The sequence below is a fragment of the Alternaria novae-zelandiae genome (assembly GCF_023758075.1).
Source record: "Alternaria novae-zelandiae strain BMP 2774 chromosome Unknown scaffold_39, whole genome shotgun sequence".
Taxonomy (NCBI): domain Eukaryota; kingdom Fungi; phylum Ascomycota; class Dothideomycetes; order Pleosporales; family Pleosporaceae; genus Alternaria; species Alternaria novae-zelandiae.
In genome coordinates, this window is record NW_026056999.1 from 20,146 (window position 1) to 81,093 (window position 60,948).

At 44.4% G+C, this 60,948-nt stretch overlaps 14 protein-coding genes across 14 annotated transcripts in view; 9 read left to right on the forward strand and 5 right to left on the reverse strand.

The window, feature by feature from the left end:
• The window catches only part of J4E88_010749 (uncharacterized protein), a gene marked incomplete at both ends in the record, with an annotated part of 849 nt that extends 205 nt beyond the window's left edge, over nt 1–644 (forward strand). The window contains one exon of the mRNA XM_049404339.1: nt 1–644. This exon is cut by the window's left edge and continues 205 nt beyond it. Within this exon, the coding sequence (XP_049249872.1) occupies nt 1–644 (644 nt within the window).
• A 12,594-nt stretch (nt 645–13,238) lies between these two features.
• J4E88_010750 (uncharacterized protein) lies at nt 13,239–14,265 on the forward strand (the record flags this gene model as incomplete). Its single annotated transcript, XM_049404340.1, has 3 exons — nt 13,239–13,382; nt 13,473–13,838; nt 14,260–14,265. The coding sequence occupies 3 exons, from the start codon at nt 13,239–13,241 to the stop codon at nt 14,263–14,265; spliced, it is 516 nt and encodes a 171-aa protein (XP_049249873.1).
• Nucleotides 14,266–14,302: 37 nt separating this feature from the next.
• J4E88_010751 (uncharacterized protein) lies at nt 14,303–15,339 on the reverse strand (the record flags this gene model as incomplete). The annotated part of the gene is made up of 2 exons (XM_049404341.1): nt 14,303–15,269; nt 15,320–15,339. The coding sequence occupies 2 exons, from the start codon at nt 15,337–15,339 to the stop codon at nt 14,303–14,305; spliced, it is 987 nt and encodes a 328-aa protein (XP_049249874.1).
• Nucleotides 15,340–16,943: 1,604 nt separating this feature from the next.
• Nucleotides 16,944–18,278, forward strand: J4E88_010752 (uncharacterized protein; the record flags this gene model as incomplete). The annotated part of the gene is made up of 1 exon (XM_049404342.1): nt 16,944–18,278. One exon carries the CDS (start codon nt 16,944–16,946, stop codon nt 18,276–18,278), a length of 1,335 nt encoding a protein of 444 aa, XP_049249875.1.
• A 727-nt stretch (nt 18,279–19,005) lies between these two features.
• J4E88_010753 (uncharacterized protein) lies at nt 19,006–21,664 on the forward strand (the record flags this gene model as incomplete). Its single annotated transcript, XM_049404343.1, has 4 exons — nt 19,006–19,636; nt 19,692–20,166; nt 20,369–20,994; nt 21,051–21,664. The coding sequence occupies 4 exons, from the start codon at nt 19,006–19,008 to the stop codon at nt 21,662–21,664; spliced, it is 2,346 nt and encodes a 781-aa protein (XP_049249876.1).
• A 486-nt stretch (nt 21,665–22,150) lies between these two features.
• On the forward strand, nt 22,151–22,866 carry J4E88_010754 (uncharacterized protein; the record flags this gene model as incomplete). Its single annotated transcript, XM_049404344.1, has 3 exons — nt 22,151–22,154; nt 22,243–22,776; nt 22,829–22,866. 3 exons carry the CDS (start codon nt 22,151–22,153, stop codon nt 22,864–22,866), a joined length of 576 nt encoding a protein of 191 aa, XP_049249877.1.
• A 264-nt stretch (nt 22,867–23,130) lies between these two features.
• Nucleotides 23,131–24,464, forward strand: J4E88_010755 (uncharacterized protein; the record flags this gene model as incomplete). Its single annotated transcript, XM_049404345.1, has 4 exons — nt 23,131–23,137; nt 23,311–23,859; nt 23,908–24,105; nt 24,157–24,464. The coding sequence occupies 4 exons, from the start codon at nt 23,131–23,133 to the stop codon at nt 24,462–24,464; spliced, it is 1,062 nt and encodes a 353-aa protein (XP_049249878.1).
• Nucleotides 24,465–28,575: 4,111 nt separating this feature from the next.
• Nucleotides 28,576–31,330, forward strand: J4E88_010756 (uncharacterized protein; the record flags this gene model as incomplete). The annotated part of the gene is made up of 5 exons (XM_049404346.1): nt 28,576–29,568; nt 29,625–29,908; nt 30,221–30,291; nt 30,340–30,816; nt 30,864–31,330. The coding sequence occupies 5 exons, from the start codon at nt 28,576–28,578 to the stop codon at nt 31,328–31,330; spliced, it is 2,292 nt and encodes a 763-aa protein (XP_049249879.1).
• Nucleotides 31,331–41,713: 10,383 nt separating this feature from the next.
• Nucleotides 41,714–43,117, reverse strand: J4E88_010757 (uncharacterized protein; the record flags this gene model as incomplete). The annotated part of the gene is made up of 1 exon (XM_049404347.1): nt 41,714–43,117. The coding sequence occupies one exon, from the start codon at nt 43,115–43,117 to the stop codon at nt 41,714–41,716; it is 1,404 nt and encodes a 467-aa protein (XP_049249880.1).
• A 1,045-nt stretch (nt 43,118–44,162) lies between these two features.
• Nucleotides 44,163–45,677, forward strand: J4E88_010758 (uncharacterized protein; the record flags this gene model as incomplete). The annotated part of the gene is made up of 3 exons (XM_049404348.1): nt 44,163–44,722; nt 44,774–45,539; nt 45,600–45,677. 3 exons carry the CDS (start codon nt 44,163–44,165, stop codon nt 45,675–45,677), a joined length of 1,404 nt encoding a protein of 467 aa, XP_049249881.1.
• Nucleotides 45,678–46,106: 429 nt separating this feature from the next.
• Nucleotides 46,107–48,009, reverse strand: J4E88_010759 (uncharacterized protein; the record flags this gene model as incomplete). Its single annotated transcript, XM_049404349.1, has 2 exons — nt 46,107–47,737; nt 47,793–48,009. The coding sequence occupies 2 exons, from the start codon at nt 48,007–48,009 to the stop codon at nt 46,107–46,109; spliced, it is 1,848 nt and encodes a 615-aa protein (XP_049249882.1).
• A 5,847-nt stretch (nt 48,010–53,856) lies between these two features.
• YPT5 (GTPase Ypt5) lies at nt 53,857–54,715 on the reverse strand (the record flags this gene model as incomplete). The annotated part of the gene is made up of 5 exons (XM_049404350.1): nt 53,857–54,207; nt 54,258–54,449; nt 54,499–54,525; nt 54,574–54,593; nt 54,643–54,715. 5 exons carry the CDS (start codon nt 54,713–54,715, stop codon nt 53,857–53,859), a joined length of 663 nt encoding a protein of 220 aa, XP_049249883.1.
• A 354-nt stretch (nt 54,716–55,069) lies between these two features.
• Nucleotides 55,070–57,343, forward strand: J4E88_010761 (uncharacterized protein; the record flags this gene model as incomplete). The annotated part of the gene is made up of 3 exons (XM_049404351.1): nt 55,070–55,274; nt 55,298–57,057; nt 57,164–57,343. 3 exons carry the CDS (start codon nt 55,070–55,072, stop codon nt 57,341–57,343), a joined length of 2,145 nt encoding a protein of 714 aa, XP_049249884.1.
• A 985-nt stretch (nt 57,344–58,328) lies between these two features.
• Nucleotides 58,329–59,027, reverse strand: J4E88_010762 (uncharacterized protein; the record flags this gene model as incomplete). The annotated part of the gene is made up of 1 exon (XM_049404352.1): nt 58,329–59,027. The coding sequence occupies one exon, from the start codon at nt 59,025–59,027 to the stop codon at nt 58,329–58,331; it is 699 nt and encodes a 232-aa protein (XP_049249885.1).
• Between the last annotated feature and the right edge of the window lie 1,921 nt (nt 59,028–60,948).

Below are 60,948 nucleotides of genomic sequence, written 5' to 3' on the forward strand. Positions count from 1 at the left end.
ATCCGAGCGATGTCTCCGAGATGATGGAGGATCCGACCCATAGGAGCTGGCAGGAACAAAGAAAGGAGATCGAACAGCGGCTGCGAGATTTGATGCAGCACGATTACGAGCTATGCGAGAGCATCGCGACGCGACAACGCGATATCCTCCGTGAGACACGGAACAGCCTGTCCAAGCTCGAGAATAGCCTGGGTAACGCAAAACAGTCCCAACACGAGTTCGCACGGAAGCTTTGGAACGCGTTCAATACAGCTCGCAAGGAGAACGAGTACCTCCGACAGCTCGATGCGTTGGACAGATGGAACAAGTCGCTGGGCAAGTTGTGTAAGCAGAGGCGCAAAATGCAGAAGCGTCGCAATCTTTCTTCGGCTTGCATCATCCGCAAAGCCGTGCCAAGGAGCTACCAGCAGATCCGCGTCGCCTCACAACAGTTAGGAGAGTCTATTCACGACTCGTGGTCTTGCACAAACACCTCTCACAGTGGACACCAGGCGAAGTTATCGCTCGACGCCAAAAGCGAGTACGATAACGTGCAACTCGACGTTGTCATCGCTTGCCAGCCAAAGCCGAATACGGCATTCCAAAAGTATGTCAGAGCGGATATTCTTCGCGGCCCGAAAGGAAGTAGAAGCGCTGTTGACTAACGACGATGTGTAGTCCATCTAGCAACGTCCCAATATGGCTGCAAATTCGGTCCATTACATCCCTCGCGATGTGTACGGCTCCAACATTACCTCCACCCGCATTAGCGAACGCGTTTTGTTATGGGATCAACGACGCGTCGGAAGTTACGACCCCAACGCCGCCCATCAAAGCCAAGTCGAAGAAAAGAGTCCGAATCAATGATCCCAAAGACGACATTAAATGTGTTCGAACACCACCAACAAGCCGCACGTTAGCAACGCAAGCACAATCTTTTGTCATGCTAGATCTAAAGACAACAAAAAGCGTATGCTGTCATGTAACGAGAGTGCGGTCATCTACATCGGCATGTCAAGATAGCTGCGTTGGGTTTCTTGAAGTCGCGAAGAGTCAGCCAACAACCCGCTTCATGTTCTACGATGCCAGCAAGCTCGCGACCAACGATGTGCCTTCTTGCAGCCGGCGACAAGGAGCGCTACCGATCAAGAACCTCGTTCAACGCTTTCAGATCCTGCAAAAGATCACACTCGCGCAAAAGTTGGCTGAGGCTGTTCTCCAATATCATTCCACTTCTTGGTTACCGCAAGCATGGACTCTTCAAGATGTAGCATACTTCACGGATCAATCTCAAGCCGACGCGAACAATGTATCCCATGCACTGGACAGCTTGCATCTGAGCAACCGCTTCCCAGATCCGACCTCGCCGGACAGTGTATCACAGCAGTCCTCTCTTGATCTGAAGCATAATTTCGGCATCCGCAACTTGACATTAGCTAAACTCGGCGTCGCGCTACTAGAGATATGTGCTCAGACGGATAGCACGACGCCGCAGCTGGAGGGGTCGCCTCAAATTCGTGAGATCATCGCCGCGAGAAAGCTGCTTGATGAACAACATCGTTCGATCATGACGCTAGGGCCTCGCTTCCTGGAGGTTGTGCGCAAATGTCTGTATTGCGACTTCTCGTGTAACGATGACCTCCATGGCGAAGCACTCCAGAGTGCATTATACACCGAGGTTGTGTGTACTCTACAGGACATGAAAACCCAGTGGAAGAAGGTATTCGTTTTATGACGGGTTGCGATAGATCCAGTGCGTAACCCTTTGAGTTGATGGAAGGGTCCCACCCCAGCAAGGCTGGCGACGCTGGCTACGATACATTACGTAGACAATGACACTCTTTCCATTGTCGCACTTGACTTGTATGGTTTGGAAGCGAGCAATTCCTGTACATCGTATGCGTCAGTCGATGTCGCGATACCGTAAGATGAATGTTCGAAGATGAAGCCTCCCGAGGTCGGGCAACTTGACAGATAGGCGTCTCCGCACAGCATACGTCGCGTCGCGTCGCTGGGTACAATATCGCGATCCGTCGGTGATGAGTTGGGGGATATCGAAATAATATTCTATAGCATTATAGCTGCTGGAGTAAGTATCTTAATACTAGCGAGACGGAAGTTGTGATGTGTCCACGGGCGCAACCTCGAGGTGCAGCGTCCCATTCCGTTTCCGATCGGAACAATGACGTCCGCATCTAGCCCACTTCGGGTAACGCGTGACACCGCCTTCGCGGTCTTCTCAAGTGCTCTTAGTCGGTGTCTACTCCGGCGCGCATAAGCAAGAATAAGTTAACTAATTGCGAACATTTAAGCTTAGAGATAAAGAGTAAAGTTTTACTACGCGCAGCAAAATTCTTGTATTTACTAATTATTGCTTATTAGCTTAATTTACGCACTAGTAGAGCTTAGACTACCTACTTAGAAGAAGTAGTCTTTTAAACAATTATAACTATTGTAATAACTACTACCTATAACTATAGCTCTAGCTAAATTAATTAAATTTACGCGTAATAAGACTCTCTACTATTTATTCTATTTTTTTTACGTCTACTACTCTACTTCTATAGCTTAAAACTAGTTCTATATTAACTACGCTAGCCTTATAAGTTATAAGATTTTGTCTAAATAAGCTATATCTATGCTAACTTTCTACTCTAAAGCCTACTCTCTAATTCTCTACCTCTCTACCTATACTACTATAATTTAGTAGTTAATAGGCTAGCAATAATTTATAAGTTCTCTCTTATCTTTTCTCTAGTCTTTTATTTTAAAGCTTATTAATTCTAATTATATTTTTATTCTCTACCTTAGAGTTTAGTATAATATCTCTACTTTTAGCTACAACCTCTAAATTTATAAGCTTTCTCTCTTACCTTCTTAGTAGCTGCCTTAAGTAGCGCAGAGTTAGCTTCTAATTTTTAGTTTATATACTATGTTCTACTACCTATCTATCTACTTTTTACTTTAAATCTTATACTTTATAAGCTTTACTCTCTTTTCTCTAGCCTCTTTCTTACTTTATACTAACTACTTTACCTTCTAAACTTAGCTTTACTTTTAGTAGAACTTCTACTAGAATCTATAGCTATATTATAAACTACCTTACTATCTAACTAGCTACTACTCTAGCTATTAAGATTTTAAGCGCGTCTAGCTTAAGTAGTAATAGTACTAATACTACTATAGATAACTTTAGTAAAAATAATAATACTACACTTAAAACTAGTAAGAGTATTCTAGATACTATTAAGACTAGTAATATTAAGATTACGTAAGAAGATAAAGAGACACTTAAGCGTATTAATAGTAATAATAAAGATAACTACTCTATTTCTAAAGGCCTTATTAATCTAATAGATAACTATAGTAACAAGAGTAATACCTTATCTCTATTCTCTATCTCTTCTAAGATTATCTTGCAAACTTCTTATAAGAGAGTAAAGAAGCGTAATAAGCTATATTAGCGTAAGAAAGAGTAGCACAAAATAAAAAGCTATACTAGAGTTAGACCTCTCTACACTCTATTTAAGAATTAATAGACTAAGCTATAACCTAAAAAAAAAAGTAAAAACGTATATTTCTAGACCTCTAATTTAAAATCTTGTTCTTTTCTAGCAACTACTAATATCTACTAGATAAAATATAGTGTAGAGAATAAGGTTATATAAGTAGAGCTCTATTCTTCTATTCTCTTTCTTCTACTATTACTTCTCTTCTATTCTATTCTTCTAGCACGCTTAGCTCTACTTCTTCTTCTTTCTAATATCTCTCTAGCTCTCTATTCTAAGATCTTAGTCTTTCTAGTATCTACGTCTAGACTTTACTAACTACACTACTACGTAGAATTATGTTTTATAACTATAATAGAAAGACTCTATAATGCCTATTTTATAAGAAAATAGGTAGTGTATGTATAGCTTATTTCTTCTAAAGATCTTAGAAATTCTACTACTTCTACTAACAATGTTAGTCTATACTCTCTAAGAAGAATATCTCTAATAGTACTAAGCTATATATAGTCTACTCTTATAGCTATTCTTTTACTACTATCTTTCTTAAAGCTATCTATATAAAGTAAGAGCTCTACGCAGTATACTACCTTAAATACTAGTTATTCTCTAGCTTTGCTAATAGAATATCTAGAAGATAGCTAAACTCTACTACTATAATAATAAGCTAATTAAGCTAACCTAGTTCTTTAGTAAGCATGCGCTTATAATTCTTACTATGTTTAAAATACACTTTAGCGAATTTATAGTTAAGAAGATATATTAGACCTTCTAGCAGCGAAACCTTAGAATGTATAAGAAATATAGCTAATAAATTCTATTCTACAGGCGCTAAATATTAGTAATGTCTAGGTAAAGGCGCTATAGAGCTAGATTAATGCGCGCAATACTTTAGAAAGTTATCTTAGTATATACTCTTATCTTTTCTAATCTTTAGATAGAACTTCTACTAATTATTTCTAGCTTCTACTATTAATATTAACAACTACCTAATACTACAAGTAAATAGAAAGGCGGTAAAAGCGTTAAGAGTAAAGTTAGCTTAGGCCTCTAAGAAGCGCTCTGCAGAGCTAGATAGCAATAACACTAATATAGAGAAGATACTAGTAAAGAAGAAAAGTTATTCTGTAAAGACCTGCAAGACCTAGAAGTTAATAGAGGTTTAGACTAGTATATATATTATGCTCGCGCGCTATTATACACTTTCTAGAAGGTCTAGTTACTATTATATATACAACACTATAGCAGAAGGTTAGGTAATAAGGTATATATATTTAAGGTTAGAATACTAAGTTATATAAAATAGTTAATAGATTACTCTTCTATAACGTAATATACCTTAATTTCTATTAATTATAATCTTTCTTATATAATATTGCAAAATTTCTGCTCTTATATAGCTAACTTTATCTCTAGTCTTTTAATATAGGCTAGTTTTACATTGCTACTAAAGGCTCTATACTACCTATACGTAATTTAGCTATTTTACACTTAGTAATTTTAATAGTATTAATTAGTTAGGTTAAAACTTTACCTCTTAAAAGCTCTTAATTTCTTAGTATATATAGAAAGTATAGAATAATTAGTATAATTACTAACTTTAAAAAAGAGTAAAGTTTCTTATAGAAAGAAACGCGCGTTTTGTAGAAAGAGCGTAAGTAACTAAAGTCTTATACTAAAAAGCTTAGAAATACCTACACTAAAGGCGCAAAAATTTTTTAGTAACTACGTGCAAATATAAAATAACTATATTAGTAGTATTATAGCTGTTACTACTCTAAAAGTTTAATTATTAGTTTTACTGCTCTTTTAACTATATATTTTATAAATTATAGAGGTTTTCTAGTAATTATAGTAACGCTGCAATTTATTAAAGTAACTTTATATTATAAGTTAATTGCGAAAAACTATACGCCTGCTTATAATAATAGAAAGAGAATATAATAGCTAGTTATACTGCGTATTCTATAGTATAAGCTTATATTTAATAAGTATTTTATCTATAACTTATATTATTATTCTTGCGCAAAGCACTAGCTGTCTATATATCTTATTTTCTTATACTACTTTAATACTTTAAAGCATAAAAATAATAGTGCACGTAATTAATAGAGTTATTTCTCTAGATACTTATTATCTCTATTACTATTGCTAAAGTCTAGCTAGTTATAGATACTGCGCTATTTTGTAGCAATGTCTACGTCTCTAGTTATTAGTACTCTCTTGTTTCTGTTCTCTCTATATAAGAATATATCTATAAACCTATCTTCTAGTAAAGCGTATACTTCTACTACTACTAATTTATTAATCTATTATTATTCTTTACAAGCTTTCTCTATAATCTTCTTCTAAAGTAACTACTTCTAGGTCTCTACCTTTTTACTACGCTTAACTATTCTATAGTATTCTAGCTAGAAGCTATTAGAAGAATAATACATCTTCTATATAATAACTACAGTCTTTTTGTATATTAGCGTAATTATATTAGTTTCTCTAGAAGTTATATATGTTTTGCTTGCTCTAGTGCTTTAAGTATATTACCTAGAAGTTAGAATCTTCTTTAGTAGAGCTCTTGTAAATCTAAGGCTAATAGCTAATTAGAATATTTATTCTATTAATCTATAGTAGTAAAGCTAAGCTAAAGTTCTAGTTATATACAAGAGTTTTAATGTTATTACTATAAATCTTCTATTCTCTTAGATATAGTACTGTACTAGGCACTACTATAATACGCTAACTACTTACTATAATAGCGTAGCGCTTAGAGCTATTACAGAAGCGCCTTAAAGGTATTTAGAGTTCTAGCATTACGCTCTAAGCACCTATAGTAATACACTTAGTGTTACTAATATATTACTAGTTATTTAGCGCAAGACCTATTAGTAGTAGGTCTACTCTAGCTCTTTAGTGTAACTAGTAGCAGAGAGCTGCAAAGAGCGTAATATACTAGTGTAGTTCTATATAGAAAGTAAGTAGCTGCTAAGATAGGTCTACTCTTTATAGTAGTAGTATTAACTTTCTATTATTATTAAGTTTAGGCATAATACTCTTGTAAATACTAGAATATTTATCTATTAACTTCTTACTACTAGCTTACTAAAATTATCTTAATAAATTTACATAATATAAATGTATATAGAGAGAATTAGTAGTTATAAGCTCTTCTAGTATATAGTAGTGTATATTCTATCTAGCTAGGCGCCTTGCGTAAATATTAGTATTATAATATAATTCTAGCGTTTTTACAGAGAGCTTCTATACATAAACGCGTAGATTATAAGATTTTACTTTATAAGGTAGCTATAGGCTATAAATTCTACTACAGCTCTATATATCTCTCTTATATTAGCACTAATATTAGTATTTTCTATATTTTAGACTATATCTATTAGCAGCGCTACTACTATATAAGGTAGTAGTTACTATTTTCTATAGGCTTATTATCTACTAGCTATAGTTGTAAGCGTAAGTAAATGTATAGTTAAAATAGAGAGAATATCTTGTTTTGTATAAGAATTCTAAACGCGATATCTATTAATAGCACTAGAGTAGCTAAGACTAGCTAAAATCTAGCCTATAGCTAATAGTCTATAGCTACATTTTATATTAGAACGTTAGTGCAGACTCTAAGAGCTACTAAGAGCTTAGCCTAGCTAGGTATACCTAGTGCTTAATGTTAATTAGCTAGTAATAACAAGAATTGCTAAATAAAAGACTAGAAATAGTAGTACTATAATAAGAAGGTTAGAGTCTAGAGTTAATAGAAAGCGGGCTCTTAGGTCTACAGCTTCTACCTACGCTACTCTACTAACACTTATAATATATTACACTAGCATCGCTTTCTAAAAGCTTTAAGATACTAAGAATTATAACTATAGCCTAATACTTTTACAATCTTATTTAAACTATTACCTGCAGCGTTAGCGCTAATAGAGGTAATGTTTTAGACAGCACTAACCTTAAGATTACTAAGAAGATAGCTAAATAAGATTAGGTTATTAAGAATATTAGAGCTAAACCTAGTAAAAACTTAGAAATAATAAGCAATTAATAGGCTGCGCTCTTTGCTAGCGTCTAGAAGAACGCAAAAGAAGCCTATACGCTACGCACCTATAAGAGCTATACCTTATATATAATACTCTTCTTACCTAGACTCTTTAGTTTTAATAAGTTTATAGTTAAATTATAAAACTAAAGGCTTTTATAAAGTAGTATTACCCGCCTAAGTATTAAGATATTAGTAGGCTCTATAAGTACACCTTGTAGGTTCTATGTCTTTAGATCTACTTTAGCTATAGAAAGAAACTCTATAGTCTCTTAGTAAATATAGAGGTTTTAGCGTATAATAGTAGTATTAACAAAGCAGATAATATACTCTATAAGAAGAGCTAACCTTTTAGGTAGTCTACTACCTCTACTATACAAGCTACTGCTATATACTACTACGTTTATAAGCTTAGCTAGTCTAATACTATATATACTTAAAATATTAATAGCTCTTAGTTAGAAAATCTATATAACTTAAACTCTATCTAGCTATATATACAGTCTCTTAAACGCTAAAAGGTACGTTAAAGCTCTATAATACTAAGGTAGCAATATTCTATATACTAACTACTCTAGGCGCGCAAGAGTATACTATTATCTAGTTAGAAGGCTATTACTAAGAAGGCGCTTAAGTAGTTATACTAACACAACGCAGGCGTAGAGTATAAAGCTAAGATTAACTAAGGTTCTTTTAATAAATCTAGAGAAAGACTTTAGAGTAGATACTACTAGTAACTTATAATAACGCTTGCGTATATAGTTACGTTTTATTATCTATTACGCCTAGATAAAGTGCTGTACATTTAAGTATAATATATCTACTAGTAGAATTACAAATTAGGTTAGGTTAAACTTACGCTAAGCTTCTGCAAAACTATATAAGCTAGAGATAAGTTTCTATAAATACTAAGGTTTCTATATAATACTTATAGAGGTGTATAAGTGTTAAGCTCTTTATTTTATATTTTAACTAGAAGAGGCTGTAGATTAATATGCCTACCTTATTAGCAGAGTAGCTTACTACCTCTAGAATTAAGAGAGAATACCTATTTATACTGTTTACTATATCTAACTAACTAAAGCTTATAGATAGATAATAGAAGAAGCTAGTACTATTTACTAGAAATACTAAGCTTTTATACGCTAATACTTTATAGAGCTATATAACCTTTCTCTAAAACTTCTACTATAACCTGCACAACATTAGTAAAGAGGTTTAGCTATATAGTAGCTACTTCTTTTAATAAGAGGCTGCATAGTAGTATATAATAAATAAGATATAGAATATTATTACGCTTATTTAATAGAAAGGTTAGAGCAAGAAATTTAATATAGAAATAATTATTTAGTATATAATTAGCGTTTTTAATAAGCAGGCGTATAGCTAGGTAGACTACCTCTATCTATTCTCTAATAAGAATAGCTTGTGTTACGTATATAGAAGAAGCTATAGGTATAAGCTCTAGCGTAGTTATTAGATTATAGGTTCTATAATAAAATTCTTATAAATACTAATAAATTTCTCTTTAGGTCTAGTAACATTACGTTATACACAAATTAGCGCTCTCTAGGCCTATTACTATAAACTATATAGTTCTACTACGTCTTTCTATCTTATAACTCTAAAATTCTCTACGCGCTCTATATTATAACTAACGCGTTGTAAACACAGATATAATACTCTATATCTATTATAATCTCTACTCTTCTTTACACAGCCTTTTACTTTTCTTTTTAACGTGTTTTGTTACTAGCAATAGCTCTCTAATTAAAGAAGAATAGAAAGCTGCCTAAACTGCGCGCGCGAGAAGTTAGTAGAAAGTTCTAGAAGTAATAGAATAAGCCTACTATTTCTAAGGTTACTACTAACAGAACCTAGAATATCTATAATATTCTAGATAATAAGCTAGCTTCTATAAACTCTAAGCTACTATATAAGGTTTTTATTAATTCTGCACTATATAGGCTACGTAGAAATAATAGAGTCTAGTAGTAACAATCTTAAAGCCTCTATTACTCTTTATTACGCTTGCTCTTACTACCTACACTTAATAAGGCTATTAATAGAGATAGAGGCAATAGTGCTACACTAGATAAAGACTAGGTAGCACTAATTAGTATATAACAGGCTTCTACCTTATTAACCTAGTAAACTTACGTAACTATAGTAAAAGCCCTAGAAATTAAAAAGTATAAAAAGTAGAATAGTTAGCTACCTAAAAGTAGCTTTACTAGCTCTAGAGGCTGCTATAAAACGTGCCTACTAGTAATTATATTAGAGAAAAAGACCTAAGAACTCTAAGATAATAGAAGAAAAGCTTTAGTAATTCTAAGAACCTGTAGCTTCTGCAACGCCTACTTATATTAACTAAGTCTTACTTTTAGAGTAATAGTAATACCTACTCTTACTATTATAGCTGTAAGATGTTATAGTCTATAAGCTATATCTTATTATCTCTAATATTCTAGCTGCTAACTCTTAGTACTATAGCGCCTTGCTATAGGTAATAATAGCTCTAATAGTACTAAAGATAGAGAGCTTCTTCTATATAGCTGCCTCTATAAGGTATCTATATTAGAGATATAGTATATAAAGAAGAGGTTTTTTACAGTATACACTAACTAACACTTATTTTTTCTAGTCTTTCTAATGTTAATTCTTATAGAACGTAGAGAATAAACAGGTAGAGCTTAAAAAGGTAAGTAGCTAGGTAGAGTATATTAGTTCTAAAACCTTTAGAAAACACAAACTACTACTTCTTTAATTCTAGAAGATAATGTTTAGGCGCTTTAATTTTAATATAGTAGATTATATTATATAGTATTTCTAGAGTACCTTCTTATTATTAATAGGTATAGCTATTTAATTACTATAGATAATAAGAAATAAGACTTATTACTTTTAACAATAAAGAAGAGCGCACTACTACCTATCTTTATAAGTCTATATTATTATAATAACACGTCTATAGCTAATATACAATACTAAAACTAAATTCTAGTTATATATAGTAAGTATAAAAGAAGTGTAAGTAAACGCAAAAGTAGTTACGTAGTATATAAATATAGTCTATACTAGATGTTTAAAGTTTATTTAATCTACTGCTTTAACTACTCTTATAATATCTAGATTCTACTATTATAGCCTTGTTTATTACAAGATTCTATTCTATAGTACTATATACTAACTAGTTATCTACTCCTCTACTTACTATAGAAATTCTACCTAGTTCTAAAGCACCGCTGCTTTATAGCAACTAGCAGGCTAGCTAAAATCTATAAGTTCTCTCTAGCCTTTTCTCTAGTCTTTTATTTTAAAGCTTATTAATTCTAATTATATTCTTCTTCTCTACGTTAGAGTCTATTATAATATCTCTACTCTTAGCTATAACCTCTAAATCTATAAGCTTTCTCTCTTACCTTCTTAGTAGCTGCCTTAGACAGCGTAGAGTTAGCTTCTAATTTTTAGTTTACATACTATATTCTACTACCTACTTACTATCTTTTGTTTTAAAACCTTGTACTTTATAAGCTTTACTATCTCTTCTCTAGCCTCTTTCTTACTCTATACTAACTACTTTACCTTCTAGACTTAGCTTTATATCTAGTAAAAGGCTCTACGCCTACAAGTATAATAATTATAATACTTCTTACTCTACTACTATTTTACGTATCTCTTAAGTTGTAGAAAGAAAAAGTCTATATAAAAAATAGCTGTTTAGAGCAAATACCTTATTAAGACTAAAGATATTATTACAAATAGCTATTAGAACGCGCTTAATATCTCTTAGATAATCTTAGTCTTATACTAGTAACTTTAGAAAGAAGAATAATAGTTAAGATATATATATAGAGAATAAGTTTTATTCTATATTCTATATAGCAAATATTAATTAGACTACAAACGTAGTAATAAGAATATTAAGCTCTAAACTCTTATCTCTACTAAGATCGCGCCTCTAAAGAGCTAAAAGAAGCGTAATAAGCTATAGTAGTAGAGGCGTACACTAGAAGAGTCTAAGAGCTATATTTAGGTAGCTACTCTACGCACTAAGTATAACGCTAGATAGACTAAGCTAAACTCTAGAAGCAAGAGCAAGAACGTATATTTCTAGACCTTTTAATTAAAATCTTATTTCTTCTAAGCAACTCTTTATATCTACTAAGCTAAATATAATATAAAGAACAAGGTTATATAAGTAAAGCTCTATTCTCTTATTCTCTTTCTTCTACTACTACTTCTCTTCTATTTTATCTCTCTAGCACGCTTAGCTCTTCTTTTTCTTCTTTCTAATATCTATCTAGCTCTCTATTCTAAGCTCTTAGTTCTTCTAGTATCTACGCTTAGACATCTATAACTTTATCTATACAAAATCTAATATTCTCTAACTAAATATATAAAGATTTAAAGTGCTACTATAGCTAATCTATAGTAGCCTTATATACAGCCTATTTCTTCTTAAGATCTAGTTTCTTCTAATTATTCTAGATAGAATATATAGAAATATATAGCCTTTATAACCTCCTTATTTTCTACTCTATTACTATAATATCTTAGTAGATTTTGCACTATAGTCGCTATCTAGTATATATACTCTTCTTAGCCTACGCTAAATAGCTATTGTAATTTTAGACACTCTACACCTATTCTTTAGTAGTTCTAATCTCTACTACTCTAAATATTAGTAGTATTACGCTTTAACACCTTAAAAGCTTTATAGTAGAGTTTACTCTCTTCTATATATATAAGGTTCTCTACACCTTCTTATAGTAGCTCTTAGAAATACTAAGAGAATAGTATTAATATCTATAGTCTATACTACGCTAGATAAAAGTATACGCGTAGTAACTATACTATAAAGACTAAAGTAGTTATATACCTAGTATAGCGTAAGCCTATAAACCTTTTCTTATATCTTCTAAAGTTATAATAGCCTTTTAACGTTTACTTTTAAGGCGTTGTTTTTATAGTTAAGTTAAAACTATAGCTATTAGTATACTTAAAGAGTATAATAGCTATAGTATAATAGAAGTTATATAGTTAACGTATAAAGAGAATAAAAACTAATATATTAAGTATTATTTAAGGCTTAATACTTAGTATTCCTAAGGTCTATAGTGTAATTCCTAGTAGGTCTACTAACTTTTATTTTATTTACAGCTCTAAGAAATTCTATATATAATAATACACGTTGCGCAGATATCTACACTTAATAAAAAGAAGCTAAAGAGCGCCTGCTCTTTCTAAACGTATAAAAAGAAAAGCCTATTAATACTTACTCTTCTCTACGTACTATTACTATAACTCTACTTTTATATATAGTACTTTTAAACTTACCTTAGTACTATACATTATAAAAAAAAGTATGCGTTTATAAACTCTATTTTTAATAAGCTTTTTAACTCTAGTACTTATATAGAGACACTAACCTAAGGTTAAGTTAGCTTCTAGATTTTAGCCGCGCAGGTTTATATTTGCAACTTTACCTCTTAGCGCCTAATTCTGTATTCTATTAGATATTTTCGCGCAAGTAAGCGCTAGGAAAGGGCGTAATGCTACTACTATCACGTAGGTCTACTGTTCTAGTGTCTACATAAGTGTGTTGAAGGGCGCCTGCCTAGGTAGCTCAATAACACTGTTGTTACACCCCTCATCTTGCGCATGCCTCGACGTTAGGAACTTCGACATCAACACTCACAAGCATGGCATCACAAAAAGCAGAGTTCATTAAAGTGCCGACCGATAACTCAGATGGCTTCCAGACAATGCCCACAGAGCCCTCAAGACGGCTGTCGGAGTCGGAGTTGCGGATCGAGAAATGCACGCCTGATGATGCTGTGAAGATCGTGAGTTCATCCATCAACCTTCACCTAAGCTTCCGAACGTACCCAATCTTTTCTACCCATAAAACCCATCATACTAACAACCCCACCCAGGCCGAAGGCCTCTACCTCTGCTTCCCAGAAGACTGGTGGGCAAAGAAAGAACCGCCCGAGCTACGCCCCAAAGGCGACGACAGTCTCAAAATCCGGACTCAGCGCATGGCCCAACGACTAACCCCCGCCATCACTGATCCCCATCATTGCTTCATGAAAGCCGTCTATACCCCCACCGGCGAAACCGTAGGAATAGCAGGCTGGACCCTTCCCTCCAACCCCTCCGTACACAACCTCTTCCGACGCAGCGCCGCGACGCATTACTCCTGGGCAGAACAGCAATCCTGGACCGACGCCGATCTCGATCTCATGTGGTCGCACGTCTCCTCCGAGAACTGGAGCGAGCGCTTCGCCAAAGACGATGAGGTAAGGCGGGAGGCGACGGGCGGGGAGCGGCATTGGTATCTTGCGCCGCTACTTACGTGGCCGGAGTGGCAGGGAAGGGGTGTGGGGAAGAGGTTGATGGAGTGGGCGTTGGGGCAGGCGGATGAGAGGGGGGGGGTTGTGTATTTGGAGAGTAGGCCGAGTGCGAGGGCGGTGTATTTGCATTTGGGGTTTGTGGGGTGTGGGGAGTGGAATATGATTAGGTGGCCGAAGGGGAAAGGGGAGGTAAAGGGGGAGGGGGAGGAGAAGGGGGACGTGGAGGTTGCGACGAAGGGAGCGGATGCTGATGGAGCGATGTGAGCCGACCTCCGCGTGATGGGACGACAGACGAAGCCGCAGGAAGGATGCCGTATGACTAACATAAGTCACTGTGCAAACCTTGGAGATAGCTAAGCAGCTACAGGACTAATGAAGAAGAAATGGTCATTTGATCTACTCCCATAACCTTACTGTCTACCGAACTTCGCTTGTAGGGCGTAGTAGCCTCCTCGTCCAAGACGTATTTCCTCCATCCTATCTCGATATGCAATAGCAGCCTTAATCCTCTCCGCCCCTTCGCTCAACCCCTTCCTCACAGAAGAAATCACATCAATCGCCAGTTGGCCCTCGCCACCTAGCGCCTTCTGGAACGCAGGTTGCAGCTCCAGGTGTTGGATCTGAGCCATGATGTAACCCAATATCTCCTCTCGTAGGGCATCACGCTGCGAAGGGGTATCGTGGTCTTGAGTGTTGTCGCTGTTGTAGACAAAGGAAGCCAGTGCGACGATATCTTCGACCCGCTCGGGGGTTGTTACGAACTTTTCTTCCATGCATAGTCGTAGTGCGACGTGGAGTTTGGATATGGCGAGTTCCTTCAGTGCGGGGATGAAGTAGTAGTCAGCGAGGCAGTACATCTTGGCGTGGAAGAGGAAGACGTCTTTGTGCTTATAGTTTATACCGCCCACATGTTGCTCTTTCATGTGCGAGGCGACTTCGTCCCAATCTTCTCCATAATAGCATGGACATTGCTCCTTGGCGACAAAGCGCTCGTAGGGCGTTGGGTAAAAATGTGGCATATGCCACATCTTTTCAGGGGTGGTTGCTTTGGCATAGTCTTCTTCGCTTATTGTAGGAACCCAACTCTCGCACGATCTAGCCTCCATGTCGACTTCGATATTTGAGTCGACTTCGACATGGGGGTCAATTTCGCAGGGAAGGACGTTGTAGTCACTGCGGTATGCATATTCGACGAGACCCAGGAAGATCTCGCGATCGACATGGGGCAGTGCGGCGCACTTCTCCTGCGCTTCCTTCATGGATCCGTTGATAAGGCGGTCTAGGGGCTCAGATACCTTTGACATGATGCCGGCATGGACGGTGACGGGCTCGCGGGTGTCTCCTAGTAGGAACGTGAACTGCGCGGAAGATAACATCCTGGAATGTGTTAGCAAGATGTCAAGAAAGTTGCAATGTGATATACTTACTCTGTGAATGAGGGTGCCATTGTGTTCAAGGCTTTCGGTAAGTCTAGCGGTTGTACGTGACCAGTTGAGAAGTTGTATGTGTAGGTAAAAGTAGAATCAGCGCCGCAATTTGTAGGCAGCGTGGCGATTCGCAGAGGACTGCGCCCCCTGCCAACTTTGGAGTGACGAGGTAGACACAAACTCGCCGTACCCGCCGACAATTAGGCCTGTAATGCCATTGGATCAGTGAAAGTAAAAGAGGGTCGCAAGTACACAGACTTTCGAAGAAGTTCTTGTACAGTGTAATCCAGGCTGTGAAGCGGTACTGGAAGTGTGAAGTCGACACTTCCCATTCACTCGACACTCCATTGACGAAAGGCCGGGTGAAAGGCGTTGTTGAAAGCTGTACGTTGTGCACATGGCAGATATAATGACATCCTCCGAGGGCGACAGCCTGGAAACGTGCTTCCGTACCTGCAACCGCATATCTGTTAACTCTTCATTCCAAATCTACCACGCACGCTTGCAAATTCTTGAATAACACTAGCATCGTACCTGACGGCATGGAGATGTCGGGCAACAGGCCTTCGAGCACCGCTCTTGGATCAATGAACGCGAACTCCTCACACACGAAGACCTCAAGCATCTCGAAACCCAAAGGCTTCCTAGATCTTCCCGGTGGTAGGTTATGACGCTGAGCTTGCCAGCACTTTGCTAATCCTTGTTCCAGAACTACGTAACCGGATATATGGTTACTGCCTCTCAGGCGTCGGATTGTCGACAGCGGTCGGTTTGGGCAATGCATGCCGAACCACTCGGTCGGAGTACATGCCTTTGTACTTTGGCTTGGTCAGGACTCGTATCCACTTTGTGCTAGTAGAACGCTTCCTCCGGACATTCTATAGTGATGCGTCGGCATTTGCTCCACTTCCCGCCTGTAAGCTACTCGTCGGACTCAGTCGCGATCACGGCTGGGGACCAAATACCGGTATCGACCTCAAATGGCTAGGCGAGTACCTGCGTGGTCACCCCGAGGCCGAGGTCTTTTTTGAGAACAGGCCGATCAGTCTTTTTGAGGCGATTGATTATGTTCCGTCACTCTTGGGATTCGGCTTGTGGCTTAAAGATATGGATGCTCTTACCCTACGCGCACAGCCAGTGTCGTGTCATGCTCCGTCTGGTGTGCGTAGGCACGCGCTGGATTGGGTGTTGACATTGGTCATGAAGCCAAAGGCTGCGCGCTACATATCGTCCTGCAATCGGAACCGGGTGGACTACTTTGGAGGGATCTTGACGCGTCTGCGTCTCCGGGGTGGAATTGATGGAGAGAAGATTAGCTCGCTTGAGTTCCGGGTGTCTGGCGGGGGTGAAGATTGGCAGGTCAGGATGGCTATTTAGAAGGCGTGGTGAATGATGGCTATGATAGAAGATTTGTTTATGGGCTGAAATCAGAGTTGGTGTTACCATGATACTTCCAAGGTTGTCAGTGTGATGTGGTGATGTCGGAAAGAGACGTTCGAGGCCGCCCGCGGAGGCGCGCATAGAACGGCCGGCTAGCCGGATTGGAGCTGGGACTAGCGCCAATTTGCGCGCGCCAGGCCCGCTCATGCAAACATGACGGACTCAGTCTCGCACCACCACCACCATGAGGGTGCGATTGACGCCGTTGCGCCTCTTGTGCGTCGCCATAACCCTCGTGACCTTCCTCTTCACGTCGCTCGTCTTCCGGCTATGGCGGGGCGAGCGCGGCTACGACATACTGCAGGAGCGGCCCCCTCCCGCTGGGCCCGCGCCCGTCGCTCCGGTGCACTTTGGTGAGGAGTGCTCGCCCTTCACCGCCGGCGTCATGGAGCGCGTCACCATTGTGCTGAAGATTGGCGCCGGGGAAGTTGCGACCCAGCTGCCGCTGTATCTCAACCGATTGGGAAGGTGCAAGCAGGACCTGCTCATCTTCTCGGACCGCAAGGACTCGCTCAACGGCTTCGAGATTGCCGACGCCCTCGCCCACCTGCGCCCGGAGTACAAGTTCAACAACCCCGACTTTGACGTATACGACCGCATCCAGGCGACGAACAGCACCCAGGACAAGACGGAGGAGGGGTGGCGGCTGGACAAGTACAAGTTCCTGCCCATGATGGAGTGGACGTCATACATGCGGCCCGAGTCGGAGTGGTATGTCTTCCTGGAACTCGACACCTATGTCAACTACGACAACCTCTACCGCTTCCTCTCCAACTTCAACCCCAAGACGGCCCACTATTTCGGATCCCCCGTTTGGCCCAAGAAGAAGACCACCTTCGCACATGGTGGGACTGGCTTCGTGCTATCGCGCGCGGCGCTGGACAAGATCATGGCGCTGGGCAGGATGTTTGGCGAGAACAAGCACTTCCCCGGGACACACTTCTTCGGCGTCGACGTCAAGAAGCAATGCTGCGGAGACGAGATGCTAGCGCAGGTGCTGAAGAAGAGCGGAGTCTCCCTCCGCGGATACTGGCCCATGTTCAACGGCGAGAAGCCCTTCAGCATGCGCTTCGACAACGAGCAGTGGTGCGAAGCCATCATGACGATGCACCACCTCGGCGAAGACGACTTCACACGACTCTCCCAATGGGAGCAAGCGCGATCGCATCCCGAACGACCGCTCATGTTCGAAGAGCTCTTCACAATGATCGAGCCACACTTGCAGGAGAGAGCCGAAGACTGGTCCAACATGTCCGAAGACGTCACATACCGAAAAGGCAAGACAGCCTCCAAGTCCTTCGACAAATGCCAACGGGCCTGCGCGAAAGACGGCCGCTGTCTCCAGTTCGAACACGACGGCATCGAATGCCGGCTCGGATACTCCATCCGATTAGGCCACCACCAGAGCCGCGAAGGCGAGCGCTCATGGGTGTCTGGGTGGATGCTAGGCCGGATAAAAGCTTTCAAGCAGGCTCGCTCGCCTTGTCAGGGCGCACGCTTCGTTCATTCGAATCCTTGAGCGGGTTTATCGCGACGTAATGGACGACGATATGAACATCTTTCCTGCACGATTTTACGGCATTGTACGGCGTTTGATACCCCAAAGGCGTTTTTGAGATGGCACGCTATTGTATATATTGTGCAGGTTGTCGGCATATACGCCATGGGTTGGAGGGGTCATGGATGTGTTGGCAGAGACATGCCGCAATGCGACGCAGAGTAATGGAAGACATTTTGCGCAGAGACCCTGCGGCGCCACGATCGAGCCGGCGTATGAGGATTTCGAAGGTCGATCTTTGGACGGAACGCCAGCCGCGTCTTGCGATGACTGGCGCATGACGCGCGAACCCGTCGTACCTTGAACGAGAGGGTTGGGCCATTTCCACACATCTTCGACCTCAGTCCACACTTCCAGTGCTTTCGAGGCCCAACGCTGTTCGCGAAATGCCAGGACAGATATGATGGCTACAAGCTACTGAAATGAAGGGATGGAACAGTATGTAACTACTCAACGACCGTACTTAATACGACAATAATCGACATTTGCAGCGAGAAGAATATTTCCGCGTTCCATTAAAGATTCGTCAATTGCTACTGACGATCTAGGATCATGAGGTGTGATCATGCTCAAACGTCACGAGGGATTCGAGCAAGCTTCTCACTGTGCTCACAATATATAGAGACCTTCTCCGCGCAGCCTTTTTGACGTTCACGATACGACTACTTCCCATTTCCTTCATCTGAACATGGAGAAGACTAATAAAACAAGCAACCAACGCAAAGAAGTCAACTTCGAGAACTACTTTGTACAAAAGGTTCCAGGACTGTACATCGCCCTTGATTCCAGTAACGACAGTGGTCAAACTTCCGTAGTCAGGCATGACAAGAATGACAACAACATGTACCCGGTATGGGACTCTACATGGAAACGGGCGCCAGAAACTCTTCCCATGCTGGAAGACCAGGCCGTTTTCACCACCGGCGGTCCCCACCATATCTTTGCTGTACCTACAAAGCTGGAGGAGACGGTTACCGTGCATTATAGCCCACTCGAGGGCCAGCAGACTACTATTTACATACACCCCTCAAACAGTGTCGAGCAACGCATCCCGCGATATATGAGGACGCTCGATGCGGCGGACGTCTCGCCGGAGGATCTTGCGAAGCCGATTCCGCCATATGACCCTAAATCAGGCGGAGGGGCGGACGTACGCCAGAAGAAGCTCGGTGTAACGGTGCAGTCTGCTTCAGAGTACGAGGGAGGTGACGGTGAGGATGAAGCACACCCAGTTGACGAAGGAAGTGGAGAGGAAGACGATGGCAACGCAGCGATCGCTTCCGTGCCCGCTATGGCTGCGTCTGTAGGTACAAACAACTGTGAGTATACCGAGATACATGCATGGCCTCACGCCCAGGTACTAACCATCCCCAGCGCTCTACCTCCACGCTCACGAGCACCGTACGAGCTACGCAACCCTCACCCTCAACGAACAGACCAGGACGCTAGTCATCAACCCGATAAAAGCCAGAACAAACCTTAAAGTCATCAATCTCAGAGGCGTGGGCGGCCAAACACCCATCACCATCCAATGCTACCCCTTCCAAGAAGGTCGCACTCTCCGCTTTGTCGACTGTGGCTGGGACACCATGATCGAGAGAAAGTTTGTCGGATACAAGGAGTGCCATGTTCATCTTCCGCCGGATAAGTGGCATGCGGGTTTCCAGCATGGGGTTTTGGGCGGTAGGGACAGGACGGCGTATGGCCCGCATGATGCACGGCATGCGGAACATAATGCTGGTGATTTTGCACGGTTTATGGATGCGTTGGAGAGGATTGTGGGAGTAGGGAATGTGGAGAGGTGTAGGAAGTTGGAAAATGGTGAGGTTGTGGATGAAGATGCGGAAGAGTAAGACAGTTATGGAGACGTCGAATAGGCTGGACAAGGGGGAGTATGCTTGAACATGCGGCCTTTGTAGTTGTTTGCGCAGGTAAGATTATTGCAATCATGTCCAAGCTGAGAAGCAGGTTTGAGCAAGCTGTGCGCCTACTTACGACATAAGAGGCTCGCCTTGTCGCCTAGTTCATGCTGGTCAGTTCGCCTCAACCAGGATTTACCCTATCAGTATGGAGAACCCTGAACAAAACACTATGGAGCACGAGAACGCCGAGCATCGGACCGCCGAGCATATTACCGCCGAACGTCAGACCACCGAATCGGATACCACTCAAGATGCCAAAACAAAGGGCCCAGAAGAAGGCGCCAAAGATGAGTACTGGCTACATGACAACATCGCCGGGCTCTACATCACGATGAACCCTGCAAACGTCCACGGCCGCACCACAGTGATCAGACATGCCGGTACCGAGGACTTCTTAGTGTGGGACTCTTCATGGGACCACACCCAGCCATTCGCCGAAATGACAGTGGAGGTAGCCCGCAACGCGGCTCATTCTGCCCTGGGCGTTGTAACCGATTACGAGAAGCTGAGTCAACCGATTACAGTCTATCATGCCCCGGTCAAGGGTATACCTAGCATCATGCGATCCGAGCCTAAAAGCGCGCGTCTTGGGTTTGTTCAGGAGTACGCGAAGGCACACGATCCAGCGCGGGTGACTGAAGAGGACTTCAAGAGGCCTATTCCGGCAGCCAGAATGGGCGACAACGTTAAGCCGATAGTCACTGGCGACTCAGTGTCCGGCAGCATCGGTGTTGCAGCTTCAGGTTTGGATGACTGTAAGTACTCTATACCGCATCAGCAAGCTGGCAAGACAAAGCTAACAACATACCAGCGTTATTCCTTTATGTTCACGAGCACCATGCAAGCTGGGTCACTCTGATCCTCGACTTACAAGACCCGAGCGCACCTAAGATGCAGCTAGGCAAGAACAGATCCGTCGATCTTCGGCAGCAAGACGATACCGATGAGCCCTTTCATATCGAATACTACGCCTTCAAACACGGATATACCCTGCGTCTCAACAACTGCGGCCATACTACACAGATCAGAGGCGGCCCCATAGAAGGGAAAATATTCAAAGGTAAGAGCACGAAGAGCAGCAGAACAACAATCAAGTGGAAGGAGTTTCACCTGCATCTACCCTTTGATCGTTGGCATGCTCCGTGCAAGCACGACACGTGGAAAGGAAAGTACAATGGTAGGGCGCAGGGTATGCACAACGAGGACTATGCGAAACACAATGTCGTCATGTTTCCGAGGTTTATGGATAAGCTGGAGGAGATTATCGGGGAAGGACGTATATGGATGAGCACGCAGAGTGACGGAGAGTTTGATGACATAGACGCAGAAGACAGGGAGGAAATTGACGAGGAAGGTGAGGGGAGCGGTGAGGAGGATGATGGTGGGGAAGCTGCTTTGGAAGGTGGCGATGGAGGTAGTGAGTAGAGTACAGTAGACAACGAGAACACTTGCGATGCTACATGGAGGAAGGATGCGCGTTGATGGCGACATTGGCATCTGACAAGATTCGCGTAATATTGCAGTAGGCCCTTGGGGCATAAACTGGTTACGGCCAGGTCTTCATCATCCAAGACGGCGCGAACGATGTCAGGCTAGGCCTTGATATTTGCGCGTGCGATTCCCGAAAACAAAACTGCACTGTAGTCACGACAGATTGATGTTTTGTAAAACCAATTACGGTAGTGGAGTATAGTGATTGAATGCAGACCCGTGATAAGATTGAAAGGGTTGGCGAGCAGTCCAGGAAGGAAATTACCATGCTAGCTCACGCCTCGAGGACGGTATTGGCACAGCTTCGTCCCCGCCACTCGTGACCCCAAATCTCAAATGACAGTAGTTGGCATCTGTGACATGCAGCGAACGCTTGCTGCGAGGTCAAGCGCGACAGGCGCAAAGGTCATTCTGGACGATATGAGTGTGCTATGCGCAAACTTGCCGCGTTAGCCAAGTTATAACACTGCAAGACGTCCAGCTACGACGGTCGCTCCATATTCATATCGTAGCCGCCATGGACTACAGCTTCGAAAAGGACCCAAGCGTTCAAGTCACCTTCCAGAAACTCAAATCCGCATTCAAAGACTTCGAAAACCTCTTCTCCGGCCACGGCAAAGAGTACTTCGCCATCAAACGCAGGAAGGGATTCTACATACAAGCAGACGAAGGACGTTACCCACACCATTTCACAATCTTGCGTGAGTTCAGTGAACCGCCAAAAATCCAAGTTCTCTGGGACTCTGCATGGGAAGAAGAGAAGGTAGACCTCCACAGGATAGGACTTCAACCATGGCAGCTTGCGATCAAAGTCCACGGCCTTTTGATCTTCGGAAACGAGCTCAAAGAGGAACTGACGATCTTGATCCGATCGGGCAATGGTGGTGAAGGCACACGACTACGCGTCGCGCCTATGGAGGAGGGAGACAAGTATTGTAGGATTATGGACTATGTGAGAGACTCTAACAAGAAGCCCAACGACTTGCGGAAGAATAAGAGGGTTCTACCAAGGAGATTTCTTGGATTGGAGGATGAGGACGATGCAGGTAAGTCGATTCTCATTGGTCATCATCGTGTATTGAGACTCACCATTATTAGCAGGCGAAACGGAGTCAAAGAAGGAGGAGGACACATAATGGCAGGGCAATTGTGACATCGTTTGAGACTCGACATCTGATTTGCAGGGGTGACGATGGCCAGTAGATCATGGTTTAGTTGGTATCGGGGGAGCTGTTACTAGCTCCCTTGTCTTCCATCGCATTTTCGCCATAGCTGCTGTGTCAGAGCGAATGTGAGTAGTTCATTGTATGCATCGAATGAAAAATGCCAAGTTTGCGCAAAACCGAGGACGGAATTTGCGCTATGATGTGTTGTACATGCCTGATGAAGCTTGAGACGGGATGACGGGTGACAAAAACGTATGGAGCGCATCGTGTGCTGATGTCGCGATGTTTGAGACCGCTTGCTATGATCCAAGTGATCAATCACTGCGGTCAGTCTGACCTGACGCATGTGTGCTATCATCAAACTCACCACAAGGCCAACCATATAGAACGACACCTCAACTCAGGCTGTCACAGTTCTTCAACAGCTCAGTCACCTTAGACAATACGAAAGCAAGATGGCAGAAATGTACTATGCGCTTGATATTCCAGGAGTGTACCTCAGGACCGATTTCGCACAGAGCCAGGTACGCATAGCAGTTTTGCAAGAGGACTCTGCAGACACCGGAGGAGCCCCCTTGTACGTGGTCTGGGACTCTCTATGGGAGTTCCCTGGTAAAGTTGATCATGAGGCAGTGGACTTGTCGGGCACAGATGGCCTACGCGTACACAACCTCCTGGTCATCGAAGAGGAACTCTATGTGGGCGTAACGATCTTGAGTCAGCCACCGGGAAAAGAGGAACGCCGTTTGCATGTCTACCCGATGGGCGACTTTTACGGGAGGGTTCTCAACTATACCAAGGACAACGATGCCTTCCACAATCCCAAGCTTCGATACAGGATGATACCTTGGCAGCTTTTTACGCCCATGGTAGAGGCTCCAGAGGAGGACGAGGAGGAGGACGAGGAGGATGAGGAGGAGGCTGAAGAGGCTGAAGAGGCTGAAGAGGCTGAGGAGGCTGAAGGTAAGACAGCGCGAGTGCCTCATTCTTCCATCGCTAACGAAGACGTAGCAGAGTCCAGTGAAGAGGAAGACGACGAGATCGAGACCACAAAGGTATGCGTCCGTCGGCACGGCACAAAATCATACTACCTCATCATCAAAGAGGGCAAGCTCTTCCCCGTCCGCTTCAACCACGCACCAGACTGGAATCGCATGCTGGAAAAGAAGCCCAAAGTCTCCGGTAAGCCGTTCAGGTTCAGCAACCAATGTAAGTCGTACCAGATCCCGTGTCTTCAAACGTCGCTAAAAGTTTCCAAAGCCAGCGTTGAGGTCTCCCAGTTTCCCAAGGGCTACGCCATCCACATGGTCAACTGTGGTCTCAAATCCAAGAAGAAGAAGGCGAATACTGCAGTCGGAGACCCAAAACGAGAGGCGGTGGATGACAATACTTTCTACCTCCTGCACCCAGCGACGAACACTCTTACCCACCGCGATTACAGAATGTTCACGAACAGGCAGGGTAACACGGTCGTAGAGGGGAAGAACTACCCACAGTGGCACGCCGGCATTGCGCAGCACAATGCGAATGTGTTGGAGAAGTTCCTCGATGAGTTGAAGGCCTGGTGACGAACGCTGCCGGCTCATGGACCGACCCCAGGCATTGGTCGCGACATCGTAGGCATTGATCGCGACATCGTGGTGGTGCGGAGATCCTAAGGGGCCGGCGAGGTGGACATGAAAAGAGTATCGTGGGTGTTTTGGCATGTATCCAGTCATCCACTCTTGTCGAAAAATGCGCAGCCAAAACCACAATAAAGGTGTAAACGTGAATCGCGTCGCAAAGTCCACAAGACAGGCAGCAGCAGGTCCAGGTCTTGTGCTCGAGCTCCCCCTGACGAGCCCGCCCCACCGCCAAGCCCTATCCCCACAAAATACCCGTCCTGTACCTCGGTGAAATTCCCCGAACACCAACATGTCACTTACCCCATTACCACTTCGCCCCGTCATTCCCTCACTCAAATCGCATGTTTGATAAACCGGGTTGCGCATTTGTCGATCGAGCCCATGGAACTTCACGCCGAAGTTGCCTAGAAGCGTAGGTATTGGGAGAACCGGGGGGCTAGGGTGTGAGTTACTGAGGAAGATGCTCCGTGGCCAATGAGCGGGGGGTATGGTGTATGGAGGGTGCTGGAATGGGGTTAGTGTCGTAGAAGGTAAGATGTGACCGGTGGGAGGTGCGAGTGCGTGATGCGGCGACGGTTGGCTATGTTGCGATGGTAGGCGATGAGCTCATGTATAGATGTGTCTACATGTAGACGTACTTTTGCGAAAGTATGAAGTATACAATGTGCGCATGGCCGTGGCCACAGACATATTGAGCGTAGAGACGTCACGTGGTGAGATTCTGCCCAGGTGCACGGTATCACGAGGGCGCCTCGATTACTTCACCGATGAAAGGTATGCGCGATGCAAGACAAAGATGATTCTCAGATGCGAAGATATGTATTCTACTATTACAACGATGGGAACTACATGCGATGCGGGAATATGTGATGCAGGGGTATTGTGTTGCCAAAAAACGCCAAATGGACTGTGCTGGGCCGGGGCCGAATGATGTGATGCGAACGCCCAAACTACCGATGATATGCCGGGGGGTATCTTACTACAAGACAATCGAGAACATGCGGAGAGAAAAAGGAAATAGTCGCTACACAATGTGCGATAATGCGATAATGCGCCACCTCTTGGTCTGCTTTAGGCTCTGCCGGTTCGCTATGACCAGGTGCAGCAGCCACGCGTGGCTTGAACGAGATGCGAGATGCAATGCTCATGAACGAACACATCAACGACGCGACCGTCTCCGACCACTCGACTCGCCACTCCGATTGCTTGGTCTAGCTGAAGCCTGCGAACTGCTTACGCAATCCCAATTGAAAGGTATCTGCGATGTCGGGATAGTAACACCTTCATACCGTCGCAGCCTCTCTCGTCTCGGAGGTGGGGAGGGTTGCGCGAATGCTTCCTGTCGAACTTCCTCAAGCGCCTGATTGGTGGCAGCGAGTACAGCAAATCGTCTGTCAGGTACGCGACGAGCAGTTGTGTTTGGTGTACGAGAGCGCGCTTGGCGCGGAGAAGAAGCTGAAAGCTCGTGCTGACGAGAACGGTGGTGGCGGTTTTGAGATCGTGATGACTCTGGACTTGTCTGAGATGCAGTCGAGAAGCGATGCTGGCGGGACGAGCGGTTGCTACGGGGCGAAGAATCCAAGGTCTGGTAACTGCGGTGTTCGCGCTTTGGTGTCTTTGGCGGGGACGGCGCAAAGAGTGACCACCCGCGAGAAGGTTCTGGTCGGACGTTTTTCTTCGATTTTGAATGTCTTACAGGGTCGCGCTTTGCTCCGCGCCCGCGCAGAGTGCTTTGCGACGTCTGCTTTGGGTGCTGCCGCCGACGGTGTTGACTTCGGTGGGGACGTGGGTTCAGCAGAGCCTCTTGTGATGAGTTGACGCTACTTGGCTCAGCTGCACGGCGATAGACTTGCGGTACTTCGACGTCCAGTGTGGAGCGGCGTCTCTCGCGAGTTCGGTATGCATCTTCGTATTGGTGTTGCGATCGCGGTCGGTGCTCCTCCCTCTCTCTCTCGTGGCGCGGTGACCGCGGAGATCGCGGGGTAGAGTCACCAGATCTTCTTCTTCTGCTCGAATCCTTTGAACTGCGCTTCTCGGAATATTCTGCAGCGACTGGCCTTCCCTCTCCATGAAGCGCGTTATCCGCCGGTCGGTCCCGCCTCTTCTTCTCGTCCGACGACGACGAGTCCTTACGCTTTTTGTTGCCTGGAAAGCCAAAGTTAAAGGACCAACACATGGCGATCAAGATGCAAGTCTCGGATCGCTATGCGCCTAAGGTTCAAGTCCAGTATCCAGGTTCTGAAGAGGTGATGACTGCATGCATGCAGATGCCGAAGTTCGGAAAGCTAAATTCGACGATGGGGGACGCGGGTGATACTTAAGACGCGCGACACAAGCCAATAGACAGGAACAATATAGCGTTTCAAGGGAAGGAGACTTGAGAGAAGCGGATTGAGAATTATGATATCATGTGAAGACAAAGAGTGTTCCGGCCGGGCAAGGGAGCAAGTGCACCGCAGTCGCGGCGTGGAGGCCAAATTCCAATAGACGCATGGCCATAAGCTAAATCAAGAAAGGATTCAGTCAAAGTACCTTGTATCGAGGGTTTGCGCTCCAATCAGGGCACAGCCCACTTGATGGTGTGCGAGAAAGTGACTGATTCGTAAGTTTGCACACAGTGGCTTACTGGGCCACATGACACCTCGGGCTCCAGCTGATCGCCTCATTGTCTGGCGCACTGCAGATGTCGGTCTGCAGTGAAATGGAGTGTAGAACACTGGAACACCAGCGCAGGGCCGGCTGTCAGTCTTATAAGCTGCAGCGATCTGCCCGCGACGTTTATGCTTCTTTGTGTGCGGCTTCTGTGCGTACCTGCGTCGCTGCTACGTGGCACCTGTGCTGTACAGAAGAGCGGCGGGACGGTTGCGGGACGATCCTGGGTGCAGAGTTCGGCCATGCTGCGAGGGTGATGGGCATTGCTAGCTGCAGCATGGTGCATGATGGTGCAGGTTAGCTGCATGATGATGACCGCCTGACCAGCCGAGCGCTGCAACATGTTGGGTTCCTTATCCTTATCGGCCCATCAGCGACGTCATTGGTGCGAGAGCGCCCCACCGCCCCAAGCGAGCTGTGAATGCTGGCTGCGATGCTTCGCAAGGTTTCAGCCATTCCTCATCATCGCCTTCAAGGGTTGCACGGCCGCGGGAGTGTGCTGTTCCTGCTTTTGCACGTCCTTAGCACAGACGGCGTTCGCGAGACACACGCTCCGCCTCGACGCCTTGCTGCAAGCAGTTCGCGCGCGTCGCGGAGCCTTGGTAGGTCCGAGATAACTGGCCAATAGTCGTACGCAGACGCCTTCTCCCAACCAAGTCGTGGCGTTTCCAATGAATCGAGGAACTATTCGGAAGCAAGGCAGAGCAATCTATATTGCAATTGCCGTGACCGACACTATTAGAACGACATCGGCGGCGCCGGAGTATTGAGAGCAGCCTGGGTTAGAACATGTCGCATGCTATACGATGACTCATCCAATGAAGAGCTGGGCCTGAGCCGGAGCTGATCGACCCTCAAGAGGTGGGGATGCGGTAGAACCCGAGATCAAGTGCGCTCGACTCGTTCCGATCGCACTTGCACGAGTCCTGTCAGTTCGGTGTCGGGCTGTTGCATGGCGACTTGGCATGAACTTGCGTCAATGATTTGTTGCGTCATACATGAGAGAGACTGGATAGATGGTCTGAGAACATCGCGGATGGAATGCGACATGAAGAGCGATGTCGGAAACATTCCGATGGCCTGCCGAAGGCATCCACCCACGCTGTGCAATCACGCGAATCCTCACTCGTGCCGCGCGCGCATCTTGCGGAAGCTTCATAAGCTACGGTGCACTGACGAGCGCAAAGAAGTCGGACGGTCAGAAATATTATATGCAGGCGGAAAGAATGGATGGTCGAGACAGAAGCTGAACCCCCAGGCAGTGCAATGGCTCAGCCCCAATGTTGTCGAGACTCAATAGCCCTGCCACGCCGCCTGCGCGCTCCTCAACCTTCTTATTCTTGAACAATTCAGCTTGCTGCATTGAATCTGCCTCTTCAGCTAACAGCGAACATCCACATCAATGAACAGCTTACGAACGCAAGCGCGGGCGCGATTTCTGTCAGAACAGAAGTTCAAGTATGGTGCCGAATTACACGATGCTAAAATATCGCTGTTAACCGTGGCGCAATATACGAAAGTCGAGACAACTGTCAAACTAACAGATATTCATTGGTCCCAGACTTCTGAGATCTGTGACCAGATCAATACCACTATCCCCAAGAACGGCGACGCGACAGCAACAGCATCAATGCGGCTGATAAGCTTTGAGCGTGATTTTGACGGAGTCCTTTATATCGACCAGCGAACTTTCCTGGACATCTTTGACGACTTCGGGTATGATCCGTACTGGCTTAGCATGATACTGTCTTCGACGTACGGGTTCTTCTCTCGTATGAAGGAAGGTGGCACGCAGTATACTTGCTACCTACATACCGTGTCGTATACGATGCTATGGACTTACGACTCTCATGAGATGACAACCAAAGCCGTGCTCATTCCCCGAGAACGTTCCCAATATCCTCAGCGGATCTTTAAGAGTGTGATAGACACCATCATCTACCACAAGGATCTTGTGAGCGACGCGCGGTTCTGTCCTCTCGTGTGTGCCATACAGATGGTCCGTTGGATCGAAGGCACTGCTTTCGAAAACTTGGCCCGCATTCGATCCATAGAGATTACCACTGGCCATGGCGCATGGCATGGTGTGCAGCACGACTCTCCTCCAAGTACGGATGAGCTAATGAAGGACTCTAAGCGGCTAGGGTTCGTACTTACAGATCTCGCAAATATCTCCCGGCACGCTTGCATTGTGAGAGCAGTCCTCGACGACCTTGCATCAGCCCAGCCATTGTCATCTCGGCAATCGGCGCTTGCGCAATCCTCGAACACCACCAGTGACCCAAGCCCCTTCGATGACATTGTCGATGCTGCATCAATGTTGGGAGGCCAGACGAAATCGGGCGAACTGCAGGCGGGCTACCTCCAAGAGCGAGGCCGCACACAACAGGCTGTAGTACGTTGACACAAAAGATCCAGGACGTCATACCACCAGCTGACCATGAACTTCAGATCTTCAATCTACTCACACGCGAAGATGCGAAGGTTAGCAAGGAGATTGCACTAGCAGCACGAAAAGATAGTTACTCGATGAAGACTATCGCGATCATGACCATGATCTTCCTGCCTCCTACCTTCTTCGCTACTCTTTTCGCTATGCCTTTACTCAAGTGGGACGGACCAAAGGTCATACATCCAAGCTTTGGCATCTATTGGGCTGCCTCCCTACCAACCACTGCGGCAGTACTTCTGGTCTGGCATTGGATGTCTTCCGAGGAGACCATCTTCGCTAAGGGGTGGGCGTATATCAAATCCGGAAGGCTCAAGAGCGACGAGAATGTTGAATTAGGGAACCGTGCAAGGCTCCCAATGAGTTGGGAGCGTCTCTTTGGACTTGATTAAGGTACAGGTCGAAGCAATAGTGTGTGGGATACTTGCAGCATTGGTGTATCGACATCCATCAGTGAGGAAGGTTCGTTCGGCTCTTCCGCATATCTCCGCGTCTTTATCTCCGGGTGGGGCACCCCGCTGTCGTCATCTCGCGATAACGACGGCAGGCGTGAAGTTCTCCATCAATAATCCTCACTTCGTACTACTGCACAACTCAGACAAAACACCAAGATGCCTCTCATTGCGCAGAACCCCAAAGACCGAGTCATCCTCGGATTGATGACATTCGGTAAGCTTTGCAGATCAACACCCCACTACTATGACTAATGCATCCTAGGTCCCGACGAGACCAGCGGCGCGCGCATCACAGAGTTTGATGAATTCACCAAGCATCTCGACTACTTCCAATCCCAGGGCTACGATGAGATCGACACGGCGCGCATGTACGTTGGTGGCAAGCAAGAGGCATGGACGCGCCAGGCGGGGTGGAAGGACCGCGGCTTTACTCTCGCCACCAAGGTGTATCCTTATGAGGCTGGCGTTCACAAGCCTGATAGGCTGAAGGAGCATTTCGAGACTAGTCTCAAAGAGCTGGGAGCAGACTGTGTCGACATCTTCTACCTGCACGCGCCGGACCATTCCGTGCCATTCGAGGAGACACTCGGTGCTGTGAATGAGCTGCACAAGCAGGGCAAGTTTGTCAATTTGGGTCTTTCCAATTTCGCTGCGTGGGAAGTTGCGGAGGTGTACAATATCTGCAAGGAGCGAGGCTGGGTGAAGCCGACCATCTACCAGGCCATGTACAACGCAATTAGTAAGTATTCATCTTCTCATGCGCAGGGCATCGTCTAACCGTGCAAGCTCGCGCCATCGAACCCGAGCTCATCCCAGCATGCCGCAAATACGGCATCGACATCGTCATCTACAACCCCCTAGCCGGCGGTCTCTTCTCCGGCAAGATCAAATCCAAAGACATCAAGCCCGACGAAGGCCGTTTCGGCACCAAAGCAGACCGCGTCGGCAGCATGTACCGCGACCGCTACTTCAAAGACGCCACGTTCCAGGCTCTGAAGATTGCTGAAGACGCTGCGCAGAAGCACGACCTGACGCTGCTCGAGATAGCGCTGCGCTGGTGTGTCCACCACTCTGAACTGAAGACACGAGTCAAGGGCGGAAATGATGGTGTAATCATTGGTGTGAGCAGCTTGAAGCAGTTGGAAGGTAATCTTGCGGATTTGGAGAAGGGCCCGCTGCCTGATGATGTGGTGAAGGCGTTGGATGAGGCTTGGATGGCTGCTAAGGCTACGGCACCGACTTACTTCCGTTGAAGAAGTGGCATGTATGGCTTGATCTTATGCGCATCTCTCAATAGTCTCAAAATCAGGATTCAATTATGCGGAGATTGTCAAGCATCATCTACATGTTGCTCTATGAAACGCGGGAGTATTAAATCTTAAGTCAAGGCTACGGTGAATGTGGAAGAGGTTGCGTCACCGCATTACCGCCTACTCTCCAATTCCCGAACCCTGTCCATCACGCTACCGAGTTGCTCATCACTACCTTGACTTCTACCTTCCTCTGCTTCTACGTCTTCGTTATTCCCTTCGTCCATAGGTTTCTCCTCCTCTTCTTCACCAGAAGTCTTCGTGTCTATACCTTTCGGATTTTGACTCTCTATCATAACTCTACCTATCTTATCTTTCGGGTGTTTAGTATTCGGGTCGAATTCTCCTTAAGAGTCTTGTCTCCTAGGGTCGGAACGAGGCTCTTCTTTCTTCCATAGCCTCTTAGGGGACGTGTTAGTTATTGCGGCAGATGTTCAGAATTGTTTTGTCTGATAAGTGATTGGTGAGGAGAGTAGAACTGTGCGTAATTAAGACAGTCAGATGTGTTATACCAGAGTGGAGAGAAGCGATTTATATATAAAAGGGTGAATAGCAGTAGTCGTTCGAAACTTAAGCGTCACTAGTGTAATAGGCAAGAACAAACGGCTATGTAGACTATAATAGACAGTGTAAACGCCTTGCAATCAGCTATCGACTGTCGAAGGTCAACAATCTTATCGTTATCGCATTACGGCTTATACAGATCTATATTATCTTGCTCTCTAGACGCACTACTAGTATACAGCGTCTTAACGAACCCATCGTTATCTCTACCGTCGTTTACCAGCTTCACGCTCTCTCCTTCTACGTCCTTGTTATTAACCCCCGTGGCGCTATTAGTATCTAGCTCTTTAACATATAGCGTATTATTAGTCTACGTTCTCTTCGAGATAGTAGACGTAGAAGGATCTAGTGTATAAACAAGTTTCTCCCTATTACTCTTCTTGCGTAACTACTCGTCTACGTACTAACTCTATAAGTTATGCCTTCTCTTTTACTTATTAACGTATTTAGCAAAGCGTTCTATATTATTAGATTCTAATACTATAGGCTAAACCTTAGGCTGTTTAGAAGGTTGTTTACTAGCTATGTTAATATTAGATAATAGTTAAATACGTAAGAGATAATGTTAGCATAACTATAAAGTTGCGCTAGACTTAAGCAAGTATATATACGTAGTGCTTATACTATACTAACTCTAGAGAAGATGTTATATAAGCGTTTATATATTAAACGCATTTAATACTAATATTAGCCTCTTTGCTTTGTCTATCTTTACGCTTGCGTATATACTTATCTTAGCTATTTGTATTCTAAGTTTAATAAGACTAACTAGATAATATATACTAGCTAGTATACTATTAATTACTTATATATAACCTCTAACTACCTCTTTAATAGTAGCTTTTATATTTATTATACTTATACACCTAAGCGTTAATATATTAGTACTATCTATAACTAACCTCTTGCCTACGCTATATATAGTACTAAGTACTTTTTCTTTAGACTTTAATTCTAACTCTAAAACTCTAAAATTATAACTTCTTACACTAGCGCAGAATAACTCTAGACTATAGTATTTTATAGAGTTCTCTAGCGTATACTATAATTATTGCATTATTATAATAATACTAAACTATCTATCTAGCGTTTATATAGTAAACAGCGAGGTCTCTATAATACTAACTACTAGCTATAAGAGTTATTTATAAAGAACCTTTATAAGTACGTAATTACTGTAGTAAGCTATAAGAAAGGCGTTGTACTAATATATAATAAGAATAATAGCTTAGGTAGTAGTAGCTATAAATATAATATTATTAAAGTTTAATTTAATAGCTAATAGTAATAGTTTAGAGGCTATAAAGCTGTAAATAGTAATATTAGGTAGAAGTATTAGTTTTAGTATTTCTAGACAGGCGTTTATTATTAATTTAGTAGTATTAGAGTTGTAGAGAAGAATACAAATATACTTTAAGAATGTAGCATCTATAACAGAGGCTAGTATCTTATAGTTATTATTAATTGCTATAGCCTTAGTTCTATAATACGCTTATTTAGATTATGCTAGTTATAGTAGTTTAATAACTTCTATTTACAAAGTTAGAATACTATAATACTCTATCTACTAATATCTTATAAAGTTAAACGTCTACGTCTTACCTAGTAGATATTAATTAAGGTTGCAATTAGCGATAATAATTTTATCCTCTTCTATCTTGCTCTTAACTATAATCTTTCTATTAGGTCTAATAATAGTTAAACTTTCTACTAGATTATACTTTCTATTATCTAATCTATATCTTGCTGCGCTAATAGAGAAGCATGCATTAGTATATAAGTAGGCCTATATAACTAGCTTATAATAGAAGATAGCCTCTACATGTACTTTAGTTAGACTTATATTAGTAGATACACTCTATATCTATAAAGTAAAACCTAGCGTATTAAAGCTTATAAAAATAACTTTAACGCCTTAGAGACCTAGGTACCTTTAAGCTTCTACCTAACGTTAATTATTATATATTATTATACTAAAGATAGGCTCGCTATATTTAGGTATTATCTCTACTAGGCTAGGTACTTAGAAGGCGTTAAACTCTAAATTACCTAGCTTAAAGTATTACTTCTTAAGCTAGTTAACAGTATTAGGCTTAGAGAAAGAGTTAATATCTCTAGGTAAATGCACTTTTTAATACGTTAATAAAATAGATCTAGACTTAGCGTAATAATAGACGTAGAAGTTATAGTAGTTACTATTATCTATTACCTCTACAAATCTAATACAAATATTAACCTCTAACTACTTAGCTTATTTAAAGATATATCTTATATTTTCTACTATAGTTATATTACTATACTTAAAAAATAACTTAAGTTCTGCTTTGTTAGTAATAAGATAATAAGAGAAGAAGGTAGTAAAAGTACATTCTAAGAATAGTATAATATATGCGCTTTACTTAGCGGCTTAATTAAGAAGATAAATAAGTTAGTTTATAGTATTTTTATAGATATTAGTGCAATAGACTACGCTAACCTATGCTATAGCTATATAAATTATACGTAATATGCTATTTTAACTAGCCTTAGTAGAGTATAGAAGCGTTCTAAGAGCGTACTAGTAACTTAAAGAGAATATTTAATTACAAATCTTAATATATTAGAAATTGTAAGTTATTATACGCGTTAATAAGCTTATTAAAGGTAGAATAAGAATAAAGTTCTAGTAATAGAGGTAGCTAGTCGCGTAGAGCTAAGGCAGTCTTAGCGCCTTTATACTTTTTAAGATTAAGCCTTCTCTACTACTAACCTTACACTTTACTTCTTCTATGTATTCTATTAACTTTAATATTTAAGTTTAGTAGTATTACTTTTCTATTAATTATGCGCTTATATAAATCTGCTTTACTTTGTTTAATTACTTACTTCTTTTAATTCTAAATCTAACTAAAACAAGGTAGTAAAAGCTATACTTAGTTTTTCTTCTATATACCTAAACTGCAACATTACGTAAGCGCTAGGTACTATTACATTATTAATAGAAAGCATAATAATTTCTGCAAGAGATCTAGCTATTAAATTATTACTTATAGAATTAACGCAATTTCTAGATACGTATCTAGACCTAAGTTTATAGAAATAGTAATTAATTAGTATTAATAGTTAAGGCGTACCTTATAGGTAAAGCCTAGCTATAATATCTAGCTTAGTATACCTTAAAGCTACACAACTTACTCTAATTATAGTATTCTAGCTCTAATTTATATAAGCCTATAAAACGTCTAACTATATATACATTACGTGTTAACTATAGACTTAGCGGCTAATTTCTATAGTACCTTTTTACGTTAATTATAGAGTTAGCGTTAGTATTGCATAGCTGTAACTATAAATAACAATACATAATTAGGTGTTCTATTACACTATAGCAAAATAAATAAAACTAACTATAATATAACGTTAATTTAGTAGAGTAATATAGAGCTATTAGTATAACACTATAGTTAGCCTTATAATATATAAAGACAACTTAAAGCTCTTATTCTTTTATATAATTATTACTACTTCTAGTACTAAATAACTTTAATAACTATATTCTAACTATAGTACTATAATTAACCTGCCTTAGCAGCGCTCTTATTACAGTATCTCTTCTAACTACTTTATCTCTTACCTAAAATAGTAGCAAAATCTACTCTAGCTCTAATAGCTACTCTAATCTAAACTATTTAGGTAACTACTATAAATACTCTATAAATAGCAGCAGTATAGTAAATATCTCTAACCTATATATCTCTATTATATTTAGCAAGTTCTATAATCTAGATAGGTAGAGTAGAATATTTAATGCCTAGCAAATAGTATACCTTAGCGCTTCTACTAGCAGCGTTAATTAAACCTACGTATAGTTCTTTTATAGCGTTAATAATATTAGATAAAGTAATAATAAAAGTAGTTATAATAGAGTGCTTCTGCAAAAATACCTTAACTACCTAGAAAGTAAATTAATACTTCTAAATAACGCGCTAGAGTAAATAACTAATAGCACTAGCAGACGCGCTTTATTTATATACTTACTACTATACTTAAATAAGATAGAGATAAAAGAGATTTATAGATTAGGTTTCTTAAGTAGTATAGGTATAATTAGTACGTTAGGTTTTTAGCTTAAAGTTCTCTTATTCTATACGTTTAGTACTTTACTAACCTACTTTATCTATAGAAGGCATACTTAATATAATAAATATAACCTATAACGTTATATTTATAGGCGTCTAACTCTTAGAGAGCTACTATACTACTCTACTAGTTAGCTATAGCTCTACTAGTATAAGTAATTTAAGCTATAATTATAAGTTAGATAATTTTACTATATATAATAAGTATATTACTTATTCTTATTTTATTATTATTACGTTTATTACAAATAGAAAAGTAAAGATAAGTATAGTTTATATTGCGCCTAATAATGTACTTAAGAGAAGCTATATACTTACTAAGTTTATTAACTAGCCTAGTAGAAAGAATAATAAGAGTACTACGCTAAGATTAGCTTAAGAATAAAACATAGGTATAGCTATACTAATAGTAAGAGTAGTAGATATATTTTTTATACTTATGTAGAGAGATATATAAAAGTTTAAATATATAGAAGTTAGTATATTATTAGAGATAATAGATATAATCTACCTATTACTCTTCTTGCGTAACTACTTATCTACGTACTAACTTTATAAGTTACGCTTTCTCTTCTACTTATTAACGTATTTAGTAAAGCGTTTTATATTATTAAATTCTAATACTATAGGCTAAACCTTAGGCTATTTAGAAGGTTATTTACTAGCTATATTAATATTAGATAATAGTTAAATACGTAAGAAATAATATTAGTATAACTATAAAGTTACGCTAGACTTAAGCAAGTATATATACGTAGTACTTATACTACACTAACTTTAGAGAAGATATTATATAGGCGTTTATATATTAAATATATTTAATACTAATATTAGCCTCTTTACTCTATCTATCTCTACGCTTACGTATATACCTATCTTAGCTATTTATATTCTAAGTCTAACAAGACTAACTAGATAATATATACTAGCTAGTATACTATTAATTACTTATATATAACCTCTAACTACCTCTTTAATAGTAGCTTTTATATTTATTATATTTATACACCTAAGCGTTAATATATTAGTACTATCTATAACTAACCTCTTGCCTACGCTATATATAGTACTAAGTACTTTCTCTTTAGACTTTAATTCTAACTCTAAAACTCTAAGATTATAACTTTTTACACTAGCGCAGAACAACTCTAGACTATAGTATTTTATAAAGTTCTCTAGTGTATACTATAATTATTACGTTATTATAATAATACTAAACTATCTACTTAGCGTTTATATAGTAAATAGTAAGATCTCTATAATACTAACTACTAGCTACAAGAGTTGTTTACAAAGAACTTTTATAAGTGCGTAATTACTATAGTAAGCTATAAGAAAGGCGTTATACTAATATATAATAGAAATAATAGCTTAGGTAGTAGTAGCTATAGATATAATATTGTTAAAGTTTAATTTAATAGCTAATAGTAATAGTTTAGAGGCTATAAAGCTATAAATAGTAACGTTAGGTAGAAGTATTAGTTTTAGCATTTCTAGATAGGCGTTTGTTATTAATTTAGTAGTGTTAGAGTTATAGAGAAGAATGTAAATATACTTTAAGAATATAGCACCTATAATAGAGGCTAGCATCTTATAGTTATTATTAATTACTATAGCCTTAGTTCTATAATGCGCTTATTTAGATTGTACTAGTTATAGTAGTTTAATAACTTCTATTTACAAAGTTAGAATACTATAATGCTCTATCTACTAATATCTTACAAAGTTAAACGTTTGCGTCTTACCTAGTAGACATTAATTAAGGTTGTAATTAGTAATAATAATTTTATTCTCTTCTATCTTACTCTTAACTATAATCTTTTTATTAGGCCTAATAATAGTTAAACCTTCTACTAGATTATACTTTCTATTATCTAACCTGTATCTTGCTACGCTAATAAAGAAGCATATATTAGTATATAAGTAGGCCTATATAACTAGCTTATAATAGAAGATAGCCTCTATATATACTTTAGTTAGACTTACGTTAGTAGATATACTCTATATCTATAGAGTAAAACCTAGCATATTAAAGCCTATAAAAATAACTTTAACGCCTTAAAAACCTAGGCACCTTTAAGCTTCTACCTAATATTAATTATTATATATTATTATACTAAAGATAGGCTTACTATGTTTAAGTATTATCTTTACTAGGCTAGGTACTTAAAAGGCGTTAAACTCTAAATTACCTAGCTTAAAGTATTACTTCTTAAGCTAGTTAATAGTATTAGGCTTAGAGAAAAAGTTAATATCTCTAGGTAAATATATCTTTTAATACGTTAATAGAATAGATCTAGACTTAGCGTAATAATAGACGTAGAAGTTGTAGTAGTTACTATTATCTATTACCTCTATAAATCTAATATAGATATTAACCTCTAACTACTTAGCTTATTTAAAGATATGTCTTATATTTTCTACTATAGTTACATTACTATACTTAAAGAATAACTTAAGTTCTACTTTATTAGTAATAAGATAATAAGAGAAGAAAGTAGTAAAAGTATATTCTAGAAATAGTATAATATATGCGCCTTACTTAGCAGCTTAATTAAGAAGATAGATAAGTTAGTTTATAGTATTTTTATAGATGTTAGTATAATAGACTACACTAACTTGTGCTGTAGCTATACAAATTATACGCAATATACTATTTTAACTAGCCTTAGTAGAGTATAGAAGTATTCTAAGAGCGTACTAGTAACTTAAAGAGAATATTTAATTACAAATCTTAATATATTAGAGATTATAAGTTGTTATACGCGTTAATAAGCTTATTAAAGATAGAATAAGAATAAAGTTCTAGCAATAGAGGCAGCTAGTCGCGTAGAGCTAAGGTAGTCTTAGCGCCTCTGCACTTTTTAAGGTTAAGCTTTCTCTACTACTAATTTTACACTTTACTTCTTCTATATATTCTATTAACTTTAATATTTAAGTTTAGTAGTATTGCTTTTCTATTAATTATGCGCTTGTGTAAATCTACTTTACTTTATTTAATTACTTACTTCTTTTAATTCTAAATCTAACTAGAATAAGGTAGTAAAAGCTATACTTAGTTTTTCTTCTATATGCCTAAACTGCAACGTTATATAAGCGCTAGGTACTATTACATTATTAATAGAAAGTATAATAATTTCTGTAAGAGATCTAGCTATTAAATTATTACTTATAGAATTAACGTAATTTCTAGATACGTATCTAGACCTAAGTTTATAGAAATAGTAATTAATTAGTATTAATAGTTAAGGCGTGCCTTATAAGTAAAGCCTAGCTATAATATCTAGCTTAGTATACCTTAAAGCTATATAACTTACTCTAATTATAGTATTCTAGCTCTAATCTATATAAGCCTATAAAACGTCTAACTATGCATGCATTGCGTGTTAACTATAGACTTAGTAGCTAATTTCTATAGTACCTTTTTACGTTAATTATAGAGTTAGTGTTAGTATTATATAGCTATAACTATAAATAACAATATATAATTAGGCATTCTATTACACTATAGTAAAATAAATAAGGCTAACTATAATATAATATTAATTTAGTAGAGTAATATAGAGCTATTAGTATAATACTATAGTTAGCCTTATAATATATAAAGATAACTTAAAGCTCTTATTCTTCTACGTAATTATTACTACTTCTAGTACTAAATAACCTTAATAACTATATTCTAACTATAGTACTATAATTAACCTGCCTTAGCAGCGCTCTTATTGCAGTATCTCTTCTAACTACCTTATTTCTTACCTAGAATAGTAGCAAAATCTACTCTAGCTCTAATAGCTACTCTAACCTAAACTATTTAGATAACTACTATAAATACTTTGTAAATAGCAGTAGTATAGTAAACGTCTCTAACTTACGTATTTCTATTACATTTAGCAAGTTCTATAATCTAGATAGATAGAGTAGAACATTTAATGTCTAGTAAATAGTATACTTTAGCGCTTCTGCTAGTAGCGTTAATTAAACCTACGTATAGTTCTTTTATAGCGTTAATAATATTAGATAAGATAATAATAAAAGTAGTTATAATAGAGTACTTCTATAAGAATACCTTAACTATCTAGAAAGTAAATTAACGCTTCTAAATAACGCGCTAGAGTAAATAACTAATAGCACTAGCAGACGTGCTTTATTTATATACCTGCTACTATACTTAAATAAGATAAAGATAAAAGAGATTTATAGATTAGGTTTCTTAAGTAGTATAGGCATAATTAGTACGTTAGGTTTTTAGCTTAAAGTTCTCTTATTCTATACGTTTAGTGCTTTACTAACTTACTTTATCTATAAAAAGTATACTTAATATAATAAATATAACCTACAACGTTGCACTTATAGGCGTCTAACTTCTAGAGAGCTACTATACTACTCTACTAGTTAGCTATAGCTCTACTAGTATAGGCAATTTAAGCTATAATTATAAGTTAGATAATTTTACTATATATAATAAGTATATTACTTATTCTTATTCTATTATTATTGTGTTTATTATAAATAAAAAGGCAAAGATAAGCGTAGTTTATATTACACTTAATAATATACTTAAGAGAAGCTATATACCTACTAAGTTTATTAACTAGCCTAGTAGAAAGAACAATAAGAGTACTACGCTAAGATTAGCTTAGAGACAGAACATAGGTATAGCTATACTAATAGTAAAAGTAGTAGGTATGTCTTTTATGCTTACGTAGAGGGACATATAAAGGCCTAAACATGTAGAAGTTAGTGTATTATTAGAGATAACAGATGCGATCTACCTAGTATATATTAAAACTAGTTTTACAAAGAGCTTAGTAGTTAGCATACGCTATTTTTATTAACTCTAGATATTGCTAACGTTGTATCCTGCTGTACCTCAATCCATTTCCACCTCTCAACTACCTCGACAAAGTCCACCTCAGTATACCCTAATCCCCTAACACCTAGTAAACACCTCACCCATCCCAAGATCCGCTATATACACTATCTCCTTAACCTCCGCCTTCTTCCCATTATACCCAGCCCCATCAGCAGCAACCACAGCTATCACCGCCTCCCCCATGCGTCCCGCAACCCCCTCGTCGTCTCCAACCGCAATATCCCGGGCGTGAAGCCAACTCAAAAGTAGCTTAACGTCGCTTCAGCTTGCGCATGAAATAAGCTAGGTGCAGGCGTCATATCTTGTTAGGGCATGACGTGAGGTAAGCGAGAAGATCAACGATTAGTACTAACAATGTCTTAGTTATCTGTATAAGATTGCATGTCGTTGTGTGGGAAGATTAGAAAAAGCTCATTCAAATCTTTGTTGATTTGTGCAGACTTTTCTTCGCTGGTAACGGGAACAGGCGCGTTGTTTTGGGAAGCGTCGGCCTGAGGTGAGATACGCAGTGCATCGCCGTCGTCGGCGGGCGCCTGACTGCCACTGGGGGATCGCGCCATCGTGAAAGCGGTCGGTATTTAACTGTCGATTTGAGGATGTGAAGACGCGAAAGTGGGAAAAGGCAGCGGAGGCAGTGTTTGGAAATATACTTCGTTTGCGCGCTAACCGGATTGGGCGACTTCCTCTCTCACCCTGACGACGACTCCGACTAAACAACCGCGCTGCTCGACCTAGATAGTTCTTTCCAGACTTGAGTCTGAGCCTTAATGGCTACATCTCATGAGGCGTGGCTCGAGAGCCCAAGTCCAACTCTGCCATGTCATGGTAAAGCTCGTCTTGATCTTCCTCCTCCTCCTCCTGCTCCTCCACGTTCTCAGTATACACCACGCTCTCGTCTTCTTCCTCTTCCTCACCGTCCTCAGTATACCCAACACCCGCACCCTCTTCCGTTCCATCTCGCTGTTGCCCTTCCCCCAGTTCCTCCACATCCTCAACATGCACCACACCCGGCCCACCACCCTCCCCAGCCGTACCAGCCGTACTCTCATGCCCCTCGTCCTCCACTCCTCCCGCATTTACCGGCGATACACCATATTCCGCGGGGTCCAACCATTTCTTAGTCCAAGCCGCCTTTTTGCGCATCCACTCCGCATCTATAACAACGAAATGTAGGTCAATCTCCACATTCGACTGCCCATCGAGATGAGCCAGTAGCCAAGGACTTATCTCATCAGGATCAGCGGTGCCGAAGTCTTCAAGTAGCCGCGCAGATGCGTGGGCGGGAGAGTAGCCCCAGCTTTGGTATAGCACCTCGGCTAGTTCCTTGAGGATCTGCTCTATTTGATCGAGCTTCGTGTAGATGGGTTGCAGGCGAGCTTGTATGTCCCTCTTTTGACTTTCGAATTTTGCTTCGGACGTGCTGAGCTGGGACCGGTACACCAGGTCTACGCTGTCACGAACGCTGTAACCGCCAAACATGATGAGTTGATCGAGTTGGTCGAGGTAGGATCGTTCATCCGTGATACCAGCTGCTTGCATGAGATTTCGTAGTTGGACGCGGATAGTATCTCTAGAGCTCGTCAATAGAGCATGGGGGTCGTTACTGAACCTGAGCCTGAGCCTGTCGATGTCTATCCTGAGGCCTTGCATCTTTGCGCGCGTCGAAGCGGCATTGCGGTATACGACGTTCAACTCATTGATGGTTTCTTGATGCGTAAGGATCTCGCGGCATACAGCTCTGGCTCGGGCTAGGGGATCGTACCGAACGAGTTCGGTCTTGCACAGCGGACATGATCGACGAGCGGCCGTGGCAGTGACGTCTCCGTCAATCCAAGTGCAAATGCAGTCTTTGTGGAAGAAATGATTGCATTTCCAAATCTGGACGACGTTTCCAGGGGGGGTTTGCTCGACCGTGGCTGCGGCGAGCGCAGCAGCAAGGATTCTGGCTTGGGTCGTCATTCCAAAGACGTGCTCATCCGATGGCACCTCTTCCCCTTGGTCCTGATGGGCGAAATCGAGCCGGCATATAGCGCAATTTCCATCGGTGGGTGGGTCGTCCACAGGTACCAGTTCATTCTTCACAAAGTCCTCGTAGTTGCCGTGGAATTCCCATGCCACGGGGGATGTGGTCATGAGGATGGCGTTGTTCGCTGGGGGTTGTGTGGGGTTGTCCATTTAGAATAATCGCCATGAGGTTTTTGTATAACGGGAGCAAGTTCAGAAATCTATAAGGACTACATACCTGGGAGGATTCCTTACCGCGGTACCCAAGGCCTGGGAGTGTGTTTTGCGATGACATCGGGTGATTAGCGAGCCACTCACGAAACCGCAGCGCAACATATCGCATCTCATCCGCAATGGTAGTCCCGAATAAGACGTCGCAAAGGTCAGAGATTGGCTCTGGTGACTGTACCATTCAGTCGAAAGACAGTGCACGCGCCACTAATTCTGGATTTTGGTTTCCAACTCTCGTATTTCTGTTGGACGAGGGGCATAATTACTGAGTGTCTGTTGAGAGGCAACCGATGTGTTCCGCGGTAGCGACAGGAGCTGTACCACGAGTGCGAGTCTGGGGTTGGCAAGATGCGCTCCACAAACCATGCGAGATGGATCTGATAATTTTACCAACGCTTCATTCCAGTCAGCAATATGATGCGGTGCATTGTCGTCCTTTCAAATGATGTGGCATCCTGCGCTGTGCTCTTAGCTGGTCAGTTTGATGCACAGCTCTCTCGCCAGCGGTAGCTATGCATCGCCGTCGCGTTCCCACCGTCGACTCCCTCTCTTACGCGTCATTACGATTCAGAAGAAATGCGGTTTCCATGCAATAACATATCGCGACGTGCAGCTTCGTCGATCATGGAGGCTGAAGATGTAGGAGGTTGACACGTCGTCCAACCGCGACGATCCTGCCTTGTTTTTCAGCCAATGCCCAGCCCCAGCCGCGTCTGGGCAGTCGCGAATCGCGTCACCGCTTTCTCCGCAAAACCTTGTACCTCAGCTCCTGCGCTCTTCCATCCCAACTGCCCTGCGCAGGAAGAAGCATCAATCGCATCTCGCATCATCGACGCGAGACTGCCTGAGCTACTCAACAAGCCTCAGGTCTATCACGTTACCGTGGGGAGCCAATCAAGAGCTATCCAGAGCTCCAGGGCCCTCGGCCAACCACAGCCCTCCTCACTCCCGAATACCCGGAATCCTCCCACCAGGTACCATCAGGATGTCGTCCGCCCGCCACGGCCACGACAACTCGCACAACGTCTCGCGCGTCCTATCCGACCACTTCAACAGCCGGTCAAACAATGATTCCGAGTCTACACCTCTGCTGCACAACATCATCCCCTCGCACATCCACCCCGATGGTGAAAGCGGGCGCAAAGGGTTCCACCCATCGCACTTCATCAACGTAGCCTGGCGATCCGGCAGCAATGCCGCGAAATACACAAACCTCCTCTGGCCGTTCGTCATTGTAGCTATCGTACTGCACTTTGCCGCGCCAGGCATGCCGATTGCTATCTTTGCGACTAGCTACATCGCCATGGTGCCTGTGGCTAATCTGTTGGGTTTCGCGGGCCAGGAGTTTGCGAGGAAGATGCCGAAAGTGTCTGGTATCCTGATTGAGACTGCGTTTGGTTCGATTGTAGAGATCATTCTCTTCATCATCTTGATTGCCAAGCACCATTCTCAGGATGGGTCGAGTGAACATGGTAATCTCATTCCGGTTATTCAGGCTGCGATCTTGGGGTCCATTATCACCAACTTGCTGCTCTGCCTTGGACTGTGAGTGCTCTACGGACAAATCATTCGTCACGTATACTAACACGAATCTAGCTGTTTCTTCGTAGGCGGCCTCCGCCAAATGTCGCAAAAGTTCCACGCATCCATCAGCGAAGTAGGCTCCGGCCTCCTCCTCGTAGCCGGTTTCGGTCTGCTCATTCCATCCGCCTACTACTCCGCGCTCAAAGGCTCCGCCGTCGCAAAAGCAACAAAGCACCACGAGTTCACCGAGAAGATCCTGCAGCACAACGTCTTGAGAATCAGTCAGGTGACGTCGATCCTCCTCATCATCGCTTTCTGCATCTTCATCTGGTACAACGCGCGCTCCCAGCACTCGCTCTTCGATGAAGTCCTTGAGGCGGATGAGCATGCGGATCTTGACCACCATGAAGATCTCGCGAAGCCCAAGTTTACGTTTACGGAGTGCGTCGTCGCGCTCATCCTCTCTCTGGCTATCGTAACGCTTCTCGCCGTCTTCCTCGTCGAGCGCATCGAAGACGTTGTCGAGAACGGCGTCCCAGACCAGTTCCTCGGTCTCATCATGCTGCCACTCGTTGAGAAAGCCGCCGAGCACCTCACTGCCATCGACGAGGCATGGGACGGCCAGATCAACTTCGCGCTCTTCCATTGCATCGGCCCGAGCATCCAGACCGCACTCTTCAACGCACCACTTGTGGTTCTCGTCGGATGGGCAATGGGCAAGGATATGGATCTCAACTTTGAGATCTTCATGATTGTGCTGTTGGTGTTGGCTATTGTTGTTGTTGGCAACTTTTTGAGGGACGGAGAGTCGAATTATTTGGAGGGGGCTATGCTTATCGTAAGTCTATCCTTGTCTGATGACTGGTGATTGGACGCTTTTGCTAACAATCCAAAACAGATCGTCTACGTTATCGTAGCCGTAGCTGCGTGGTACTATCCCAACCCTGATGTCGCTACTTCGAACGGTGCGGAGTAACAAGAGACGGTGCGAGAAGAGACGAACGGGTGGGGATTGCGGCAGTTGGTACGGCGGACCGGTGGTCAATTCATACTGAGGTATTTTGGATCACTGGGGTTTGCAAGGTAGCTGGGGTTACTTTTTCTTGCTAGAAACTGTTATGTAACCAAAAAGTGGCTTTGAAGAAAGTCATTTATTGGTTCCATAACAGTTTCTAATAGGAAAAAGTAACCCCAGCTGCTTTGTGAGCGATGTCTTGGTCAATTACCGCGGCGTTGGGGCGTGGATGGGATGCAAGGAGGAGCACGCGATTATGGATTTTCACATGATCACTGTATGATACACGACATGATACTCAACAATAAGTTACTATACAACATTACTTCATTCGTATGAACCCATTCTTTACCAATAGGTTTTACACGCCTTACCACCTTCGTCTTCGAACTAATACCCACAATCCGCTCCCGCCAACTTAACAAGCTTAGGGAAATTCGGAGTACCGAACCCAGTAACCGGGTCCCAACCCTCCGTAACCGGGAAACCCTCAACGTTGCAACCCCTGCTGAATCCCTTGGTGATATCAGTCAAGCCCTTGTATCCCTTCTTATACAACCACGGGTTCATGAAACCCAACGCCGGCTTCCCAGCCGCCAGGAGCGCGTCGTTGACAAGCGCGAAGATACCACCTGTAAGAGGGCATGAAGCCGAAGTACCAGAGATGGTACCTTCAGTTCCGTTCCAGAAGTACGCGAAATACAGACCCTGGGCTGCGAGATCGGGGTAGCCGCGCCCGGTCTTGTTGTACAACCCCTCATAGGTATCACCGAGCGACTTCACGTACTTGGGCACGACCTTATCCTGGTACCAAGGACGCGCAAAGTAATTGCTAAACCCACTACCACTGCTGTACAAATCGCGGAACCCAGCAGTCGTATTGCGGCTCGGGCGGTACGCAGATTCCTCAGGCTCGAAGTTCATAGTCGCACCAACAGTCGTGACATACGGGCAAGACGCAGGGAACGCGGGCTGGAACTGATACGTGTTCTTGCCGTCGTTGGTGTAGCAGGTATCCGTGCCGCCGAGACCGCGGTCGCCAGACGAGAAAAAGAGGGTAGTGCCCCGTGCGCCCACTTGGGCGAATTGCCGGCATACGCGCTCGGCGTAGCTCTTTGGGATGGTTTGCTCGGGCTCGCCGTAGGAGGTCGAGATGATGCGCGGGATGGAGCGTTGGGTTAGGAGCCAGTTTACCCAGGCGAGATAGGGTTCGTTGGTGTTTGTGGGGGTGGAGATGTCGGGGACGAAGGGGGGCTGGCCGCCGGTCGAGTAGGAGGTTATGGGTGTTTTCCAGCTTATTCCTGAAATGGCTTGCACGTCGAGGTTGGCTTCGCGGCTGATTCCTTCGACGGTGGATTGGTTGTAGGTCAGGGGACCGTCTTGGACGGGGCCGGCGTCGATGGAGATTTGCTTGAAGGCGTAGGCTTGCGAGACGGCTTCTGGGCGGTACTTCTCGAGGAACATTTTGGTGTCTGGGCGGATGGGGATTTCGCCGAGGTAGTTTGTGAAACCGATGCTGTTCTTGCGGCTGGCTTTGGTGTGGTACCACTTGGTCTTGTAGAGAGTCTGGAAGCATTCTGGGGTGACGGATGTTACGTTGCACACGGCAGAGATGGAAGTGTTCTGGGGTGTGTGGTAGCTCTTGGGTACCTCGACAGCCTCGTCGACGAATGTCGCGGCGTGGGCTGCGCCGCGGAAGAAGGATGTGGTGGGCTGGACGGTGTCGATGTGAGCGTGGAGGTGGCGCGGGAGAGACCAGGCTGTGGTACGCGCAACGACAGAGCCATCCTTGTGCTTGTAGTTGTGGTATTCGGTGTCGAGCAGACTCTCGACCATCTCAATGGGAAGATGGACGATGACCCAGTCCTTGGCCGAGCTGTAGCCAAGGTCGCTGGTGTCGATTCCGCTCTCGGCGAGCCACTCGTGCACCAAGTCGTGAGTCTCAGAACTAGGTGCAACGAGCTCATCGACCTCGTCGGCACTCAGATGCTGACCGTAGCGGGCATGGTCAGGGTCGGAGACTACGCGTCGTTAGCTCAGATGCCGCCGCATACCTCTGAATCAAAAAAAACATACCCTCATGAAGATGGCGATTAAGCTCCTCAAACCTCCCCTGCTTAAGACCAATCTGCAGCTGAATCGTCTTGCCGCCATGCGACCTCTCAAGCTTCGTCCACTCCCTCGGCGCATAATGCGTCTCCTTAACCACATACGGCGAGCGGGCTTGAATCGGCGAAGCCAGCGCATCCCGCGCGGCAACAGCAGCCAACACGACAGTCGCGAAGATCTGCATCGTAGATAGCGATTGTGTAGGCGTCTCAAGAAACAGATGCAGACAACACGCGCACGCCCAGTCCCACCAAGCAAGCCTTGCCAGCTATTTAAGCTCCTGCGAAGCTCCGCCCAGACTCGCGTCATACAGCTTCATGGTACCTTGGCGACCCTAGGGCAGGGCGCCCCATCTGGAAGGACGATAGTAAAGCGCATAGTACATGCATGTCGATCGCCGTATCGTCGGAACAGCCTTGACTACTTTCCTATCGCCTGCGGTACGAGTCAAGCTAGACAATCTCTTCATCGCGACAAGCTCAGCGTTGCCAAGCTGGCGAAAACAACAGTCGGCCTGTCCATCACGCATCGTGATTCGTTCGCGGAGTGTGATAACGCAAATAGCGATGTTCACAAAGGCGGGGGATGAAGTTGGCATGATAGCAAGGGCATATGACGGGAACTGCTCTAGCCTGCGGAAACGGCCGCGCTAACGCTGGATTAGGCAGCTCCAAAACTTCGACATCATCGTGCGCCGCGATAAACAAGCAAAGTCAAGCCACTAGCTGTTGGGTCCGACGGCGTGTTAGCTGCTCTTGGAGGAGCTTGACTTGCTCTTGGAAGGTGACGGAGTGGATACGCGTTCCGGACCTCGAGAGAGTGCAGCTTGTACCCCGCCGCCAACCCGGTTGACGGCATTGTGACTGACCCAGCGATGTCTTTACGAGGAGCTTGTTGGGGTGATGGACAATATGGTGCTCGCGCTTATCTGTGGCTTGATATGCGCGCGCTCGAGGAATATCTGGGCAGCGCGGCAGTGTGGATAGAACGAGTGCATCTCGTTGCATCGCCAGGAGATCTAAAGCTTACTAAGGTACGCCCACGTCACCACCTGTTGGATCGTACGGCATTGCATCTCTTTATCTCGTTAATTTTAAGGCAGGAGGTATCATTGTGTTCGTGAGAGAGAATATCTAAACACGTTAACGCCCACATTGACGCTACGTCTCCACCTTTAGTTACCATCATCCTAACATAGGCTGCAAGCCTCTACAATGTAGACTACGACCCACAAGATCTTCCACGGAATGAAATTGACAGACTACATGTCGCGTTCACACGGAGCCTGTACCCCAATAATCGACATTGACTAATTGTTTTGGTGATCATTTCTGCGTTATGATATCGCAGTGTCACTCGCAAACTCCCAGACTCTCTTTAAAGCGCACATCCGCTCCCTTGAACGCGCATCGCATACCTCTTCTCGGCTTTTCATCCACGAGTGAACACTTACCTAAGCTCATACACTGAAGAAACACACTCCATATCCAGTAAAGCCTTGAGAACATGTCGACCTCAACGCCTGTTAGGGATGGGAGAGCGAAGATGGAGCCGCGAGAAGCAGGTCGCGCACCGCCTAAGAAGCAGTTGAAAGATGGGAAAGACCGTGAAGAAAGCGGAAGTGGTGAGGATGTCGTCCAAAAGGAAGAAAGGAAAGAGAATGATGGGGATAAGGATAAGGGCGACACTCATCTGGAGACATGGGCGGAGTTTCTAAAAAGATCGGGGACGTGATTGCGCAAGGGCACAACTAGTAGCCATGAGTGAGGTATCGCAGTACTACCAACTCTGTTGCTTGGGATAGTTTGCGAAAGACTAGCTATGGACATACATCATATGACCGCTTCTTGTTTGATATAGAGCAAGCTCAGTGGCGTCTAGCATTTACCATAAAGTCCAGTGCTTTTCCTTCGTCTGCGCGAGGTTACATCACCCAAGAGTACCAAACTATCCAGATATAGCCACTGATTCACTATGTCATCCTGGGTAAAGGTATCGAAAACGACAGCTCAAGAATTTTACCTCCCAACTGAAATTCGCGGCCTTTACATGTCTCCTACAATCAACGCTCTCCCTGACCGCCTAAGAATTGGGATACGCCACCCTGGAGCCACCAACCATCGCCTCGAGTGGTCATCGTCCTGGGACGAAGAAAGAAAGGCTTGTGACGACAGGGTCACCATACCAACCTTGAAAGACGCCGCTGATACAAGCGTCAACAAGTATGGCAGGACCGGCGTACGTGTGCCTGGTATCTTCGTTGCGAGTGAAGAGGTGGAGAAGCCGCTACTGGTCGTTTGGACGCTGGCTGGAGGGACGAGGTCGATTATACAAATTGAGCCCGTGGGTGAAGAAGGTCAACAGAAGAAAATTGACGCGGAGGAAGATGAATATGTAATGGTTCAGATGTGTTGAGAGGTTGGTAGTTGCCGCTGTATTCTTGCAGTAGGGGTTGTTGTAGTTGGGTTCACTGCGCACTTGCCATTTGCCATCTCTCACGGAAGTCGCTCATCAACACAATCTCAAACCTACCTTCGTCCCAAAAACAAATTAGTTGTTATTTTCTAGATCGATCTCTCAAATAGTTTGCGGGCGTGAGATCACTCTCGCAGTTGTCCGATAGATACCCCGTCGTTTGGCTCAGTGCAAACCCAGTGACCACGAGTCACTTATCAGAACAACGCCCCTTCCACCTGTCCTAGTCAGCAAAGCCCGCTTCTAACCTTGGAAATCCCGCCACTCAAACATACCATCCATCACTTCTCATCCACTCATCCACTTATCTACTCATCCACACATCCACTCATCCACTCATCCACTCATCCCACCATGCCCCGACCGCGCATAGTCGACCTGGAAAATCGAATCGACGAACTCACCGCTCATCTAAGAGTTGTCAGAAAAGAACTTTATTTCCCAATCAACATTCTCGGCGTGTACGTTTCCCCCAACAGAGATACACTCAACGGCACCATCTCTATGACGGTTGAACGGCTAGCACGATCGGAAAATGGAGAGCTTCAGGCCTATACCCCTCCCTACCCGATACAGTTGTCGAACCCGGCGTATGCAGGACACAGACCAGAAGACATGGTGGACATGCAAGGAAGGGTGGGTGTGCGGCTGCCTGGTGTGTTTGTTGCGCCGGAAGAGGTGGAGACGCCGATTGTGATAACTTGGATACCGTTTGCGGCGGGGATGAAGAAGACGGTTGTGAGGATTGAAGATCAGACGAATGAGGATCGTGTGAGGTGACCTGAGTAAGGGAGGGAGTTTGCGTGAGGGAGGTGGTACCCTGAGGAATACCTTCGCAGATGGGGAGAAGGATGAGCTGAGCGAGTAGTAGCAGGCGCCGAACACTGATACTAGAAGCTGTCCACTTTAGCCGTTCGAAGCGAGAAGAGGTGATATTGTTATCTTACTCCGCTGTCCAAGCGAAGCGCTGATTTGATGTTCACTGCGCACTTACCATCTGCCATTTCCACGGAAGTCGCTCGTCAACATCCTCAGAACCACCTTCCTTGCAAACACATCACCTTCCAGCAACTGCGAAGCAGCCCATGCGCACGTGGCATGCATCCCAACATCGAACCATCACATCATACAAGCCCCATCAATCAACGTACCGCAGACTCACTTATCCCCATTACTTCCATCCATCAATACAAGGAAACGCGCTCTTCTCGCCCATCTCAACCCACTCAGATCTCTTACCATCACCACTACCACCCCTCTCCATCCACCTCATCACCCAACCACATCATGCCTCCGCCTCCGTCATACAGATCTCAACTACAAAAAATGATCCACGATCACACTGAGTCACTCCGAGACAGCAACCCCCGGCTCTACGCCGCAACGAAAGAAGTCGATGATCTCAGGACGTCGCTCCGGGACAGCGACGCCCGACTCCACGCCGCAACCAGAGAAGTCGATAATCTCAAAACGTCGCTCCGGGACAGCGACGCCCGGCTCTACGGCGCAACAACAGAAATGTATGCGATAACCCCGTTCCGCGGTATCTACGTCTCGCTCGACCCCAGTGCCTTCTCAGGCCAAGTCCAAGTACAAATCAAGCTGCCGGGGGAAACGCAGTACAAGATCCAGTGGTCGACCTAGGGCGACGACCTTGGGATTATGTCGCGCCGTGGAGACAAGAATATGCATGGGAGACATGGGATACGGTTGCCGGGGCTGTTTGTGGATCGGGAGGAGGTTGATAGGAAGGTGCTGATTTGCCATACTACTTTGCAGGGGATTAGGACGTGGATGAGCTTTGAGGCGAGGGGTGAGCAGGTGACTGGGTAGGGTGTTGCTGTGGATGTGTGTGCAGATGAGGAGATGGGTGAGACGAGTGGATGGTTGCAGGTGATTATCGAATTCATGCGCATGCTTCGCGATCGCTCAAGCTGCATGCTGTCAGATCACGCAACGGGCGTCGTTTGCCATGACGCAGATACTATAATTATCCATTGTTAGTACAAAAACCAATTCTTCATCTCCACGTACCCCAGCCTCATCTAGGAACTAATCCACTCCACCATGCCAACCGTCCCAGCCCTCCAAGCTGCCCTCAACAATACTAACAAGCAGCTCACACAAAGGAACCTACAACTCCACAACGTGAACACGCAGCTCAACAACCTCAAAACACATCTCACAAACCTAAACACTTCACTTGTCCTAGCCACGCGCGAGCTCTACGCCCCAACCGCCCTCCCCGGCATATATTTCTCCCTGAACCCCCTGTCCTTCTCCGGCTTAACCCAGATAGTGATACAGGTACCAGGAGAAGAGGCGCACTACGACGTCCTATGGTCGTCGTCCTGGCCGCGAGGGGTTCTTGGAGATGTGCAGTATGATATGTATGGGCGTGATGGGACTCGTGTACCGGGCCTGTTTATTAACAATGTAGAAGTGCAGAGGGGAGTGATCATTTGGCATACGGTTGGGGGAAAGAGGACGTGGGTGACTTTTCCACAGTAAAGTGATTGAGGTGCTGGCTTGGATGTTAAGATGGGGATGTTAGTTTGAAGTTTTCTTAAAGCATGGTTCGCGCTTGTGGAAGCAGTCTCGTAATTACAATGTATGAAATGTGGTTATTAAATGACATGACGGTCCGCAGCGCCTTTCCACAAGCATTCACAGCTCACGAACCGCGAACCACATATTTGCCAGCATCACGCATCACACCACTCCAAATCTGCTTGCAACATAAATCACAGCAAGCTCGCAATCACCCCAGCGCAAACATAGCCACCATAAACCCCCACTATAACAATCCACATCCCACCCCCCTTACACCAACACCCACTCCCCCCATCCGCCCAAAACCGCCCGAAGACAAGCGCTAAGCAACGCTCCTCACACTACTCATCAGCTAAAACATGTCACAAAGTGGCATAATTGTAGGAGCGGGAGGGATCCAGAATGACGAGAGGAAGAAGGATGAGGGAAAAGATAAGGGGAGAGAAGAGAAACAGGGACAGAGTGAGAAAGAAAAGGGGGAAAAGGATGGGGAGAAGAAGGGGAATGCACGGAACGATGAGGGTGAGGAGCAGAATGCAGAGTAGGCGGACGATTATGCCAAGAGTAAGGCCAAGATAGAAGACGCGGAGAGGATAACCAAGATTTTTTAAGACGAACTTGGACTGAGGAAGCGGCGATAGACCAGTCTCGAGGAAACGAGTATGCAGTAGGGCAGTAGGGCAGTTGTCGAAATTCATTAATTAAAAAAGGTCGGTGCAGGTTAGCCCCAAAATATCTTATCTTCTCTTGTGAGTGAACAAAGCAATATGGACTTGATCGAGCGGACGACGAAACACAAAACCCTTTACTCCAAATGAGCTCACACCAATGTCCCACAATGAACATACTGAGAGACGTACGAAAAAGGCTGTACCAAGTGCCATCGCTGCACTCACTGGTAGCATGGACTCATCCCAAGTCGCATCGCATCTCCTCGTCTCTTATCACCTCCGCAATCTTCTTGCAATATACCAAACAACCAAATTCCCCTTCCCCCAAAACCCTAGCAGTTGCACCCACCAGGCCCCTGAGTCTGGTTCGCCTCAGGCCTGAGGTTAACGCCCTGTCGTTGCTGGCCCGGTCTCAAGTTCCTGGGACCCGCCTGGTCGATGGGCAGTTTCTTCGCGATAGCCGTGAAGAGCTCCTTGACGTTCTCGCTTGTCTTGGCCGACGTCTCGAAGAAGAGGAGGCCGGCTTCGCGGGCGTATTGCTCGGCGTCGGCGGTGGAGATGGCGCGCTTGTCGGGGGATTCGGTCACGAGATCGAGTTTGTTGCCGGCGAGGGCGATGATGATGTTTTCGTTGGCTTGGCGTTGGAGTTCTTTGACCCAGGCTTTTGCTTTGTCGAGGGAGGCCTGGGGGTGTTAGTCTAATCATGATATGGGGTGGTAGAAGGGAGACGTACGGCCTGTGTGATGTCGTAGACGACGACGGCGCAGTTTGCGTTTCGGTAGTACATGGGCGCGAGCGACTTGTAGCGCTCCTGGCCGGCGGTATCCCAGATCTCGAACTTGACCGTCGTGTTCTCATCGAGGGCGATGGTTTGGGTGAGGAAGGCGGCGCCGATGGTGGATTCCCGGTAGTCGTCGAATTGGTCCTGCATACATTAATAACAACATCTTGTTTGGGGGTGTGGTATGTCCTACCTTGACGAAGCGCAATACTAGAGACGACTGCGGCATGTTAGCTTATGTCATGGCTGCCTTGATAGGCCTGCGCACCTTTCCGACGGCGGATTCACCTGGGCAGGTTAGTCATGTCTTCATACACATATCATAGTAATCTCGTACCCAACAGCACCAGCTTGAACTGTGCGAATCTGGAGCCTCCGGGCCGTTGGCCTTGCTGCATCCTGGCCGACATGATGGGGGTGACGCGGCGCTAGCGGGTTGTGGCGGAGGGGGCTGGTGTAGAGCGGGCGAGGGTGGTGGTGCGAGTAGTGGGCGGTCAAGGCGGGACCGGGTCGGGGTATGGAGAGAGAGGCGTGTTGGGGTGTGGTGAGGGTGAAAGAGCTGGATGGTGCTGTGACGAGGTGCTGCGTCTGGTGCTTGGCCCTAGCGCGCGAGTCGGGGACCCTTGGCCGCAATGGCCGCCATGACGAAACCTCCCGTTTGAGAAAACACATCCAAACACATTGCCAAACACAATACTCAACACCACGCCAGATTCCCGTATACACACCCAGATCCCTGTATACTCGCCCAGGTGGACGACATCATGAGTGTCGCTCTCCCCTACCGCGACATCAACGTCCACTCGTCGCCCTCGCACTACGCCTTCTCGTCGCCCTCGTCGCCCTCGGCCCCTACACTCGTCGTAGACCGCCCGTCAGGTGACATCCGCCTCCACGATGGCAAGCTGCTGGGCTCCAAGCGCGTGTCAAGCATTGCCGGCATCCTCGGCATGATCAAGCTGCGACTAGGTATGCCTCCTGCACAGCACCAGGGGACACGAATGCTGATGCACGTGAAGACAAGTACATCATCGTCATTACCAAGGCCCAGCCCATGGGCCGGATAAAGGGCCACATGATATACAAGATAGTCTCGACCGAGTTCCTCTCCCTGCGCGAGAAGCCGCTGCACGACGCCGACGAGGACAACTACCTCAGCCTGCTCAAGACGCTCATCAAGACGTCCCCGCTGTTCTTCTCCTACTCCTTCGACATCACCAACACCTTCCAGCGCCAAGCTCACCTCGACCCCGCGACGCCCCTGTGGAAGCGCGCAGACGATCGCTTCTACTGGAACCGCTTCGTCTCGAGCGACCTCATCGACTTCCGCGGAGGTCTCAGCGGCGGATATGGCAGGCACTCGAGCGGACACCAGCCAGGCGCGGACCCCTACATCCTGCCCGTCATGTACGGAATGCTGGAGATCAAGAACACATCCATCAAGGGCACCCCTCTCACCTTCATCCTCATCACCCGCCGCTCGCGCCTCAAGGCGGGAACCCGCTACTTTTCGCGAGGCATCGACGAGAACGGCAACGTGTCCAACTTCAACGAGACGGAGCAGACCATCATCCTGAACGACAACGCATCGGGCGGCCCTGGCGGATTCGGCTCAAACCAGAACGGCGCAGCAGGTGGAAATGCCGGCAAGGAGACACAGGTGCTTGCGTACGTACAAACAAGAGGAAGCGTCCCCGTCTACTGGGCCGAAATCAACACCCTAAAATACACGCCCAAGCTGCAAGTCCGCGGCATCGACAACGCGCTGCCAGCCGCCAAAAAACACTTCGCCGAGCAAATCCGGCTCTACGGCGACAACTGGATGGTGAACCTGGTCAACCAAAAAGGCCGCGAGCAGCGCGTCAAAGAAGCCTACGAGCAAATGGTCAACCTACTCCACACATCCCCGGCGGAAAACGTCGAAGGCGACCGCATCACCTCTGAGAAATTCCACATCATCGACCCCGCTAAGGCGCAAACCGTATACGACCGCCTCCACTACGTCTACTTCGACTTCCACAACGAAACAAAGGGCCTAAGGTGGGACCGCGCCAAGTTACTCATGAACCAACTCGAGCCCCACGTCCTCAAACATGGGTACTTCTGCGGCGTCGACATGCCCGGTGATGGCAGCGGCGTGGAGGTGCGACGGCATCAGACTGCTGTGGTGCGCACGAACTGCATGGATTGTCTCGACCGTACGAACGTTGTACAGAGTATGCTAGGCCGCTACGTCCTCAGCCGCATGCTCATCGACTGCGGCCTGATGCGCGAAGGCGAGTCCGCAGAAGAGGACCAAGCATTCGAACACTTGTTCCGCAACGTCTGGGCCGATAACGCGGATGTGGTGTCGAAATCATATTCTGGTACTGGAGCACTGAAGACAGATTTCACCCGCTTGGGTGTAAGGACAAAGGCTGGTGCTTTGCAGGATCTAAACAACAGTATCACGAGGTATTGTCTTAATAACTTCACCGATGGGCCCAGACAGGATGCGTTTGATTTGTTCCTGGGGAATTATCTACCCGGTGATGGAGGGGTGGGTGGGCAGGCGCTGTTTGCGGATCGGAGGCCGTTGTTTGTGCAGTCGGTGCCGTATATCCTCGCCGCGGCTGTCTTTTTCATTTTCGTCGGTAGCTTCACTCGGCGCGCGCCTGATGCGGCGGTCTGGCCGTTAAGGCTGCTCCTCCTCATATCCCTCCTCACCGCGGCTGTCTGCGCGAATTTCATTTGGGGTCATGGGACGTTATATGTAAGTTTCCTTTCCTTCCTTCCTTCTTCCTCCCTTTCTCCCTTGCTTTCCCTTCTTTTTTTGGACACCAGGGGATGCACTCGCTAACCCTCACTCTTTGTAACAGGTCAACTTCCCCAAACTAAACCGCCAACCCCCTCAAATCGAAGCTTTCCAAGAGACGCTGGCTAAAGTAAGGAATAACCCTGTTGTGGGCCCGTTGGTGGGTGGTAGTGCGAAACATGAGCGCGGGAAGAGTGATGCGCGGTTGTTGGGGTTGGAAGAGGGGAAGAAGAGGATTGAGTAGGTGCGAGTTGGGTTTGTGAGATGGGGAGGGGGAGGGTGGGGGGGAAGGGGGGAGGGGAGGGAGGTTTGGGTGAAGGGAGGGTTGGTTTGGAGATGGAGTGTATAATTAGAAGTTCTTAGTATGTTTTTGTAATAATACTTTGGGTGGTTGGTAGGTTGGTTGGTTGGGGAATACAACAACAGTTTCTACATGGGCAAGTTTTCTGAAGAGGTCGTTTGAGGTACACATTATCAACTTCCCTGGTAATGAGCCTTGCGTTGATGTGGCTTGAGGTATACATCATCACCACACACATGCACACAATTTCCAAACACCTGATTTGAAGTATACAATATCCCCACACACATGCACACAGATTTCCAAAGACGTGGTTTGAAGTATACAATCCATTCAAAACACTCTATCAAAAATTGGGTATCGTAAATAGTAAAGTCGCTTTTCCACCAATAAACATCGTACATATCGTAATCGTGAGTCCCCTCGTAGTCGCCCGGCATACTCATCCCCCTACGCCTTGCCACAAATAACGACGTCGAATTCCTCATCCAGATCTTCGGCGTCCTGATCCGCCGCCTTAACAAAATCCCACCCATCACCTTCTAAACGGTTGCGCAGGCGTTCAAGGTTCGAGTTGGCGGCGCGGCGCAAAACTCCAAGGGTGGGTGGGGGAGGCGGAGGGGAGGCGGAGGGGCGGTGGAGGGGCGGTGGTGGACGTTTGTTTTGTACGTGAGGGGATTGGGTGGTGGGTGATGGAGCGTGATGGAGCGTGATAGATCGTGATGGTATACGCACACGCATCACCAACATCAAAAACGCCTGAAATCTCTGTTCTATTTAGGAGTATTGGGTGGAGTATGTTGATGAAAAAATTGGTTTCATAATCACACTGATTGGATATGTTTGAGTTTGGTTTGAGGTATACAATTCATTAAAACAACTACAGAAATTGGGTATCGTTAAATAGTAAACTCGCTTTTTTCGCCCATCATCGTACAATGACTACGTCGAATTCCTCATCATCCATATCATCCTGATCCTGATCCGCCGATTTGACAAAATCCCACCCCTCCCCCTCCATCCTATTCCTCAAGCGCTCAAGATTCGAGTTGGCAGCGCGCCTCAACACACCCGCCCACTTGTTCTCGCGTCCTCCAGTCACTGGTGCGTCCAACTCCGCAGAACTCGAAGGCGTTAGAATCGTAGACTCAGTCTCGGTTTCGTCTTCCTCCCAGTCGTCAAGCTCAGGCAAAATCCACAGATCCGCTTCTGAGGTGTCTTCTTCGGCGCTGGCATTGAGGTTGAGGCACGTGCTCGCGTGGATATTCATGCCTTGCTGTCCTTGCTGGCGTCGAGCGAGCGCACTGCGTTTGTTGGTGGGACTGGTGGGGTTGGGTGCGGGCAGCCAGGTTGGAGGCGCGTTTTCGCGGTGCAGACTTATGGCTTGGCGGCATAGTGTGCGGTTTGCAGTGCCGGTGGTGTTTGCAGTAGTCATGCCTGTGCTGAGCTTCTTTGACGAATTTGATGCAGACGCGGAACTTGGAGATGCGGCGCGTGATGTGCGCGGCGATATATCGGTTGCGCAGCTGGGGAAGGCGCCGTATATCGCGTTGCTGAGATCGTAGGAGTAGTTTGTGGTGGCATCGCGCGCGGTGGCGGAGCTGTGGGATGATGGTGTGGTAGACATTTTTGCGGGGTGTGTCTAAATTTTCGCGGGGTTTGGGTTTTGCGCGGAGATCTTTGTCTCGTGCGAAAGTTTTGTTGGGGGAGATTTTCTCGGCCCGTGGTATGCGAACAGGTGTTCGTTCTGATTGAATGCTCAGCTGACCAGAAGTTGAAAATTTAGACTTGTGCTGGCGGTGTTTGTTGAGACGGAGAAAAGGTAGCCGAGGACAAAGCCACACTCGGAATTTGCTCCTGCAGACGGATCTGGAAGGTGGGTCTGGCTTTCTGCGACGATCTCAGGCGCTCGAAAGCTGTGTGAGAGTGCGCGGGTGATGGAGATTTGGAAAAGCGGCTGCCTGATGTAGCTTGTGATGGTGGCCGTAATGTGCTGACGTTGCAATATGGCGCAGCTGTGCTGACTTGACTGGTTTCAGTTGGGGTCTGCTTTGGAAGATATTTTGATTTGAGAAGTGATGTGAGAGAGAGATGGTTGAAATGAGAGAGAGAGAAAGAATCGACAGTATATAAAGGAATCCGTATGAAAAATCCGTTAGCAGTCAACCGTACATTGCTCTCGACCAGAATAGCAAGAGGCGCTGTGAGTGGGTGGCTACAAGTTTGGATCAGTAACCGTGGGCTCGCGCGGCAAGGGAAGCCGAAGTGAAGCTGCGGTTAGTCATTGAGCAAGATTGTGAGTGTGAGTGGATTTGGCACAGCATATTGTTGGCTGTCATCAAATTTGGAGTGGTGGTGAGTTGTCGTGGGAGCATGTGGGTGCGGCGGGCGATAACCTGGGACTGCCGAGAGTCCGTGCACCCTGACGTGTGTGCTGGTCGAGCTCTTATCTTATAAATTAGACGCCCCGCAAAAAACCTTGCTTACAAGTCCTTACAGCTTCTAAAAACTTCTTAGCTAATTATAGAGCTAGCGCATAAACTAAACTTCTTAGCTAATAAGAGCTAATTATATAATACTTATAGTAAGGCTTTTATAAAGTATCTAAGAAAAAATAGTAGAACTTTTAGTAAATAGACATTTTAAATTATAACTTTAGTAAAGTTTACCTATTAGTACTATAACGCTACTATCTTACTTTATTATAGTGTTAGATATAATAGAAAGCGCAAGTTCTTCTTAATACTATTATATTTATTAGGTCTAATTTACGCGTAGTATTAATAAAGAAGTATAGCATTATAAAAGATAATATTTTAGCTCTTTAGCGTAATTGCGTCTTACTAACCTATCTACTATATTCTACTTACTTTATACTTACGCTAAAACTCTTATAAAGCTCTATAAAGTTCTATAAAGCTCTATAACCTTCTATAAACTTTTATACTAGTTATAGTTATGTCTACTATACGCGTTATATTATAGTATTATAGTATTATAGTATTGCGTATAGTAGTACTGCAGTACTCTAATAGAGACGTTATAGTATTATAAGATACTATAGACTTCTATAAACTACTAGGCTAATAGCTAGCTACTAAGACTTATAGTAGGTAGATTAGCTACTAGCTATATAGTAGTAACTTTCTTAGACTTCTATAAACTTCTATAAAGTTCTTTAGACTACTAGTAACTTCTATAAACTTCTACAAAGTTCTTTAGACTACTAGTAACTTCTTATAGCTAGTTATTTCTATAAAGTAGCTATAGTAAAGTATAAGACAAAGTAAAAAGTAGATAAATATAGTAGATAGTACTAGAGTTGCGCTATTACTACGCCTAAGTATATAGTAATTAGGTAAGCTACGCTTTTAATTAATTAACGTATTACTATAATTCTAGATATAGAATTAGAGAAACTTCTTCTACTAGTAGAGAATATAAGATAGAAATAATATATAGCATTATAAGAGTAGATTATTTAGTATTATCTAAGGCGTGTGCTATTTTATAGTTATAGTAGTAAGGCACTTAAACTACATAATAAG